This window comes from Enoplosus armatus, chromosome 14, assembly GCF_043641665.1.
Source record: "Enoplosus armatus isolate fEnoArm2 chromosome 14, fEnoArm2.hap1, whole genome shotgun sequence".
In the NCBI taxonomy this organism is placed as follows: domain Eukaryota; kingdom Metazoa; phylum Chordata; class Actinopteri; order Centrarchiformes; family Enoplosidae; genus Enoplosus; species Enoplosus armatus.
Genome location: NC_092193.1, coordinates 7,910,001 through 7,963,758, shown reverse-complemented (window position 1 = coordinate 7,963,758; position 53,758 = coordinate 7,910,001). Strand labels below are relative to the sequence as shown.

Here is a 53,758-nt window from a genome sequence, read left to right as displayed (position 1 = left end):
GTGAAACAATGCTGTGAGTTGTGCATCCTCGATCAACTATAGCTAATCACAGATGTATTATAAAGATCCTGACCCCTATTATACTCATAATTCCTCTAGCAGCTACAGGCTGGTGATTGATTTAGTTCATCACACAATGAACATTGTCCATATTAGAGGAGCTGCATGACTGATCATTGTACTCACTGGCTGCTAGCCAGCTATGATAGAACCAATTATACCTGCAACCCAGCCAGTGGCCCCCCTTAACCTGTGAAAATGATGATCTGGTGCTAATGAAGTGAGTGAATTAGAAATTCCATCTGCCTCACCACCACTTATCTCTGATAGGCTGTAGTTTTCAAGGGCAGTGTGCTAAAAAAAAAAATTAGATGAATATTCTCATAGCCAATTAGAGAACAAGACTAATGTGTAGGGATGCTATAATTAAACTTGAGAATTTGTACATTTAGCATCATTCTATGCCTTTATTTTCACCTTACTACTCCCATTTGTTTTGAAAATGGTTTGAGGGTGGAGGGAAAAGTTAGACAGAAGTATAACTTTAGTTTGAATCAGGCGATAGATTAGTTGCAATGTGATGTTGCACTTGCAGTAGGCATAGCAGTGCTTTGAGGTAAATGCTAACATGCTAAAAATGGCAATGCTAACATACTGATGTTGAGAAGGAAAGTACAGCTGAGGCTGATGTCATCATTTCTGCAGACATTTGGTCATAAAACAAAGTATCATAACTTTTAACCTGATGATGTAACTAGATAAAAAGAAGGCATCACCAAAGTTATTACAATTCAGCCTGAGGGACACGGATGTCTGCAGTGGTGGAGAGAGTATTCAGATCCAATACTAATTGGAGTACTAATACCACACTGTAAAAATACTCTTACAAGTAAAAGTCCTGCATTGAAAATGTTACTCAAGTATGTAAGTATAATCAGGAAAAATAGTCAATGCAGAAAAACGTCCCCTGTGACTGTTATTATATATTAACATATATCATTAGAATATTATTACTCATGCATTAATGTATGTAGTAGGTTGCAACTAATGAATATTTTATGGATTCATCTGGTGATCTTTTCAGTTATCAATAAATTGTTTGGTTTGTAAAAAAATGTAATGGCAATCCATCCAATAGTTTGAGACATTTCAGTCCAAACCATAAATGTCAACCTTGTGGTGGCGCTAGAGGAAACGTCAGAGAATCACAAAAGTCAGCAGGATTCATCCTCTGGGGAACATGAATGTCTGAAAAAAAAAAAAACTCATGACAATCCATCCAATAGTTGATATTTCAGTCCGGACCAAGGTGATGGACTGATCGACAGACTGACAGACTGACAGGCTGATGTTGCCATCCCTAGTGGGATGATGCCAGCATGGATGAAAATGGTTTGAGGCTGGAGGAAAAAGTTAACTTTAAGTTTAGTCAGGTAGTAACTTTCCAGTGCTACTTCCAAATGTCAGACAAGGTTAATAAAAAAAAAATTTCTTGCAAAAATTGTTGAAGTTGTTCTGCAAGCCTTAAGTGAAAATAAAGTTTTTGTACAGAGCTGAAGACCCCCACAGAAACAAGAAAATGGAAAGCACTCAGGCAGGCATTTTATTTTTTTGGGAGGAACGGGTTTATTTCAAAAAACTGTTATCATCCATAGCTGTACAACAGAAGCAATGAATACAAATGATCCATAATAGCCACATTTTTAACATGCTGATTGTAAAAAAGTCATCTTTTGTTTACCATAAACAGAATGTAAACAGAATTCAAAATGCATCTTATCATGTGTAACAAATGAAGAACATGAGATGCATACAATAGTGTGTGAAGACATTGTGAATATATTACATACTGTACATTTCAACAAAATGTACCGATAAAGCAAATCACATAATTATCAAGTGTCAACGAAAATGTGTTCCTCTTACATTCATATTTAGCTCTCTGCCAGCGTCGTGGCTCGTCACAGTTTTCAATGCACAGAAACAGAACAAACATACATTTGCGGTACAACAAAAAGGAGGGCATTTCATGGTTCATCTGATCGATCACGTAAACTGTATTTTTATGCACAATACAGACCATAATATATTAAGCACACAATATATTGTCCTTATTTTGTCAGAGGCAATCAGTTTGAAGGGAGATTATTGATTGCTCTCTGCAGTTGATCTTGCAGTAGTCAGGAGAATATTCATAATCAGCATTTTGATGAAGCACACATCAGGAGTGTCGTGTTCTAATGAGGCAAAAAAGCTACACACAAGTTTGAAAAACTCTCCCTCTGCTGTCAGTCACTCCCGTCGATGCTTTCCTTTCATTTGAAATACACCTTCTTGATCAAGAAGGTATTGCTGGTATCTGTTCTCCATACTGTAGGCTTCCCTTTCCCCCAACTTGAAAATGGATGAAAAAAAACAGAGGCTGCAGTGAAAATTCATTATTATTGCCACACTGTCTTTCTCAGTAAACCTATGTAGAAAAGGTGGCTACATTTTTAGGTGCTTTATCTGCAAGGTTTTCCTATGAGGTGGGTGGAAAAACAGAGGAGGCGTGGGGGCTGTGACTAACGCTACAATAAACCAATGCTCCCGATATTACCTGCAACCACTGAGATATCCACCTGAGGACAAACAGTTCATTATGCCATCATCTTAACGATCTATCATGTTCAGAGCGGCTGAAAAAGATTTCTGTTATCGGGCACTTGAGGACAGCAGGGAGGAAATGTCAGCCAAGAGGCAAATTAAATCTCTTAGCTATTTGTTCATACAAAAAAATCAGGGGATTTAAATGTCGTCTGATGGAAAGCGCAGATGAGACGGAGTCCTATCTCTGCGGCTGTTCAGACAGTCATCAGTGATAACTGCAGAGACGCAGGCTTTCCTTACGCTCCCAGACGGAGAGAATGACAGGCCATTTAGAAGAGTAGTTTTCTCACTCGGCTTAAAAAGTGGAAAAATAAGCCTCAGATCTATTGAGTCGCTGTTGCTGCTGACTGTAAGTTGTTGGGCACTGAAAATGGGTACTGTGCATATATTGTACACAAATTTCTATTCTCAAAATGAGATGCCAGACAGTATATTGTATATATATTGTAAAATGGTTGGTTTGTTCAAAAGAATTTCAAGCAGAGATTAAATACTGAACTTACTCAGTTGTCAATGTCCGATATGTGGTTCTCTATCTGCAATTAAAAGAAAAAAATAAATCACAGTCATCCATTCTTATAACTTGTCCTTTTTCAATTCCTAATCATTTTAAATGAAATAATGAATTTGTTTATTAAGTTCTAAGTTTGTTGCTTTAAATGTCAATACTGCCAATGGCAAAATATCACAAAATATCAGAATAGTCATTTAGAACTGCTTCTAAAGCTACTAAAAACTAAAGAGTTTTTGTTCATTCTGGTTGAACATATTCATTGGTTATATATATATATATATATATATATATATATATATATATATATATGATTAGGTACTTGGTACTTGGTAAAGTGCCCCCACATCACAAGGAATGTGTGTTCGTGGTGTAGTCAGGTTTTACATGGCCATACAACTTGAGAGACTATTCAGCCATTGATTAACAGTTGGTGCTTCAGATGTTTTCCATTGAAAAGCAACACAATATGTAGCCTGTAGGATACAAAGGCTGACCTGTTTCACCTTAGATAGTTTCATATCATCATGAAAGAGAACCAAGATGCAAAGACGTCTGCCGAGAGACGAAATGTTAAAGAGACAATATCAGAGGAGGTCTGTGTTTTCTTTCTAAAATCTAAAATGTCCTGGCACTTCCACATTCAACTTCACTCGTCATGCAGCTTGCTTGTACACAAATTTCACTTTTTTTCATAATTACTTGAAATTAATTAATTGGAAATGTACCAATTGTACACTCTCTCCGTTTTTCTTATAATAAGTATCAAATTACACAGTTCTTTCCAGGAAACATTCTAGGAAATTACAGACTTAGAAGTTATTGTATTGGCCAGCTTCAGTAATAGGAGAGAAGTATACTTGTTAACTGTGTATCTACTCTATCGAAATGAGTACAGAAATGTAGTTCATGCTAGGGCTCAACTCATCCTTTAACATGACAAGGTCGAAACCTAGTACATGGCAGGACCGTGTATGTTCAGTGTGCCATATTGTGGCCAAATTGTTAGACAGATAGTCAGTGGTCGTGTCTATAATGCGAATTCCTGGATATTAAACGTTCACATCTGCACATTTCTGTAGTGGTCCCAGTAATATTTGTTTTTGAAGTGTACTGAAGTAGAATATCACATGACATGGTTAAGCTACGTTTGAGTCAAAAGATTTTATAAATGCAGTTGCAAAAACAAAAACGTTCCACTCATATCTTACGATGTTTAATTTGAAAGAAACTATTCTGATTATCTATTAACTCCCTGTCCTCTTTCATTCGTTTCTATCTGCGGGTTGTCTCTCGTTTTTATGACTCACTCTGTATTGAGTGTTTCGTCAGAGTGATTGTTATTTGGGGTGCTGTAACTGTGCGCTCTCCCTCATGCCTCTCGGCACATGGAGAGCTGTTTTCTCTTCTGCTCTGCTCTCTGCTGGACTGTTACTATGCGTAAATATCGCCTCTACTTTCCACAGCAGTAGGTTTTATGTTGTTTTCCAGTTTCAGGTATTGTACTGTTTCTGTGCCATCTGTGCGCTTATGATGTACTGTGATGTCAATCAATAACCAGTCTATACCTCGCCAAAGCGTCACAGCACAATGGCCAGGTATAGACTGGTTATTGATCTCTCATTAAGTGGGTGTGTGTTTGTGCTTGTGGGTACCAGACGGACCCAGTGGGGCATGGACCACATCCTACTTCGCCTTTTCCCCAACTAGCGACAGCTTTAGAGGGTGAAACCTATGAGATAGAACGTTATTTAGTACTGTAACTCCAGGTTCTATGAGTATAGGCGCAGCCCTCTAAGCTCTGGTTCCTTTAACTACCTGAAGAAAAAGGTTTTTGGGAGCCGATTGTCCGGTCTCAGCAAAATTTATACACAAAGTGACAGAGGTGGGACCCACATATTAAGTGGCCGTAGAAGTCTTCACTGCTGCGTGAGTGATGGATGAACCCACAAGTAATAGCATCGAGGTTTCTGCCTATACTCCTAGAATCTGGACTTACGGTACGGTGCTTATTCATTTTGAAAGAGCAATGGCCTATGGGGAAACACTTGACCGACCAGGTGGTGAAACATGACCACTCACTACCTCAGCAAGTCACGGACAGACCTTTGCATTTATAGGAATATTCAACATTTTGGGCAATACAATTATTACACTTTCTTGTGCAAGCCGCCGGTTAGCTTAGCTTAGCATAAAGAGTGGAAACAGTGGGGAAACAGCTAGCCTGGCTCTGTCCAAATGTGACAAAAATCAGCCTACTAGCACCTTTAAAGATGTAAAAACAACATTCACTGGTTGCCTGGCAACTGCGCAGAGGCACAACACAGTCCAAAACATAAGCCTTCTGTCTTTGTATGGATTAAACACACAAGATATAACATGTTAATTGGTGAGCTTTAGAGGTGCTGGTAGACATATTTTGCTACATTTGGACAGAGCCAGGCTAGCTGGTTCCCCCCGTTTCCACTCTTTATGCTAAGCTAACTATAGCTTCCTATTTACCGTGGCATCAATCTTCTCCTCTAACTCTCTGCCAAAAAGCTAATAAGCGTGAGTGAACTATTCCTTTTACACTTTGGATTATGACTTAAATCTTGTAAAATGAACAGCTAATAAATTGTTCAGCTACACACGAAAGTGACTGAGCACATACCCTTAAAACTCAGGAGGTGTGTGTGACGTAGAGACTCTCACACAGATAACGATCCTGGTGAACACATTATCCTCGCATTTACAGGAGAAGCCCACTCGCTCTTTGTTGAGACTGGAAATGGCTACTTGGCCTGCTCACCATGTCGCTGGTGCCTTCATCTTCAAAGTCGTCTTCGCCGCCGTCCGTCATCTCCCCTGCCTCCACCTCGGCTGTCCCCTCCACTTCCTCCCCACCAGAGTGGTCTGCTGTATCACCATGGAGACACTCACACACCTCCTCTTGTTTCCTCTGCATCTCTGGCAAAAGAGAGGGAGAGAGTCGGAGAAAAGACTGGCGGTTAACATCAGAGCATAATAGATTTATTGAATTGATCCCTTATTTCTACCAATTGAATAATCTCGCTTTCAGACAAACCACTCTATAAAGTTTTAATATTTTCTTTATCACTTTGGCCTGTGTGTGCGTCTTTCATTCTAATACCTAGCGAGCACTCTCTGCCTCTTCCCCATGTATATATGCATGCAGACAGGTCCTCTCCTCCCCTCTGTCAAATCTTACCGGCGTCAGAGCGATGTTGCCGCTCAATCTTCTCCAGCCTTCCCAGCAGTGAGTCGATCTTGGTCTTGATCTGCGACAGCTCCTTTTTGATTGTTACGAGCTGGTCCGTCTTCACTGTGAGCATACATTAATAAAGTTAAAAAGCATAATTAATGTGATGTTTGACAAGGAGACAGACGCAGTTACAACAGCAAGAGCTACTGCACTGCTTCGACGTGTCTCAACGGCCAAGTTAATTGCCAGAAAAGTGGCTGAGACACAATTAGTGAAAGGGCATAAGAACGGAAGCCAAAGTTTATGATATTTCACTGTACTACAATGTGGGGAGAATACTGATTAGTATCTGTGAGAGTACAGGCTGCGCAAAGGAAAAGGAAAATTACTGTTTCATTCAACCTTGATTTTATTTTATTAATCCTCAGTATTAATAACAATGTACTCATCAACTTCTTTCTTGGAAATACACTTTCTGGCTGAGAGTTAGTTGCTGAAGATGCTGGTAGATGGATTTTGTTTTCAGACAGAGCCAGGCTAGCTGTTTCCAGTCTTTGTGCTAAGCTAACACATGAGAACGATATCAATCTTGTTGGATATCATCTAACTCTCGGCAAGAAAGCGAATAATCATATTTCATTGACCAAGTTGAGTTGTTGACAAATGTGTTAATAGTTGCTCATTTACACATCCAGCAGATGTGGCGCAGCATTAGCATGTATGCATTTGGAGTAGAGTTTCATTTTAGCTCTGTTTTTGGCCTCTACAAACTCTTGAGGAAAATATCTGGCTCTTTCGCTGCTAAACACTTCACTATGTTCACCAGCTGGTCACTGACTGTCTGTTGTTTGATGCACGATGAGCAAGTTGTGCACAGCTGTTTTTTGGAGCTTTTATTGCCGAACATAGCTGCCTGCTGCGGATGACAATGATGCTGTGAGAGTGAACCAAAACAATAAAGTTGCGGGCCGTGAAACTAAAACAATGAAATGAGGGAAGCAGCGGAGTCAGGTGATAATTCTCTGTGGGTTCATAACTACGAGGGACACTTTTTACATTGTGAACCATTGTTCAAGTGTAAAAATATTGATTAGTGCAGCTTTCATTGCTGAGATCTGGGAACGCTAAAAAGTCGTCAGACAGTGGAAGAAACACAAGCAGTCAGAAGATCAGATTGGCTTTAAACAAACCTCCAGGTTAACCAATTTTCTCTCATTTGAAGAGAAAACAAACCCAAACTCTCTGTTGTAAACATCCATCTTAGTTTACAGACTTCCTGGTTCAACTTCTCCTGTGCAATGAGGGATTATAAGCAATATTTCAGGTAGCTCACTTACACTTTTAGCTCCAAATAATGTGGTTTAGATAATCTGGTTTAAATTTTTGTCTTGTTCATAACCTGTCTATAGCTAAAACAATTAGTCGAATAATTAACAGAAAAGCAGCAGCAGTAGTTAAATGAAGGTGTCACTTTGAGATCAGGGAAACTGATTTTCTGAAATTTTACAGACCAAACAATTAATATCTCATCAACTACTTTGATGAGGACATTCTTATCATAAACTATAGAAAAGATGGCCAAAACTACAAAAATAAGACCCAAGTTGTAATAAACTGTACTTTTCCTTTAAAAAGGAGCAGGAAACGTGACTAACAGGAACAAAAATGCACAAAGAGAACATACGTTTAGGGGCTGTGATGGAAGAGCCCACATTGAGCGCTCGGGAGGAGGAAGAGGAGGAGGAGGAAGAAGAGGAACAGGCCCTGACTGGAAAGGAGGATTTGGCTCTGCGTGTGGACGGGACAACTAGCCGCGAGCGTTTGATGGGGATCACAGCCCGGGTTGGGGGCACGACACGACCATGGTACTCAAAGAGTCTGAAGACACATGAAAGATAAAGTTGCAGCAATAGAAATGTTACAAATGTATTACAGTGCAGAAAAACACATTTTTAAAAAGCAGGGAGAGGAATTTCTGGATCTAGTGTGGGAATTCAATAGCAAATTGTGTCATCAAGTTGATGTTTTTTTCATGAGTCACTCCTGCGGTCCTTGAGATGTTGTTAGTCAAACAACAAGAAGCTCTTGCAAAGCACCCTAATAGACATGCTGCAAAAGATGTTTGAATGATAGTGGTACATATTGAACAACTCCAGGACCATTCAATCAAATCCTGTTTCCCATTGCCTACAACACATCAAATTGCCAAAACAGCAATAATGACTCAAAGCTGAAGGATTCAACTCTCAGGGATATTGCAAAGTAGAGGAAGTAAACAAACCAATGAAAATGTCAAAAGGAAGATACATTCTCTGCTTTGCCAGCGCAAATGACCAGCCAGGGGACTATCTGACATTCAGTACTCGCCTGTGCGGATAAAAGCATCATTAGTAAGCCCAACGGAGAGGAATAAAAACCTCCCCAATATGACATTCATTATGCCTATGATAATGTAGTTACTTTACCGCCGATGGAAATGGGGCTATTCTGCTCAAACCTCATCTTTATCTAAGTAGCTGACTCGGAAATGGGGAGAAAGGAGGGTGTACACTGAAGGGCAAAATATCAGGAGAAAAGGAGACTTGAAAAACGATATGGAAAATTAAAAGGGACAAAGTACAGCCAGGCTGTGCTGTTATTTACTAATACCACCATATAATCTTTTTTACATACCTGCTGTAGAAATCGTCTCTGTAGTAGTCATAGTCAAACTCGTATCCACTGTGAAGATAAGAGACTTTTTTATTTTTCTGTTACAGTGTTAAATGCATCATTGTGTGTGTGTTGCCAGAAAAGAAACTAAATCCTGACACAAGACAGAAGACACTAACGAGCCAGATTTAGAGGAAATTAAACATGACAGGTACACACACTGTTCCGTGCTTTCTTAAAAGACATAATGCGACAGTTTATGAACTACGCTTATTCACAAAGTGTAAAAACCACAATTTAACATTTTATATTGCGTTTAAGTCATTGTTTTCCGGCAATTAACCACCTGTTAAACCACATTTTTACGCTTCGGTTTTTGTAAACGAGATAAACATCTTAATTAGTGCACGTTTGAGGTGCTGGAAGGTGGATTTTGTAACCGAGCCAGGCTAGCTCTTTCCTCCTGTTTCCAGACTTTATGCTACGCTAACCATCTCCAGCTTCATATTTAGCGTACATCGTACAGACAGGAGGGTGGTATCGATCATCTCATCTTACTCATTTGCCAAAATGTCAAACAGTTCCTTTAAAAGCCCTAATAAACAGCTATATTTTGTCTGTTAAGATGTAAGCCATGTCACTTCTTGTGCACTGGGTTTTCTTTGCTTTCAAAAAAAGAGACTAACATGTCAAGAACGAGCGAATGTGTTATAGCGACAGACAAACAAATGGCACAGGTGGGGAATTGACTGTTCCTCCAGAAGTACCCGGCCTGCCAATGACGATCGCGAGCACATATTTTACAGACAGCAGAATGTAAGTGCAGCGGGGTAAAGTAGGTCAGCAAAGCAATATCCGGACTGATGACTGATACAGTAAAATAAGACACACGTGTTTCACACAGACCTGTAGAGGGACGAGAGAGGCCTCTTGGAGCCCATCTTGGGCCTGTATGGTTTTGGCTCTCCTGCCATGTTGATATCTGGAAACAAAATGAAAATAAATGGTCATGATGCGATACAGCAGCAGCAGCTTCAATGCTTCTGTGTAAACTATGGAGGTAGAATGACAACAGCTTTACACCTGCATCGTTTTGTCTGTGAAAATATTACGGGATATCTTTATGTGTTTTAATGAAGCTTTAGGAGCTTCCAAGCTGTTTGATTGTAACTAAATTTAAATGTTTCCATGATGATAATACAGTCAAAATTGGGTTGACCTTGAACTTGGCAATGTGCTGTAGATGAAAAACTTGCACCGTACACAGACATGTAAACATACATGCATGTTCATGTGGATCATATGAGAACATAAAATATAGACATGCTACAGTATTTGTAACTTCAGCATCACTGGAAGATATTAAGGCTTTGATAGGAAACACTTGATCACATTTTGTTTGAATGGAAGAATTCAAGCAGAATGATTAATAGGAAAAAAAATACTATTTAGTGCATCTGTTGAAATTTATTGTGTTATTACAGTTACAAAAAGTGCCTCCTGGAAGAATGTTTCTCCTGCTGGATGCCATTGTTTTGTCATTATTGTAGAGCTTCAATGATTTGTCGATTGATCGATTAGTCGATAAAGTTAGTAAGTAATCAAGCTTCTCACATGTCAGGATTTGGAATATCTTTTAGTTTTGGACTATTGGTCAGACAAAACAAGTCATTTGAAGACAAAACCTTGGCATTAGGAACTTATAATGGACAAATTAATTGACTTATCAATAAATGAAAGCTTAATCAATGATGAAATAATTGTTAGTTGCATCCATTTTTGTATTGGATAAATTGTTTGTACTCCATGTAATCACAGTCTCAAGTCAATAAAATCTGAATCTGCATCTAATGTTTTCAGACACCAAGAACATCCTTGTTTACAGCTTGAACACCACACATTTTTCAACATTTTACAACTCTCCATTATAAGTGAAAACACCAAACTCACCATCACTGAAGTTACATGTTTTTTAGACAAAAGTGACGCATTAAAAAAATAAATAAAATAAAACACAGAGCAACTTTCAGTATCCCAACTTTGCAAGACGAGTGAAATTGCTAATTAGAGGATTTTCTTTTGAGGAGAAAAAGAGTGCACGGTGAGATTAGAGGAAGAGCGTGGCTGACAAACGCTCGAGGGCTGATACCTCTAAATCACCTCTCAGACACGGACACATCAGACAGGATTCATTCTGTCTTCTAAATATCACCTCTAGGGTAACCTCGCAGATTTTTGTTCCATCTTAGAGAAATGGATTTTTCCAGTACCCACAACAGTTTCTCTAACTGACTGAATGAACAACACCCTTACTCATGTAAAAATACAGTACAAAATCTAAAAACAATTTAAATACAGCATGGTCAATATCAAATCATGGCACCAAACAATTTTCAAGAAAGAGGGGCTTTTTATACTCCTTTAAAAGACATGAATACAATGGCCTTCATCATGATGTACAAAAGATACAAAGTCAGTCTATGATGTGACCTTACTTAATACTAGACCTGCCACAGAGGAAACCATTATGTATTTTGTCAAATGATGAATGAAGTTCAACGTAATAACTGAAGAAGATGTTGTGACGCATACGTTTTCAAAACGTGGAAAAGTACATACAGGAGCTCTAAAAAACATCCGGAAATTAGTTATTGAAGTTTGTCCCGCTGATTTGTCCCATTTATCAACATGTTCAGCAGTTGGAGCAGCAGCAGTGGACGAAGCTCATGGAGGCTATTAAGGAACTCCTCCTTCTTGGAGTCGTAACTCACATCGGTGTCAATCATGAATAAACGTCCATAAATCTGCTTAGCTTTTTTTTTTTTTTTTTTAAAGACGCTCCTTACAACTCCAGAACTTGCTAATTATAAAATTATTCATTATATTATCAAGTTGAAAATTAACACGCAAACATTTTCTGGTTGTAACTTCTCAAATATAAGAGGTCCCTTTGTTTTTGACTCAGACAAAACATTACTTTAGGTTCTGGTAACTTGAGGCATTAATTGATTAATCAACTTCCTTTTTATTGAAAGTATTTGTTAGCTGGCAGAGGTTTGTGCTGTCTGAGCGCCTGTGGTTCTGTGTGATGAGACTAAGGTAGAAAGCCTTGATCCTTTTAGTGATTTCACTTCAGTCCACTGAAGCCTTCAAAGAGATGTAGATAAAGAAGAGCAGAGAAGCTGAAAACTTTAAGGGATTTAAGGGCCCCGAGACATTGAACATACAAAAAAAAAGGACTACAAGTCAATGTTCACATAGCAAAAAGATGAAAATGAAATCCCCTTCAAATGTATTAGCTAACTACTGTGACTCATCCGTGCACCACAGGAACCACATGGCTCTCGTCATGATTGACAGCCCCTTCTACCTGCCAAGAGCCCTACTGCACTAAACCAGGCCGGCATCACTGCGCTTAGTCTGCCGGCTTGTCGTCACTGCTTCTGCTCAATCAGCCTGGAGTGCCGCTCAAGGTCATACACAAAAACACCAACAAACATCAAACACCCTGTTCTCAGGCACACACAGAAGCTCACACCGACAAAGCAGGAGAGATCCCCGTCTGATGGATGAGTCACCCTCGACAGCTTCAACAAGTTGCACAGATAACACATCAGTGCCTTGGGGATCATGCAGCAGCAAATGTCATGACAGGAGCTGAAGTCAAGTCATTTCGCCAAAAGCGTTGCAGTGTTAGTCTTGTTTTTTTTCTTCAATCCCAAGCTGCAATGTTAATGCACTGTGGTTATGAATTAAATAATGCAAGATATCTCACACTACAGTATACAAGATGTCTGTATCTGTTTTCCTCCGTCTCACCTTCTCTCTCACACACACACACACACAGTCCAGCAGCTGCACCTGGATCTTCTAACACATTGTCTGCAGATTATCTATGGTGCTATGTTTGGAGCCCAAGCGTCCTCTTTATTCCCTCCTTTCCCTCCTCGCTCTCCCTAATGGACTAATGGATTGGGGATGTATTGGTAGCTCAGGGACAGCTGTGTCATTATCATTAGGCTCCAGGAAGATGTGAAGAATGGTTCACATTGTAGAGTGCGCTCTCCTCTGGACCCCTGCTAGAGTCATTAAAGAGAGAGCGGAGCACTAAAAAGCACTCTCAAACGAACGCTGCCACCTCACAACACCCCCAACCCTCCACACCCCCGACAGACACACACTGAGCCTCTGATTAATTACAGTCATTATACTAATCATATACAGAAAAATGGAACGAGTGTGTGTGTGTGTGTGTCCATAAAAAAAACTTGAGGCTGCAGATGGAAGAGATAGAGACTTTGTTGCTAAGCAATAGCCAGTTAGGACTTACTTGATACTGTAAACTGTATGCAGCATCACATTGAGGGGGAATATAAAAAGTTACTTTATGCTGAAGTCATTATGAGCAACAGAAGCAAATTCACAGACTACAAACAAAGACGGACACCGATACTGTAAAAGCACTGGTCATCCTCTCGACTCCTGAGAGGCCATTCTTCTTCTTCTTCTTCTAGGCTGGTGAAATGTTGAACATACTGCTGTCAGACAATGTTGTAAAGTCATTTACAACACTTGACTGTTTAGTGCCAGTAAAAAGATACAGATCTTCATTGCGACCTTCCTTAGAGTGGGTTTATGTATATGAATATGAAGCGGAATAGAATAATCCAATTTTATTAAACATCAGTGGAACGGGTCATACTGTTGTCCAAATTAGTGATTGCAAGCTTGTTAGAATAAAAAAAATACAAATAAAAAATGAACAATACTAGTTATTGAAGTTATAATCCTTAAGATTTCAAGCCTGGTTGATTTAGTGTCACCTGTGGTTAAAAGACCTCAGTCAACCATCAACTTTTTGTCTTAGCATGCTAACATGCTGCACAAGTTTAATCTGCCAGTAACATAAACTGCTTTATAAAAGAGGTAATTACAGAAAGCAACTATATTAAATACATCAAATATTTGATCAAAGTATCAAAATGGGGTTTAATACAGTATCATGCAAACGTTAAAGCTGCATTACTTGATCTTTCTTGGCAACAAGCTCTAAACAAAACATTGCTCACGTTGGCCATAACAACTTTAGAAGTTGATAATATGTCAAACAGTTGCCACATCCAGCAGACATGAAGTAACGTAAGCATTCATGTTGCGTCATGTTTCTGTTCACCTGCAAATTTCAAAGTTTTGGCCTCCACCAAGTATCTGGCTCTTTAGCAGCTAAATGCTCCACTATGTTCACCAGCTAGTCGCTAACTTTGGTATTGAGCAGGTGGTAAACAGCTACAAGCAACCTCTTACACGTAGACATTTAATCAATAGTGCAGCTTTAAGGATTATAATTTAAAGGTTAGGTTCAAGGTTTTCCATGTAAGTGAGTAAAATTTTATATATAGTTAATATAAAACTATATAGAACTTTCAAAACCAGGGTTACAAGAAATATGGATAGAAAGCATTTCAATAGAAGAAAGCATAAATAAAAATCCTTTGAGAATAAACAGGTTTTGAGATGAGACTTACTATATCATGTTATAAATCTATATATCAAAAAATATTTTTATTAATACTGTGATATTAATCCACTGAAACCTTCTCTAAATACATTAAAAGGCACCGTTTTATTCAGTCTAGTTTGTAAGTCAAAGGGGTGTTTTCACACCGTCTCCCCTCATCTGTGTACAAGATGAAAGCATCAATCTCTGGCTTTACTAGACCTAACTTTAATTGAGCGTCTCCTTCGGCAAGGATGTGGCTGAGCTCAGAAACAGTTTTATCCATTCACACTGGATCCTTCAAGAATACAATCATCGCCACCTCAGGGCCCTCTGACACAGTTTGCGTTCATTCATATTAATGAAGCCAAATTACCTGCGAGTGTGCTGCTGTGTTACTGCATGCGTGTGTCTATTTCAGTTCGATACAGACCCCTCGGTTCAGCGTCACCTTGAGCTCTTTGTCTCTGGAGGTGTAGTCATTATAGCTGGTCCACGACTTGAATTAGTCCACAGGGAAGAGCTTGGTTTAAAAAGGAAAAAGCAGCTACATAACTGTATAGCCGTCGTGCTGCTTCTATTTAGCCAAGCACAGGCTGAATTATCGTGCAGTAGCAATTTTCCTCTTGACTGCAGTTATTCTCAGAGGTAAAAATACATTTGAAGAGACTTTACAAAGCAACTTGGCCTTTTAATTCTGTCTTTCTTGATTCATGGCTCTCAGGAAACGTGTAATGGGAATAGTTTTAAGTGGTTGCCCATGTTAAACTAGTGCTCTCTGCCCAAATACGACAGAAGCAGTACGTAATTTGATAATACAGCCTGAGAAAAGAAATGAGACAGTACATTTCCTCCCTGAACTAACGCCAAACATAATCTTTGGCAGGCAAAGGATCACTCCTGGCACAGAACAAACTCCATCTCTGCTGTAACACGCATCCCGAGAGCAGGTGAGCCAGTATTTGATTAAGAGATCACCCAGGCACCTGTGTGAATACAAATGTGCGACTAAGAGACATCCTGCGTGACAGCTGTCGCAGATTCAATCTACACTGCGTTCTCGCGCCCTGTAAATCTGACAGGGAGGACTTGAATAATCTCCGATCTCGGCTCAAGGGCACAGGCAGCTTCGGCTTTTTATTACACCTGAGAGTTTCCTCAAGCGGGGCAGGGTGAGTGACAGGATGAGGAAGCAGACGCTGTGAACGCGTGTCTAGTATATGCACGTATACTATGTATGCATTAGTGAGTGTGTGTGTGGACATGATGACCTTCTGTTCACATTGTAATTACAACTAGTCACATTGTCTTTAGATATATTTGATATAATTGTGGATAGTCTACCAAACGTTTCCATGGTAGTTTCACAAAGAGAGACTTTGACTATGGCATGGATCAGACTAATAGACTGTCTGTCTAGTTGTAATTTGCAATGAATTTTGGGTAAATTAAGACTTTTTTCCAAGCTGCGTCATAACACTCAGCTCTGTTCACTCCAGCAGTAAATGTTACAGTTAGCATGAAAGTCAGAATTAGCACAGAATCTCAACGCAGTGCAGACCTGTGCTGCTGTGGCTTGTTAATGTGGCAGGGATCAGTACTTCTGCTAACTCATCAGTCAGACTCAAAATGACTGACGATGTCGTCACTGCGCATCACTCACCGAGTATTTCCGAGGTTACTGCACTCTCTAAAAACTCTTTCCCTCCTTATTTCTCGATACAAACACTGTTAGCAAACCACAGAATTAGCAGCCATGTTTTCCTCTTTTTGTCATTTGGTGCCACTGATTGTTACCATTGGGAAGATGGCTCTTAGTTCTGAGTCAGTCTGGGGGTAGGCTGGCTAAAATAAGTCTGTTGAACTTGCATTAGACTAACCTGAGGAAAGTTAAGATGGGCCTACACCACAGACCAGTCTAAAATATATCTGTTCCCTGGTATGGCCATACTGTTGCTCTAAGTTTAAGCGTATCATTATCATATAACTGTCATTTGTGGCCACAGAGGTATAAAGTCTCGTTTTAAAACAGTATTCTTCCACCAGCAGCCATTTTCAGTTGATCATTCTGTTGCTAGTAGCAACCACTACTGATACAGTTCCAAAGCAGTTACAGTTTAACTGACATTGTTACATCCACCATTTTGTCACATCTGTGACCAACTAAATATTGACAAAAATCTTTTATCTACTCCCCAAAATGCCCTTTTAGGAGCATTATCTGTAGGTGCTATTTTTATTATAGCGGTTTGTGATTGTTTATTTATTCATTTAGCTTTTCTGCAATCAGTTTACAGCTAGCCAAGCTGTCTGAGGTTGAGCTAACTATTATGTATTTCACTCTTTTCATGTTTACTTTTAGGACTTGATGTTGATCTTTCACTGGTGTTTCTTGCTGGCATGACAATTTGACAGCTAAAGTCTTCACTTGTGTTAATACAATTACCTCCTTACTGAACCAGTTCACTTTTAAGTTGCTTTGGGCTAACTAACCATTGAATTCCACAGTTTTACAATTGCCTCCAGCAAAAACCTCAAAATGCCAACTTACGTGCTCAACTTTTGGAAGTGCGTTTAGCCCACTGCATAGCTGTGCACCCACAATCAAGGTGAGAGCATTAGACTTCTTTAAATAACCTTTTCAGGATATCCATAATGCACTTGTAGGCATCTTAAAATGAATCATTAAAATCGCACACAGAGGAAATGACTATCACCCTGCAAGCTTCTAGACATCATTGACGTCTATTCAAATTACCCCGTCAACCCTCTCTGAGCTACATGCACTAATCCAGAGTGCATCATGTCCTGACTGATTCCAATCAGGATGAGAACCTCAAGGCTTTAACAGTTTTTGTTATGGTTGGAAGGTGAAACGTGGATTAATTGCCGTCCTTCCTTAATGAATTCCTTGTACCTTGCTCTTTCGGCTCTTAAGGAAAATGGTTATTTGGCAGCGCATAAATTTGGCAGCCCATCCCCAAGCTCCTGAGCATCTAATAAAATTATTTTCATTAGACCTGCTGAGCGATGGTCTATTAAGGGGAACGTGATGTGGGATTGCTAAATCTTCGGGTTAACTGTATAGTAGGTGAAAGACCAGCAGTACACAAGGATTTTCACACACTGTGGTACATCTCAACATTGGTACGTGTTGATTTTTGCGTTAAATCATAATGAGCATATTGCCGTAGCCTGAGGTAAAGACAATTTAGTCTTTCATCTCTCTTAGCTGTTAATGCACTTTTCCTCTTTTTCCATTTTTTCTTATGATGTAACTATGTGGCTCTTAAATGCAACGCCTTGAAACATTTTAACCCCCCCGAGCAGGTCCGCCACTTCAACCTGACCACACGCTTGTGAATGTGTGCGAGCGAGCAGCTGCAGGTTTGTTCTCCAGCTGCTCGCTCGCACACTTGTACTTGTACATCAGCTCTGAAACTTCACCTCCTCATTCATGAGACTGTGGAGCAGAATACGTGGTGCGGATCTGTCCTGCATTATGCATCACTGGCAGGCTATTTTATGTAGAGCTGAAATGGTTTGATGATTGATTAGTTCAACATTTTTGACATTTGATTGATAATTTAAAGCAGCGGTTCCCAATCTGTGGGTCGTGCCCCTCACAAAGGGTTGCAAATTAAATCTCATGATAGGATTAACAGGATAAGAAAAGAAGAAAAAACATGTTCCTGCTGCCCAAAATTATGTTAATTTTTCAGATGCTCCTGTAATTGTTATTGGTTTCAGGCCTTTTAAAGATTATTCAGATGAAAACAGTTTTCAGTCACCTTGTGCACTGGGAAATTACAATGGATGTTTTCTCACATTTTATTTACCAAATGATTAATCAATTGATTGAGAAAGTAAGGAAACTGATGTAGCACAGGTGTAAATAATAAAATGAATGATGGCTGAATTCCATTTAGCTGCTTCAGTTTCAGGGTCCTAGTATTGTGCATGCTGGCTCACTGTCATGTCTTCCTGGGACACTTGAATAGAACGGAGCCATCGTTAATGTTATTAATAACACCTGTGTCTTGTCTCCTACTGTGACAAGACAAAATGTCTGCTGTGAGAAAGACTTACTGATAATGAAAATAAATGTTGGTTGCAACCATAACTTTATGTATTCAAATTAATATCAATAAGATTATTCGAAATGCAAAACACACTGGCTGTATTAATAATTGACTCCAATCATGAATCAGTATAGATGTTAATATATGAGATTCATTAATATTCATAAATGATTAATTTATCCACAGATCTGCTAACCATGCAAGAATATCTCCATCAGCACTGTAGACTCTTTTGTACACAGGTGCACGCCACACCTGGAGCTGCCATGTGCAGCCAACCACTGAACAGCCGCACTACAAGCAATCAGGAGAGAAGCACTTCTGCAGTCCTCTCTGAACATCACAAGACCACCACCGTAATTTTTTAGACTGCCGTCACCAAGTAGATTAAAATAAATGTTATGCCCTTTCTCCTGCCTGTGATGAAGTCACTGAGAAAAATTTGTCTTCCACACAATTGTGCACAAAAACTGGACGAAAATGGCTTTGTGTTGTCTGATTTGGTAAATTATTATCATATTAGCCTTGTTGAATAAATTATTATCTTTGATGATTTGCATCAATACCAATTATTTAATTTTCATGCATGATAAAAGCTACAAGGCCATATTTCACAGTGCATTAAGACATTAAGATAAAATAAGGATTACTTTTCTTCCTCAGAAAATTCAAATTTACATGCAAATGCTGACACATACTGAGCCACAGAAAAAAAAAAGATTCAATCTCTGACAGACAACAGAAAAGCACTGCAAAGTAGCCTTCACACTATTAACAATATTTATCAACAAGTTTCTCAAGAAATTATCTCTCAAAATGGAGACACTTTGTAGTTGAGCAATTTCAATGTAAAGTAAGTGATACTGACCACAAGAAACACCTGAATTATTCAACTTAAAGTCACAACTGGCCACATAAACTCCTTCGTCTTCAGTGATCCACGCCTCATACTCACATCTCTGGTTGCGACGCCTGCCTTTGTACATGGTCATGACGAGCGGGGAAACACGGGTGATAACTCTGCTGTGGCCGAGCAGACTGTGCTTCCTTTTCTCTCCCCCAAATAGAGACAGACTGCCGGGGCTCCTCCAGCTCCAGACTCACAGCTGAGCCGCCTCAGACCATACCATTTGTCAAACTATTCCAGGGGGAACTCTCGCCTCAAATACTCCTCTCTGCTCCGAAAGCAGGAACACAAGCTCAACTAAAAATGCCCCCTTTTTGCCTCTGTGTCTCCACAGATTAGATAAGGCGGTGAAGTTTAATTATGATCCTTTACGGATGGTAGTTTCAGACTATTTGACGTCCCAAAAGTCTCCCTCTCCCCTTAAATGCTAAATGTGTGTCACCAGAGACAAGTGATCTTTAAATGTTAAAATTTAGAGTAAAGCAGGAGAAGCAAGAAAATGGAGATCAAACTATACAATGTTTTGTGTTACAAGTAGTATGGCTACAAGGCATTAGGCAGGACTTGACTCCGCCCACCAAATTTGATTGGACACCGAACACCGAAATGTTGTAATCAACTGGATTTATTTTTCATATTTAATTGCTCAATTACCTATTATTGTAGTGGAATCAGCCTGTAAAATACCCATCATGTGTATAGCTGCAACTAATTATTATTTTCATTATCAATTAATTGTTTGGTCGATAAAAATGTAAGCAAATTGTGAAAAATATCTATCACAAGTTACCAGAGTCCATGGAAACGTTTTTAAATGTCTTGTTTTATCCGACCAACAATACACAACCCAAAGATGTTAAATTACTATCGTAGAATACTTTTTCAATCGACTGACTAATCAATGTAGTTTTAGTCATGTACGTTTTTAAATTGTAAAATGTGAACATGAGGACATGATCTCAGTGTCATCCATGGCAGCTACAGCCCTGGTTGTATATGTTGGATGTGTAGTGTTTGAAAATGCCTGAAAGTTGTAAAATTACCTTCATACATGATACAGTACAGTAACATGTTATTTTAATTATTTGTCTGTATGTTAATATTCATATATTGTCATATAACATCACTAATGACAAATTCACAGTGATAATAACCTTATTTACAGATGTTTTTGGCCACTTGGGGGCAGCATTACTACGCGCAATCACAACATTATCACCTTATAAAGTTGATATGATGAAAGCCTATTTAAACACACAGCAAACACGGACCAACATTAGCACGTTAGCACAAGTCATGTATCGTGTCCACCAACTCCTGAGGGAAATATTTGCCTCTTTAGCTGCTAAATGCTCCATTTGATTCACCAGGTAGTCACTAACTTGGTGCTGGGCAGATTGCATAAAGTATCAGAGCTTTTTCACTGAGAACGACGCTATGAGAACTGTGGGAGAGACCCAAAACATAAAGCTGTGGTTCCAGAAAATCGAACCAATGAGCTGAAAGACACTAAAAAGCTCCGTAGAGCCGAGGGGAACTGCAGTCGAGTGATAATTCTCTGTGTGATCGTACAGTAACCAAGAGCGACCCCTTTCACACTAGACATATACATCATTTGACCCATTGTGAATATGAAAATAGGCAGCTTTAAAACAAAGATGTGAACACTGAATGAGTTTTAATGGATTCACATACATGCATGTGCACATATACACTTCCACACACACGTTTTTACACCTACATATATGACAATGTCTAGTCATGTATAGTACATACACTGAATATATATAACTGAATCAGTTTTATCCATTTGTTTTTTCAGTTGTTTAACCAGGAACTGAGGCTACACATTAACACTATTGTACATGTTACATCTATTGCATTTATTTTTCCTATGTACAATGTTTATCTGTATTGTCCCTGCATTGTTTATATACAACAACAAAGCTTTATTGACATGATGTTTTAATTAGAAAAATAAACACATACATAAACACAGTAAAGTGGATAAATAAACACATGAAAAACAAAGGATTTATGGTGCATGGAATAAAATTAAAATAAAATACACACACAAACTGCCATTCAACACATATTTGTAGTAAATTAACAAAAAAAACCTAATCAAGAGGGTCATGAGTTAATTACTCATGTTTGATATTCAAGGCTACTTTTAGAAAATACATCCTGTTTTTTTTTTCACTTAAAACCGCAGAAAAACACTCTTTGACCTCACCAGTCAGACAGCGTGCTCTCATCTACTGGAATGGCAAATCAGCTTCCCACTGCCACTGTCTCCCACTCATCCCTCTGTTTTTTTAAATCTAATTTAAAGTGGATGGGCTGTGGACTTAAGAGACAGATTGAAAAAGCAGAGCGCCCAGGAGGGGGAAGCTGCCTACTGATTTCCCAGCTGTTGCAGCATTTGGGCTCTGTTGTAGATGAAGCCGTGTAATTGTAACATCTAATTACACTGACATGGGGTTTGCAGCTGTCTCGCACACAGCCTGACGTCTTAATAGTCCCCCAGCTTCTTTGTTCTCGGTGAGAAAAGACAAGAAACTAAAAGCTTCGTGAAAGATAGAGGCTAAGTGTGACAGATTCATTGTTTCAAGGCCAGTCACTGAAATCAAACGCCAATGTCCTCAACTGTTGTCTCACTTTGACATCTATGGAGAAGTATTAAAAATACATGTCTAGTTATTTGACGTGGGGAGAGAAAAAGAACTAAAGCATGCTCTATGTGCTTCTTCTGTTGGGTTTTACTCAAGAAGGTTATTCCAGGCTAATTTTGAAACACATTTGACTTCTTATCCTCATCTTAACCACCATTATGAGTGGCAGCAGCAGCAGCATATTCACCATCATAACTTAATACAAAACAGTCCACGTGTCAACAGCTTCCAAGCTGCTTAGCACCTCTATGGAAAAAGACAGCCACTAAAAGTGCTACTTTTCACAGCATAAAATGACTCATAAACAGAAAGATGTGGTTGAATATTCTCCACAGCATGCAGGCTAGCGCTGCATGAGTTTGACTGCTGAGGATACACATGAATCATACATGCTGAGGGACAGAAGATGTCCCAGTTTTGGTGGCGTTGCCCTCACTGCTTCTCTCTCAGCACCATCTAGTGTTCATGTAGATGGGAAATTCATGAATGCAGAAAAACTGCCTGGTAGACGAAGCACAAGGACATATAATGTTTAATACATAATAACAGGTGGTATCTTTTAATCATACTTAATTTCTGCATCGATATTATGTGTTTGTATGTGTTTGTTATGTATATTATAACTTTGTATTGTTTTAGTCTTACTGTGTTCCCTTATTTTACATGTTTTCCTTTTACAAAAACATATAAATAAAGCGACAGCTATTCCTGAAAAATATTTTTTGGGTTTGTTTTTTTTCTTCAGAGGTTTTGACAGACACATGTGAAGACACATGCTTCAGCATTACATGACGTACAAACACCTTTCCCAACAACGGTCTCAAACTAACTAACTTTTTAATCTCCCATCATTTACCTCACATTTTCTAAGAATGAATCACAGAACAGATCAGCTTTATGTGACCTACAGTCGTGAATATCATGAATGAAGACCTTAGAACACCTTGGATTCATTATGGCGCCCTGCAGTAAATGTTTCAACCACAGAGAGACGCTCAAAGACTACGAGACAGCAGCCACGCAGGAAAGCTCTCACACACTTTGAGCCAAAGATGACGGGAGAGCAGATATGATCACACCAAGCTCCGAGTATTGAAAATGAACCTTAAGATATCAATACATCTATGTCCAGATTTTATCCACAAAAGCAGAAAGTAGAAATGCTGACTTGGTGAAACAAGAATGATACCCTCCCCTGTGTGCTCTTCATCACCAGCAGACATCTTCCTCAGGATCTAAGTAGCTGCTGTCTAAGGCCGCCCGCCGGTGTGATTGAATGTCACTTTTATTTGCATGAACTACTTAAAGTCATTGTCTCGGCCATCCAGTCTTGTCTAAAGGAATTAAACTGAGTAAAGCAATCGCTGGAGCTTCAGTATCTCGCGGCTATTAAATCTACTCAAGCGTGGGACGCTGTGGTAATTTAGCGGGCCGAGCTGCGTGCTGTGTTCAGGTTTGATTCTGACCTTGTGACCCTCCTGTCACGTCATACCTTAGCACAACTGTCCTTCATGTGTGTAATTTAATAGAAGAGGAGTGTGCTCAAGAAAATATCAAGAATTCATATCTTGTGCAGACTGCACCCACTTCTGGCAATATTGTTCCAGAGGCCTAATCAAATATAAAGTTCATGTTTAAAAGATAAGGCGTGACGACCGTGAGGGTTCAATTTCACGGGGGCAGCAGAATAAAAGCAGAGGGAGATGTCACTGTAGGCACCTTTGCTCTCCCTCTGACACTTATGGTGCATTGATAATATACTGAATTTATTGTGTCCACAGACGCTCAGTGTTTCCAGGGACACTATGAAGCGCAGCCAGTGGAGCTGCAAGATGTCACGCTATGCAAAGGAATGCTTCTCTTTGGTTGCTGTAAGAAGCCGTTCTCTATGTGATTTCAGTTCACACTGCCTTTGTTCAGGAGACATATGTTCACCTGAGATCTTCTCAGCTAGACGCCGTTTCGTCTCTCTTGGGAAGCCGCGTGGCTGTTGTGTTTCTCAGGAAATATAACTGTGTTGTGGTTTGTCGTTGTGCATAACAATGAGAAGAGCCTCTTTAAGTGGATGCAATGATGCAGACAGGACAAGATAGACGGGACATGTGAATTTGTGTTGACAGCAGTGTGAATATTTCTGTGGTGTGGCAACAAAAAAACACTGTTTTTCAAATAAGTTCCATTTTTCTTGTCAGCCATGAACAGCCTCCACATAGAGCTTTTATCATAACCCAATTTTCTGGCCATCATTTATAACTTACAACACTTTATTGACACTGGTGTGAAGGCTTTAAAACGTCTCTTTAAAAGATTATCAAGCATATATTGTGAAATAAAGGATCCAATGAGATTTCCAGGATTACAAACTCTACGACACTTAAAGGAAAAGGAAAACTTTCTTAGATGAGAAGGTTGATCTAAATATTTAGTTGAAGCGAGGAGGCGGTTAGCTTAGCTTCAACATAAAGACTGGAGACAGGGGAAAACAAATAGCCTGGCTCTGTCCAAAGTTTAAAAAATCTGCCTACCAGTTTGTCAAGAAATAAACAATTACAACGAAATCTGACAGAGCAAAACAAAGGACCTCAATATCGTCTCACTTTTACATCTTTGGAGAAATATTAAAAAGACAACCATTTGCTAAGAGAAGTGAAAAATGTTACAACAGAAGAACTAAAATATCCTCTATGTGTTTGTGCTTCTTTGTTTTATTCAGGAAGGTTATTCCAGTATCACTTTGAGACAGACTTGACTCCTCTTCCTCCTCATAAGGTTTCAGCTCAGCCAGATTAGCCTTTATTTGGAGGAAACACCTAAAGTTAGCACACCTGAAATGTGAGTAATTATCCCTCATTAAACTTAAAATACTGCGGGTCGAAGCTGAACCGTTGAAGCAGGGGCTCGGTGTGTAAACTGTGTATCTTTTAAAGTCCAGTTAAGGTCATAATTTTACTGTTGGCGTTTTCTTCCAAATAAAGTTTGGCTTATTTTGTTTTAAACCTGACTGCTTGTATTTCTTGCCCCATCAGGCCTATTCTATTAATGTTGCCAAGTCCCCAGACCTAAACAATTAACTCTGTGAGTTATTATTACCAATATTACAAAATTACAAAAATCATTTCCAAAACTACCAAAATAACTTGGCTCAGACCAGTCACCTGAGTCCAGTTTCACTAATACAACAATAGTTCTTGAGCCACATACTTACACAGGAAACCACTAAGAACTCAACTCAACCTTGCAGTTTTACCACTCCCATATGTAATTCCACACACCAAAAATGCATGAAACTGGGCAAACACAGGGTGGAATTACAGATGTGACCCTGCAGTGCTCTTATTCATATTTAATGAGAGAGCAGGGCTTGGAGAGGACTTTTATTTTCCATGAAGACGGCTGTGAACTAATCAATAAGTAATATAAGGAAGATTTACAGGAATCCACTGAATGCTCCTGAGGACTGGGCTCTGAATGTTTCCATATTGGTGCTGTCTGTCTGTCTTTCTGTCTGTCTGTCTGTCTGTCTGTCTGTCTTGTCAGTCTGTCTTGTCTTGTCTTTATGGTCAGACTCGTGTCCTCGTTGCAGCCTTGCGGCATTTAACTCCTAAAACTGGATTCTGTATTTTAGGGGGGTTCAGGGGTTATTTCTTTATACTGGCTAGTATACTTCTCTATTTCAGAATTATTTTTAAGATTTTACTGATCAAATTTGATTGCCATCAAGACACATCACAGAACTTTTGTCTATAAACACTATGAACCAGATGGAAGCTTGAGGTCTTCAGGCAATATTGATTAAAAACAAGAGTTGATCATTTTCAGTCTCAGACTGACTAAATCTGTATCATATTTCAAATCTTAAACCTCTTTTTATATGGACTTGCTTTTATGAAATTATATTTTATTATTGGTACTGACCGCTCTTTTATGACTCTTGCCTTGCTTTTATATGTACTTGTTGTTGTTTTTTTTATTGCTTTAGGAGTAAATTTCATGTTTCATATACAGCGCTTTCTTTTTAATAAGGGTTTTGTAAAATGATATATAAAAACCTTGTCATGAAAACAATCAGATTACATAGGTTTGAACGAGTGTTTCATTTTTGTACCTGTGGAGACGAAGCATGTAGGTGTCTCCAGCACTTACACACAAATGCGCATTAAACATACGTTGGTAACTTTAGATTATGATTTTAATTATCTAGTTTTACTGGGTAACTATACTGGGACAAATATTGAAGTACAAGGGAAGAAGACAAAGGATCAGGAAATAAAGGGGTAACAACTGTGTATTTAAAGGGGTGCTTATGAATAAATTAGACGTCAGAAAGCCACTGAGTACCTATTTAAGGATCAGAGTACAGTAATATTGTTACTGGCTAACAAGACAGGAAAATGGAGAGAATAGAGTTGATGAATAAATTGTAGTATCATTTATTTTAGAATTACATAGAATTACACGTTTTTAAATGTGGAGTACTTTTATTATCAATATAGTGCACATTATCATTGTTGCTGGGAGAAAAAAAGAAGGCTGTAACTCTAAAGTAGTAATAGAAGACTAACCTGCATGTAACACTGTAATGAAAGTAAAGGTTTTTTATTTGCTTTTTTCCAGGAAACATGTCAGGGCGATCATGCAGCAGCTTTTACATGTTGAAAATATACTATATTCCATTCAAATTAAGGTTATAATCTAAAAACCTTTCAACAAAAATCAGTCTAGTTTTAACAGACAACTGAATGTCTTTTCTGCTCTTTGCTGCTCCAACAATGAACTCTGGGGGGAAAAAATCCACAGGCCACTGCTACATTAAATAAATTGGACTCTCATTCATCACCAAATCCTTCTCCTGTTCTGCTTTCCTGCTGAACGGCATGTCGACAAAAGACCAACCAGGGACCAATAAGCAATCTGCCTACATGGGGCTGATGGTGAGCCGCCACCCTGCAGATCCCTTGCTAGCTTTGTGCTCTTCTATAATATTATTTATAAATGTGTTCAGTTTAGCTGTGCCGCTGCAGTAATGGCTGCGTCACTTGAGAGCACAACACATGAATCAGCCAGCAGATTGGTATGTGCATGTTTTAAAAATTATGATAAAATGCTGCGGAACAGTGATGCACTAGAACAACCTAGAACAGCTTTTATGTCCTGTCACATTATTACCAGCTGAGGTAATGACCATTACTTTTCAGTGATGATACACTACCACCAGGACAAAGCCTTGGAAATGTGAGAGAGAGCTCCCTTATTATAGTGTACGTCCTTTTACACAGTATGGTGTTGTTTCCTCTTCTGTATGAAATGTTGACACTGTAATTTGCAGGCTGTAATCTGAATACAATGCACTTTGAACATTACCTAGGGATTGTCCGGCAATGACCCTGGTGTTCTCCCCGCCAACGGCTGCCCTGGCGTTCCTCTCGCTGGCGTACTGAACGAAGGCGTAGCCCTTGTGCACCGAGCAGCCCACAATCTTGCCGTATTTGGCAAAGATGGCCTCGATGTCGGCCTTGGTTACCACGGCCGTGTTGAGGTTGCCGATGAAGACGCGGGAGTTGAGGGAGCGCGGGTCATTCTTGTTGGTCACGTTGCTGGTCTGGGTCTTCCCAGTCATCCTAGTCCTGCAGCAATGCCTGCTGGGAGACACAGTTGCACACTGCTCAGAAAGCCAGGAAGGTTAGACTGTGGAGGTCACGCACAGAAAGCCAAACAGTGAGCACCAGTGGGATGTAAACACCGGGCAGAGCTGAAAGTTGGAGATAATTGCAGGGTTTCTCTTTTTTATGAATCCATTTTAAACCCCACTGGATGGTCAAAATAAAGAAAAATGCTCTAAAAAGCATTTTGAAGATATGGTACAAGATTTTTACCACACACGCTCAATGTGCTGCTGGCAGCAAAGGTTGATTTATGGATCATATTTTCTCATCTGTTTATAAGAGAACTGGAAAATAAAAACTGGAAAGCTCCAATTTCAGTGAATCCTTTAGGGCAGCAAGTAATGATTTTTTAAAATTCTCAATTAATCTGTCATTGACCTTTCGATTAATCATGTGGTCCATACAGAGAAAAAAATAGTGTTCATCACAGCCCGACCTGATGTCTTCAAATTAGAGCTGCAACTAACTTTCTTGATTAATCGATTAATTGTCCAGTTTATAAAACATCAGTGAAAATGACCATCACAGTGTCCCAGAGTCCAAGGCGACGTCTTCAAATGTTTTGTTTTTGTACGACCAACAATCCAAAATGCAAAGATATTCAATTAACTACGATATGAAACAGAGGAAAGCAGGGAATCCATAAATTGGAGAAGCTGACACCAACTAATTGCTTAATTGACGAGTCGTTTCAGCTCTAGAGACTTCACACGACTACTACAAGTGTCCAACTGTCTCCACCTGTGCTCTATATTCTGAGCCCATGTCTGCAGATTGCTGTCTGCAGGAGGCGAGAGGAGCTCTGACATGGCGGCTGTGAATGTCAGATGTGTGAATCTGGCAAATCTCACCATATATGAGAACTGTTTTCTCACGTTTGAAAATAGCACATCACACTGAAGTCACACGAGTCCTCACTCACTGTTTCACCTCTTTTTGGGGGGGTTCCTTCCATGTGCAATGTCGGTCAAGCACCTTCTAGATATTTCAAGTATCAACCAGTGGTCAAATGTAACTAAGTACTGTATTTTATGCTACTTTATACTTCTACTTTACTACATTTCATGTGGACATATTGTACTTTTTACTCAACTACATTTATTTTACAGTTTTAGTTACTTTGCAGATTAAGATTTTACGTATTTATGATACATTTATGAAATACGATCTCTTTAGATTATGACCCCTGATGAAAAAGCAGGGTGTAGTTGTTGCACTTTGTCAGGTTTTAGATGTCTATGAGACATTTCCCCTCTAAACTTCTCACATGGTTTCATTTGAATAACTTTTCTTTAGCACAAAGAGGTAGATTAGAAAAAAGTACAAAAAAAAATGCAAACAGACCCAGCATCAACCTCTGTGTCTGAAAAGTGAAGCCAATGTGGAATTGCCTTAAACCTGCATTCTTTCTAATGGCCAGCAGGGGGCGACTCCACTGTTTGCAAAAAGAAGTCCGATTGTATAGAAGTCTATGAGAAAATGACCCTACTTCTCACTTGATTTATTGCCTCAGTAAACATTTTCCTAATGAGTTTATGGTCGCTTCTTTAAGTTTTAGTTTTTGTAAATGGCCCCATTTAGAGAAAAAAAGACAATATGCCGGGTATGCTTTAGGGCGTGGCTAACTTGTGATTGACAGGTTGCTACCACGGCGTCAATCACTGTCAAAGTGTTGTTTTTTCTTCACAAGCCCCTCATATTCATCCTGTGACCCTTTGGAGGTTGGGAACCACTGGGCTTCATTGACTGTATTTAAGCCACCTTGAACCACCTCAACCAGCTACAACAGTAAAAAGATGTTGATGTATCAGTATATCTGATAATGTCTCATATCTGGCTTTGCTGATATTACTTCTGTACTTTTTTACTTAAGTAGGATTTTTGAATGCAGGCTTTTACCTGTAATTGACTATTTTGACATTGTTGTATTGGTACTTTACTTGAGTAAAGGATCTGAATACTTCTTCCACCGCTACATGAACCAATGAGCTGGACACTTCAAATACATTACAACCCCTGCAGCCTGCACTGTCTGTTCCCATAATGCTACAATCCTCTGGGGGGATCAGGAAGTGTCACCATGGCAATACATCCACTCAGACATGGAATAGGTACCTCTCAGGTTGTTGCTTCTTTGAATTCCCTGTTGGTGGAGATTTCTGTGTGTGTTTGAGTACCTTTCCACAATGAAGCTTTTTAACCCAGACTGCACAAACTGTACACACATTGTTATCACAGGAGAAGCTTTTATGAGGCTGGAAGAAAACTGTAAAATTGTTGGGCCGGAGTGAGTCTCAGTGGTTAGGACTGTCATTGAATAAAGGTTGTGGTTTACGTTTGAGCTGAAACAATCAATCAAACTAAAATGAATATGCTATCTATATTAATCTATTTTGATAATTACTTAAGTCATTTTTAAATCAACAACTGCATACTTTCTCTTGTTACAGGTTCTTAATTATTTGCTGCTTTTTGTTTTATGTGATTGTAAACTGTATATGTTTGGGTTTTGGACTGTTGGTCGGACTAAACAAGCAATTTGTAGACGTCACCTTGGACTTATTGCATTTGGTTTACGTTTTCTCCTCGTGTCCTCAGAGGTTTTCCTTAGGTGATCTAGATTAGGGCTGCAGCTAATGATTATTTTCATTATCAGTTAATCTGCTGATTAATTGGAAATTTGTAAAATATAGTTGTTTTTTGTTTTTTAGCTTTAGTAGCTTTTTTATAACAGTCTTTATTGTTTTTATGTATTATGTCTTGATTTTCTACTTATGTCTCTATTGCACATCCTGTATGCTGCTGTAACAGTGCAAATTTCCCTGCTGAGGGATTAATAAAAGATTATCTTATCTTAATACTTGTGTCTCTAAAATGTCAGAAAAAGTGAAAAATCTTGGTTGTAATTTCCCAGAGCCCAAGGTAACATCTTAAAATGTCTTATTCTCATTATTTCAATGTCTTACTAATGTTACTCAGAGAATCAGGGTTACGCAAGTAAGCTTTGACCTAAAATATTCAGTCTATAATGATATGAAAGAAAAGAAATCAAAGAAAAGCACCAAATCCTCACATTTGAGAAGCTGGAACCACAGAATGTTTGGAGTTGGTTTGCTTTAAAAATGACTGAAACTATTAATCAATTATCAAAATATTTGCCAATTAATTTCTGTTCATTGACTAAATTATTTCAGGTCTCTTTTAGTTTCCTCATGTGGTCTAAAGACATGCAGCTCAGGTGAACAGCAGACTCTATTTGTGAAAGAATTTTAATCTGTGAATGTTTTATGGCTCCAGCTCAAACCCGTCAGGGGCCTGAATAGAAATGAGTAAGTATAGGGAAAGGATGGAAAGATGTAATAACATGTACAGGTATTTTCTAAAAATATGTCTCACACATCCTCTCACACACACAGATACACTAACACATACACCAATATTCTCTGCAGTCGATCTCCTCTCGGGCACACTTCCCGTCACAATTTTCCCTATCCTACCTTCACTTCATCCTTTGCCTCTACCCACACATAATCCACTCTAAATCTCCTCTGCTGTTCTTAAAAAAATCTCCTTTTGCACCTCACAGAATGGAAGATAATTTAACACTGCTGCGAGCCCCATAATGTGGCAATGCCGTCATTGAGTTTTCTGGAGTTGATTAACTTAATTATCAACAGAGTCGGGGACTAAAAAGCCCACCAGTCAATCCATTCCAATCAAATCCCATTCACTCCATCTCAACCTTTGAATAGTCTCACGGCTCCGGCGGCAAACCCAACCAACTAAGTGACTGATGGATGTGAAGCACGTTGAATGGCCTCTTTAAGGCAAATGTACAGAGGTGAGGCCATTAGACGGTTGATTAAGCAAGCAAGAGCACATTTTTAAGCAGATTTAATTCAAGTCTAATTTAAGCCCATACTGAGGTGGGATATAGAGCCAAATGAAAGCATTGATTGGCCTTTGCTCATGAAATACTAGTTGAAATGTTTCAATAAAGAGTGCTTGGATAGAAAAACTGCGGTAGCAACACAGGAAGTGAACAAAGTAAAAAAAGTTATGGGTTACTTTATATGTATAGATATATATATATATGTAGTGGTGAAATGTGTGGTGAAATGTGGCTCATATATACAGTGGAGTCACTGGTTTCTATACCTCATAGTATGTCACCAACCAGGAATTACTCTTAAGAAATACTCTTAAAGCCCCTGAAGACTTGGATTCAAATCCAAGTATTTTTCTATAACATGAACACAAACACTAGATAAACATCTTTAGGTATTATTCATTCTGAGTGTTCAGGCCTGTGTGGCTCATGTTTGATCAGATTTCATTGACAGTGACCAAACAACCCACCAACTCTCATCAGATTTTGATTCAAATGTTGCCGAATTCTGATTGGTGCATGGAAGTTTGTGACATCACCTACCGAGTCCCGCCCACTTCAAACCTGTGAGAGGAGCACATGAAAAAAAAGAAAGAAATACAGAAACCTTTCATGTGAAATAAGATGAGATCAGTTAGATGAGAAGGTCGATAACACTCCCATATCTGCACAGTAAATATGACGCTACTGCAAACAGCTGGTTAGCTTAGCTTAGCATAAAGACGGGAAGCAGGGAGAAACAAGCTAGCCTGGAGCAGAACATATTACATATTACACACATACCGCCGTCGGGTGGAGACAAATGCGGCCTTCGGCACACAGACAAAGACTGTCGGCAGCGCTTTTTTATTAGTCATTGCACGTTTCTGTTATAATGTATGATTTATGTGAGAGTAACAACTTAAATGTATACACACCAAACAACACAACAATAACATTAACGATTTTTCACTACAATATATATGTATTTCACAATTGGAATTGCAGGAGGGGCGGCGCCCCAGCGCCCTTGAAGGACCACTGACCACTGCTTTGTTCTAAGCTAAGCTAACTGTCTCCTGGTTGCAGGCCCATACTCAACGCAGAGCCTTGAGAGTGGTATCGAACCTATTGCTTTAAGTTTGTGAGCAGCTGTAAAAGTGAAAGTTCACAAAGTCCAAAATTTCACTTTTAGCTGTTTGATAAGACCAAAAGTGATCCCTCAGTGTTAAAGCTAAAAAGACTTTCTTGATTTAAACAACCTGCTCCAAAGCGTGTCAGCACTGTGCCATAAAAAGCAAAAGCAGCTATGGACCAGAAAGAAACTGTAAACTGCTTTTTAAAGTGTCTGCGTCTGCTTTGAATTTCAAGGCTGATGCAAACCTGCTTATGGACACAAGACATTAGCTCCACTAATGGTTTGTAGTTTTCCACAAGTCTGCAAACTTGTCAAACTTCTGGTAGCGTCTGACAGCATCGAATGGTCACCAAGCAACCACTGAACCTGTGCTCTAAACAACTGCAGGCTGCAGCTGCTAGAATAATACAACAATACAACTACAGGCAGTCTATGGCCTGTTGAGGCATTCATAAGCTTTCAGTCTCTCTTTCTCCACATGCATCACCTTAGATTAACACTCCAGAGATGCTCGAGCATTATTTTGTTAATCGCCCTCAATTACATGTTTTTAATGAAAATGGTGAAAGAGCACTTTACATTATTCCTCTAGCTCATTCAAAATGGAAAAAAAGAGACTTCAAAGACGGTTCTTTTACAATATTCATGAGTCTCTAAGATCCTCAAAGCCTTTTAAGAAGAACATGTGGTATAACTGCTGGCAAACGCTGGTGGAAACGTCCCAGGCCAGAAAACACACTCGCGCTGAATTCAAAGCAGCCTGATAGGCAAGACAGGAGGAGAGAGCTGGGTTTGGATTCATCTTGGCACGCTTAATGCTCCAGGAATTAATGCTAAATAACACCTTCATGCATCAGTGACGCTGTGAACGCACCCCAAAACATCACTGGCATGTTTTTCCATGCAAAGACTTTTTGTTTGTCTCCTGAAAGTCTTTCTTATAACAGAGAAGTGAGTGTTTGACAGTGATGTTTTTTTTCCACAGCATCCTCCTGTGTTGCAGAGGTTCCGAGTGTAAGTATTTCATGGATCCTCTTTGGTCCTTTCACACCGACTGTCAGGGGCTTCAGAGTCTGAATTCTCCAGAGATAAAGAAGCGAGGAACTGGTGAAAGTAATCATTTTAGCACTTCCTTTCTCTCCCTGATCTCTCTTGACTGACTCGCACTCACGTCTGAGGAAAAAAAAAAAAGATGAAAACTCCTCATCCAATATGACAAATACATATGGGATGTGAAGGATGCATTCAGGCCACACTCACTCTCTGCTGCTTGAATGTTGCATTGCAGCATTTTATCTTTAGCGAGTTGACAGCGTACAACCGAAAGCATCTTACCTCAACTGTCGTCAACAGAGAAAAGTAAGAGTGAGTTTAATTTGTAGACGTCTTCATAGCCTGCCTGCAGAGAGGCATCGACACATCGCCTTCTGCCTTATCAGTCTCAGGACACTGATATCTCTCGAACTAAGTCTCAACTTTTAGTCCATGTCCCTGGAAAAAATATGTCTGCATAAGAGAATGAAATATGGGGCTATAATAAGCCAGTTTTTTTCATTTTGCCTCATTCTTTTTGAATGACAGCCAAACGCATTACAAGGGAATAAATGTGGACTGAAATCTAATTACATTTTTATACAGTTTAAATATACGAACTACGCTGCAGTGCTTATTTTCCCTCTTTCTGCTGCTTTGTGAGAACATATGCAGCATAAAATGTGAGGGTTTATCAAAATGCTGCTGTGAATTATAAAAAAGCTGAAAATAGTGCTAGAAATGAGTCAATGACAGAGCTGCCGAGAGATTTTATAGCAGGAATAATGATTGTAGGTGACCTGACTGCTACAATTGACCAATTATCAGTTGTTGACAAGTAAGGACCATCATTATTACAAATGTAACTTCCACAAATACAAAATAATATGCTTAATCGCAAAATATTGAATTAAAATTGCATGAGGAGTGGAGAGTCAAACTGCATTGTGTCTAAATGGTATTTAATTACAGAACATAATGAATTAGTCAGAAGTCAGACAAATGGTGAAAATCAGCCACGAAAAAAGAGCCTTGTACAGATTCTTGAGGGTTAACATGAGGTGATAGGAATAATGGGGAATAATTTGCTTTCTTGCTGAGAGATGAGAAGATTGATATCACTCTCATGTCTGTGCGCAAAATATGAAGCTAGAGCCAAGAGCAGCTTAGCTTAGCTAAGCATACTGGAAACAGTGGGAAACAGCTAGCATACATGTAGCTCTGTAGGTAAAACAGGTAAGGTAGGGAAGGTAAAACATCCACCTACAGGCACCTCTAATGCTCTCTAATTAAGACTTGATATCCCATTTGTTTCATCCGTACAAACAACGCAGTGTAAAAACAACAAGTTCTTGTTTTACGGGGACAGAATTAGGCTAACTGCTAGCTGTTTCCCCCTGCTTCCAGTTTTTATGCTAACGATAAGCTAAACTAACGTCTTCTGGCTGTAGATTCATATTTAACGAACACACAGGAGTGGTATCAATCTCTTTTCATTTTTTCTAAAATCTGAAAAAATCACTCAATGGCAGAGCCACCGAGAGATTTTATAGCAGGAATAATGATTGTAGGTGACCTGACTACAATTTTCCAATTGTCAGTTGTAGACAAAGAAAAGGACCATCATTATTACAAATGTAGAACTTCCTCAAAGACAAAATAATATGCTTTATCAGAAAATATTAACTTGCATGAGGAGTGGAGAGTCAAATTGCATTATGTCTAAAGGGTATTCAGTTACAGAACATAATTAATTAAAATCAGCCATATAAAAGTGCATTGTACAGATCTTTGAGGGTTAACATGAGGTGGTTGTGTAATAACAACGCTGTGCGGGCACCAATGTCCTTTTTAATAACACTTTCTCACCCTTGTTCATTTTTTCCCTGCTCCCTCGCAGCCATAAATTACTCAGCTAATGCCTCAACAGCAGCAGCTATTGCTGAATCATTCAAAGACCTCAATTAGCAATTAAGGGCTTAATGAATAGAGGTCCTTGCTGGGCCATTCTGCTCCCAGCCCAGAGGAGCCCAGTGGAATCTAATCTCTCCTGCAGGAGTTGTACAGTAAATACTGGCTAACGGTGCAGAGAAGATAGAGAATAGCCTGTTACTGCCCACATATAATGAGCAACTTGCCTTGCAGTTTTTGAGGCCCGTTTACTACATGTACCTGGAATGTCTTTGAAACAGTTTAGCTGTGGATCTTAACAAGGAAGGATGACTGTCGAGCACTATTCTTATTTTTTTTGCTCCATTCCTACACCCCATTACCCTCTGCATAATACCTGTCTTGAGTTTGAATTGAAGAAGCAGAGAGGGGAAAATGGCAACAAAAGGAGAGAGAGATACAGGAGCGGAGAGGGAAATAAAAGGGGTTGAGATGGAAGGAGGGAATGAGAGAACTTCAAAAAATAAAGGGTGGGGGGAGACATTTGCAATGCCAATCATCTTCAAGGAGCTTAGAACTGGGCCTCGGACCAGAATATCAAAGATGGGAAATGCAGGCATACATCATGCGGTAGGTAGGTAGTGCTAGCTTATAAATTATTACTACTCTAGCCTTTTACATTACAATTCTATCAGCCTTTTGTCATTTACATATTTTTCATACCTTTAATGAACTGACTTTCTGAACTGTAAGGCTATGAGCACACGGCTATAAGGTTAAACACAGCTCCTGTATAGAAAACATATTCCAATTCCAGCTTTATCCCCTCCCCCCGCCCACATGTGAATTTATGGGGGATCTCTGAAGCGTGCCAACTGAGGGCAGACAATCGCGCGCCTAAAATGAGTTGTACCATAATCTGATTTGAGCTACCTATAGCCTCGGCCAGCGATGACAGCAGGCAGATAAAAGCACAATGTGACCTATACGGTGGAATGGGATGAAGCCATATCTCTGGAAGACATTTTATCTTGCATCTTATAATAATAGCAGGGCTGATTATCTCTGCAATCAGGGCATTTGTGTGTGCACCTGATCTTTGAGGTCAGTGCGCATCATTTGGACAACTTATATCGGTTTGCACTGCTGTTAACAGTTACAGAAGTGATACACAGAGCAACTTATTGGGTGATTTTGATGGCAAACAGCTCCTTAGATGTTACTTTGTTGATTCCACATGGAGATATTGTTTTAAGGGAAGGTTTTTAACCCTGTTTTTCTTTTTACCACCAGCTTTTTCCAACTATTTTGCTTCAGAAATTCTCTGTTGCATCACTGTGTATCATGCTGCTTAAAACTTTATTTCTTATTTTATTTGGAGACGTTCCCATTCTCACACTGAGGAAAACACGTAGAAAGGAGGATTAATCTTGCATCAATATGTGCATTTGAAGGAAAAAGGGGAGAAAAAGACTTCCACCTGCTGTTGTAGCAGGAGTCCACAGTTCTGCTCGAGGGCATATGAACATATGCCATGCTTTCCCATATCTCTTGGCACGGACATATTTCTCCATTTCCTTAATTCTCCTCTTGTGTGACTGCCAAATATAGCTTCTGCTCCACTAGGCTAAAGTAACTGGGTCACTAGAGCTGTGAGTAATTAGCTGGTTTCTGCACCAGAAGGCTGTAGAGTGAGGTGCAAAGGCATATTGAGGTAGTGATGTGACTAACAGTGGTCAAAGGTCAAAGGTGAAAGTGGACAGGATACATGAATCCGAGCTGGAAATGTATGACATGGAGTTTCCTCACTGTGAATACGAAAAACAACTTTGCCCTTTGCAATTTAAATGCAAACATGGGTTCTTGTCTGCCATTAAAGCTGGCTTCAGTTTACTGTATAGTGAATAAGAAACAGATTTGGTAGACACAGTGACAGCAGGGTGAATACATGCTACATCAAAGCTGGTAAACACTAAATGATGCTCATTTGAATGCAAGTAAACATCCACTGTGAAAAAAAGAAAAAAAACGTGAAGGCAGGTGTCAGTTTTATGTCTTGTTGATTCATTGTCTCCCTGGTTTCAATATTTATTCACAAGCTTTTCATAACAGGTACCCCTGACAATATAATGCAATACAGTACAATATTCATGCAATAAATGCTACATGTTTAAAGCTCAGTGTCTAATTGGTTTTGAGACTGTGTCAGTGTTCATTCAACTCTGTGGTAAATGTAGGGCCTTAGGTTCGTTTGTGGTTGACAAATATGTCTTTTACACTATACATCTCTCCTTCTTGTATAAGGCATAGTCCAGGTTTGGTTTAAAAAAGATTCAATTTAAGGATACAGCTGCTGAAATTCTAGTTTTGTTATTGTCCATAAATCCCTTGAAAAGACCAAAACCAACAATCCATTAGTCCTGAAGTCTCCTCCACCTGTCTGTGGCTCTCAGCCCTAAGCCCATTGGTTCCCACTAAAGACGCAAATCATTACAAATAGCTCATTAATATATAGTTTCATTTTTTAAAAAGCTAAATGAGTTCCTAAAACAGCTGGGCACTGTAGTTCTTAGAAAACCTTACTCAAGCAGGAATAAATAGTGCATTTGTTGGGGACTATTTTCAGCTGTGGATTGATACATTATTAGTGCTCAAGTGAGTATTTACAGCAGCAGCATGGCGTATGTGGGATTGACTGTAAATAAACTGCAGTGTGTGTGTTCATGATGGGCTCATTGATGTGTTTTTAAAACTTCTTGGACAACAGTGGACGTTTACAAATGTGTCCTTTTAAATTGGATGTCATTTAACGCTATCAATTATGTAAAAGTGGATATTGTTTCTGTATTTCTTTTCATACAAGAAAGAAGGATCCTGGATGAGCTTCCTTGTTAACTAGCAGGTGGTGTTCAAGTGTTACAACTGGCTCAGGTTGGTGGGAAACGGAGGCGTGTTCATTGTTGGTTTGTTTCTTCATGGGATTTGTTGTCAGTAAGAAAAATATCCAATATCACCAAACTTTTAGCGTAACCTTGTCAGGTACCCTGTCTGAAAAAGAATTATTGTTTTGTTTATCTGAGGTGAAACAACTTTTTTTAGCCTGTTGAATGGGGTCATTTCATCAATTTGAACAATATGTGACAATATGACGCAGTCCAATCCAACATTCATGTAATAATACCTACTTTCACAGAACTTATAGTGTTTAATTTTTGTTGGGGGTGTGTCAGAGAGTGTTTCTGTTATTTTGTTGAATAACAACACAAACATCATTTGTATACCTAAATATCTACCTTTACAATATAAGGTGTGTTCCAGTTTTGGTTTGAAAAAGATTAAATTAAGCTTTTTCAACAAGTTTGAAACACACAGGAACTTGTTCTAAGAAAGTACTATCATTTTGTTTCTTATCTAGGGGGCAACCTCTTTTTTAGCCTTTTGAATGGGGGGGTGCAGAGCTTGAAATAGCTCAGAATAAGACGTGTGCGGTGGAAAGGGCAGGGGTTAGTGAGCAGAGACACTCCAGACTTCCAGGCAAGAATCAGCTCGCTCCAGCTGCCAGAGTCATAAAGTGTTGGCAGCTGTCCATGGTGCTGAAATCAACCGCTATCTCTGTGAATGGAGAATAAAAAGAGCTGGCCGTGGTGCTGAGATGCTGATGCTGCTAGGCTAATGGCACGTCTCACAACAGAACAGAGCATCAGGTGCATGCACATACCGTGGCTGTTGTTTATCCAAACTGCTGCTTTCCAATGGCTGAAAAGACTGAAAAATTACTAATGCAGATGAGGAACATAGCATACAGATCTAACAATAGCAGATCTAATAGGGAGCAGTGGGTAATGCCACATGCATAATATAACACAGTTTTATGTGAAGTGGATATCATAAATGTGTGTGGATTCTGGTGCATTTAATGGTACAGAAACTCAGTCTTTCACACCAACATGCCGTCATCTTTTCTTTTGTGTTTGTCAGACTTCCTCATCTGTTATCTTTCACATGCAGGGACATAAAAAGAGTCAGGGAGAGGCAGCGCGCCTAATCTGTTCTTTGACCTATAGTCGGAAAGCCGGAGCAGCTCTAAAATGTTTTTCATCCGTATCTCACAGAAGATGGACTCTGTGGTGCATGGCTTTGAGGCAAGCCCACGTCGCACTCCTGCTAAGGGTCAATGATCATCCCGGCCCACAGGTGCAGAAAGACAGGCCTCGACTGAACAGGGACAGATTACTGACCGGTCCAGAAATGCCTGGCTAAACTTTATTCCTTTCCTCCATCCTCTCTGGGCTCATAGTGATTCAGTGCATGCGTATATAGGCTGGCCATTCCAGAGCTAGCCTCCCACTTCATCCCTAGTGAGAGATAAGTATTGTTTGCGTATAGCAGCACATTTCATGCTCGGCTTCCCCCACCTGTTCCCTGACCTGCAGAGTCTGAAGGCTGGAATAGCTGTCAAATGCCTTCACCCGTATCTTTCAAGGATGATTGAAAGGAGGTTTTGTCTTGAGCTTCTTTTGAAAGCATTTCTTTGAACACAGCACGAAAACAAACTTTGGTCAAGGATTTTTAAAGAGCTGATCCCAGCAGCCATTTCAAAGGGTAATGTCACTTTTTTTTTTTTTTGGTCTGTTAATTGAAGGAGATTTTGTGTGTTTTTAAATTTGTCGCCTGCAGGTTTGTGGGTGAGTTCTGGCTGCATGTCAAGGTCAAACTATTAATTAAATCTATCAGCCTAATTTGCATAATGAACTGCTGCAAAAATTTGCCCGGGCCTTAAAGGACCCCCTCCAGCCCTCTCCTTGTCAACCCCTCTCCATTGACTCATTCAGCCGGTTTAAGTTTCCAAGCTTCTCTTTGTGATGTCTGACTGTGTCCGCCGGCCGGTTATTACTCCCAAACGCAACAAGGTTTTGTGTGTGTAGCAAGAGAAACAGGGTGGAGGAGGAGCACAGCTGTGTCTGCTTCAATTGGCAGGAATCTGTTGTTGCTCCTGTTTTGTTTTGCACAGCAGTGATTTTGCATAACATTCATTAGACTTGTTTGAAATTGTCCAAATTGTGGTCACTGAAAGGCAGCTTTGAAGGGCAAAAATGCTGCTGCTTCCTGTGACATTTCTTTTTATCACTTTCCATTAGTCCTCCAAAGAAACAGGAATTTGGATTTAAGATGAAAAATGTCTTTAATTGTGGCATGCTGTTTAATATGTGTTTCTGCTGAGTTTTGAAGACATACCTGCTATATTAAAAGATCTAAAACTGACAATCCGATACAAATCCAGCTCTGCCCGAGATATTCGGTTTGAAAAACAAAAAAAGTTCCCATTTGCTCGTTAAGGCTGCATAAAGAAGTACAAAGAAAATGCCAAAGCAAACTCCAGCAAAGTTAAATTTCTCACCTATTTGAAAAGCAAAATCCTCAGAGATGAAAATCAAAACTGTTATTTTTGCGCCCTCGGAGACGAACAGCCTCCAACACCATAGAAACACTGCAAGATCAGAGAAAAGCACCAAAACCACACCAAAACAAGCCATGATAAAGGGGGAAAAAGCCTGAAAATAAGCAAAAGGTAGGGGAATATAACACGTGAGCTCGTAAAGAAGCTGCTTCTGGAGGAGAAGAGGAAGAGAGAGAGGAGGAAAAAAAAAACACCAAGAGCGTCCGCAAGCACGTAGGGATATTTCTCAGTGGATGTCGCCGGAGCGACAACACTCAGCATCCAAGATTTAAATCATTGCATGCAGAAAACGAGAAAACATGTTCCCCATGTCGCAACACCAAGACAAGAAAAGCAAGAAAAAGAGGACAAAAATATGCGTAAGAAAATGGCAGTGGAAAATGTACTCACCGAGCGGGAGTAAAAGGTTTCAATTAAAAAGAAATTGGGCGTATAGCGGTGGTGGATTGGTGGTGTGCAGGCTTGGATATACCGAGGCTCTGCGTCCCTTTTGCGCTCTCTATCGCTGCCGGTGGTGGAGTCATGTGACTCGGGATTGGCCAGAGTTTTTGAATCAGTCTAAGCTTTTCTCTTGTAGCTACACACGAAGGCATTCAGGGCTGTAATGGATAGCAGCTTTTCTAGTAATGTCATTGATTTCTCTACCCAGCGCTATTCGAGTTTCTCAAAATAGGGTCCGGGTGTTCCATGAGGGTCCCTATAGGGGAAAATCTGGGTTATTGTTGCGTGAATAAATGATGCATACGATCTGATTAAGACAGTTAACTCTTCACACACGCAGTTATAGACAGTCACGCACCTTGAATATATGACAGCAAACCTCTCAGATGACTTCCTTCCTGTATGCACTCTCATCAAAAGGGATTTAATTTGAATTCATTTGGGGGTCGTTGATATGAAAAAGTTTGATAACTCGTGCTCTATTTTATTCAGTGAATTGCTCAACCTGAATTGGCGAGAGGCAGGGCAGCATAAACGCCTTCTGTCAGCCTAGAAGTCACAAATGTAGAGTACAAGTTCAGCAGGGAGATGATTAACATGGATAACAAAACAGAAAAATATATCTTCTACTACACAAATGTATGTTTAACATATCAGACATTCCTTTAAAGAAATGTTTTTTGTGTGAATTATTCAAATAACTGTATACTGTAATTCAAAATTCAAGAAGAAAATATCACTTCTCGATTTCACTCACATAGACAATATATTGGAGCGCCGTCGTCATGGTTACAATAAGAAACATGTCGGAGATCTGCTGCTGTGAAGGTCTGATGCGTGGACACAACTAGACTTCAGCTTTGTTTTAAAATCCCTTTCCCACCAAGGGTTATTTAGATGGCGTCTGTAGCTGTACGTAGTTATCTGTATGATACATATGAAGCTAGAGCCAGCAACCGGTTAGCTTAGCTTAGCATAAAGCCTTGAAACAGGGGGAAACAGCTAGCCTGGCAGTCAGGCGATCAGACAGATAGTAATAAAACCAACAGTTTAGCCAGATTATCTGAAGTATTTTGAGGTAAAATCAAAAGTGAAATGTCAGTAATAATTTGTCATTGCACAGAAAACATACAGTAGGTAGATGAATGATTACAATACACATTTTGAGGAATAATTTTACCCTTTGCTTTAGTTTTCTCTTCCAAAATAAACAGCAGGTTTGTTTAAAACCTGTCTGATCATCCCGCTGCTTGTGTTTCTTCCCCCATCATTTTAGTTGTCACGTTCCCACATCTCAGGTGAGCACAACAAGTAACAGAAATGATGGCCAGAACTACAAATTACATGTTTAATAAACCAGAATTATCTCTTATGCCACCCCCAAATTTACAACATTAAAAGAAATACCTTGTCACAAATTAAGTCCATCTTTTTTTTTCTATTTCATTGCTCCTTGCAGCTCATTATGCTACTTAGATAAATTTAGTCTATTTGCTAATTATCATCTTTGCTGAAGGCTGTTATCGTCCACTGAATGATTGAAAAAGCTTTCCATATATCATCCGTCTCACAGCTCCAACCTCTCGGAGCTCTCTCATTAAAAACTACTTAAAGGATTCATCCTTTATTGAATCTCATAAGAATATTGATCATCAATGAGGATGTCAGCACTCGAGGCAGTTCCTAACACAGTTTAAAGCTCAGTTAAAGTCAGGCAATGAGTTCACACACAGCCCACAGGTGAGAAGCAATATTGATTGAGCATCTTCCCAAACATTAAGGTGACTCCGGGACATGAAAGGTGCAGTGTATTTTTAGTCTGGAGAGCTTAGACTCCAGCCTGGCTTGTCATCATGTTTCATTTGATCCTGCTCTGTAAGGTTGACAGCTCCGGGCTTCCTACCCATTCTTGACGGAAACAAGAGTGGTCATGCTGTCAGGGAGGAACAGAAGTCTTTGCTGTTGCTGCAGCGTCTGCCAGGCATATGAGCAAAGGGTCTGTATGGATCAATGACTTCTCAAGGGGCTGATAGGCACAGACAGACAGATGCAAGGGCAGCGCACTTCTACCATGCCTCTTTGTTTTCTTTTTACAAGCTTGATAGATTTTGGCAAACATCGGTGGAGCGGCATCTATCAGACATGTTCTTGTCCTCTTGTGAGTTCATGAGGTGTGATTTGAGATGGTGTGATTGTTACACACAAATAACTTGCTGCTTGAATCACCAGCAGCCGGTTGCACTTGCTATCTGTAACCCGATTAAGTTACTGAAAACTTACACAGAAACTAAGTGATGGCTGAATAGCTCAAGCAACTAAATCCAGCAGAGCAAGCCAGAAAAAAATTATGCTGAGGTGGATTTCTGCATTGTATGGCGACATCATCAGCCCTGTTATGGGAATATGTTGCCTGCTATTCCTGCAGCAACACATCAGAATGGAACTTCAGCTAAAACCTTAAAAAAAAAAAAGCACACAAAAAAGACTCACACCACTCCTCTCTGCTCAGTGTCACACACAAGTCTCTGAGCAGATGCCATTTCCACACAGTGTGACCAAAGATCTCTGTATCTATTCATCGCCATCCACCTTCCTCCACCCCGATACACATGGTGATTCTCTGGCTGGGATCCCAAAGCTCGGTGTGGATAGTCCAACAGTATCTGGCGTGCAGCTCGTCTTAGCTGATACTCTGACTGACACTCCCAGCTCTGAGCCACGCGTCTAGCAGGCTGAGTCTCTTCCTCACAACACCTGATAGGCCCGGATTTATTCTGTGCCTTAGGTCGAGTCATGAGCCTGCACTCTGGCAGCGCAAGTGCTGTAATTATAGCGGGGAACAGGACATGTAATGCAACGTTAATGGCAAAGGGACTGATGCTTTGCCCACAATAGCACCCTCTTCTAACACGAATAGTGCATTAGCAGCAGGGATTCACTATCTCCACACTGATTGGAGCTATTAAATACAATTTAGGATATGTAGGAAAGGAAGTGAAAGCGGGTGGTTGAGTGGTGTGTATATATGCAAACCAAATAAGCTTTGTCCGGGTATAATGCTGCCCATATTATTCAAGGTCCTCTGGAAAAAATAAAAGTGCATTTTAATAGTGTCTAAGTTACAGCTCTGAGGAAATTTTGAGTGCCTGTCCTCCCCGGCCTTTTTTTTCCGCCTCTGTTGCTCGTTTTTCCTTGTTCTGTTCTGCTCTGCCCCATTTTTCAGACATTTCTTTGCATACGCTGCCATTTCTCACAGAAATTACGCAAAAGAAAAGTAATTTGAGTGTCTGAGAGATTCATGAAAACAGCATTTGTGCTGCTTACTCAAAAATAATGATTAGACAAAAGGTCATTTACGGATGCAGTCGGTGTGTGTTTGTGCATTTATGTGTTTCTGTGCATTGTTTCCTTGCTTGCATGAGAGCCTGTGCCTGTGCAGATCATGTGTTTGTCCGTGCATCTGCCGAGCGTGCACGCAACTGATGAAGCGTAACCTTTTAATGTGTTTACACATTGACATTTCCCCGAGATCTGTTGTGCTCCTCTGTGAAACTAAAAACCTTGACATTCTTTAGGCTCATATTTCCCTGAGCTGCTGGCCCTGTCAGCTCTCATATCATGCAAGGCCGGCATCAACAACATAATTACATCAGCCTCACTACCTCATCTGCCCCCTGTCAAATATGAAGTCAAGTTAATGTTTTTGCTTTAAAACAACGTGTTCCACCTGCTGTCTGTGTGTGATGTAATTTGTACATGTCGTGATCTTGCTGGGGGTTGAATATTTGATATCTTGGTGGTCATCTTCTCCTCTCCTCTATGACTTAAAGTACTTATAAAGCCCTATAACTTTCACAGTAGCTATGTGTATACTTGAAACAAACCTGATGATTCACTCTCTCTCGCTGTGTCCATCAAACTTCACTGACTGCATCTCGCTGAAAATTAAAAAGCAATACTGACTTTTTCAAACCACACATCCGTGAGCCCTGACACCTAATGACTATGTGAGTTTTAGTCCATCTGTTCATTTGGCTTCTCAATATGGCCACCCATATGTTGTGGGCCTTCGTATCATACTGTGAATTAACCTGGCAAACTCAGTGATTCACCTCATGGTATTATTATTCTGTGTGAACATAAGATCAAAAGTGAAGCTTTAACTGTTAATGCAAAAAAAATGTAACTCAAACTTTGAAACACAGCAAAGTTCTTCTGCGGACATTAATTTACTGTATACATTTTACATTTTAAAGCTGCTGATCAATGTTTTTATATTAACGTTGCATCAAATCACAACTCGAAAGGTAATAAACAAACAGAGGATTGTCACCTGACTCTACAGTTCCTCTCAGCTTTATGCAGCATTTTATCATCTTTGAGCTCATTGTTTTGGTTTATTTTAAAAATCAGCTGTACACTACCTGCTCAGCATCCAGCAGCAGACAGACGCAGTTAGCGGCCAGCTGGTGGTGGAGCATTTAGCTGCTGAAGAGCCAGATATTTCCCTCAGGAGATGATAGAAACCAGCTAGAGTGAATATAGGACTTAACATTCATCAGGTGGCATGACTCCTAATGAATGCTAATGTTCTTCAGTGTCTGCTGGATGTTTTAAGTAACTATTTGCTAACATATTAGCCGTAAGGACTTTATAAGGTGATAATATGTCAACGTTTACAGCTTGTTCTGCTCACCCTGAGTGGCCAGATTGGCTAAAAAGCCTAAACATACTTTCTTAAAATCACTTTTCTTCTTTAAAGTTTTTAAATGTTGTTCTAACTTAATATTTTAAGGTTTGTTTTAAAATTGTATTCATTGCTACTGTACATTTCACCTCGAACTTTTGTTCCGAAAGAGACCTGAAACTTTGTTTTGGGCAGGTGAGCTGAGTTCACAGCACTGCCAACATCATACTTTATAATACAGAAAAAAGAGCAGAGTTATTGTCAAAACCTTGCATTCAAAAGTCTCATAAAACAAAAATAAAACCGTGAAAAATGTCCACATGCTAACACAAGTCTCCTCACTGTGTCTACCGTTTGCTTTATCTAAATAGAGCATAAACTGTCCTTAAAGCATGAGAACACGCTTTGTTTAAAATGTCCACTGCCTCTCAAGGAATAAGCCAGAAAAGTAGCCCAGTCAGCCGTCTTCCACAGTGTTCAATCCAAACGTCAGCATTTACCTTCCCAGCTGTCTGTTTGTGGAGCAACGTGTCCCTTGTGTTTCCAATTTGGAAAACATGCTTACTTTCATTTGGACCCCAATGCTCTCGTCAATGTAAATCAGGCAGGACTCTCTGGCCGATCGATACAGACGTGAGAACGGATTCACTCTGAGCACCCCGGGGACTCATCAATGACAGGAGTCTATTACTCCAGAGAGTGAGCAGACGTGTGGAGGGGGTGGGCGGGCTGCTTTGAATTGCAAATGTGAAACTACTGACTTGCCTGCTATGCAAACTCCATGATGTATTATAGCACACTTGGGAATATGTGCCTATTGCACAAAGCAAGGTCTTACTGCACGATGAGTACTCGCTCCCTGAAAATGCCCATTCAGTAAGAATAGATTCAAAACACTGCATCTTCTCTAAAAACAGACATGATCTGCGGACCCTGAGGATTCGACGTGACTCTCATTCCTGTGGAAATCTGCGTTTGCACCTTTAACCCCAGAGGGAACTCGTATCTCTGCATCCTGGTGAGAATTCAGCCTGAACTTTCCCTCTGCTGTGTAAAGACTAATGGGTACACAGTGTTATTTTTGTCCCCTCAATCCTTGTCTGTCTCAAGTATGTAAGTTCAATTAGGGACACAGTGTGCTCCGACTTGGAGTCATTAGACGTGATGCTAGCCTGCTTTCTGAAGAGTACTCTCAGGCTCCTGATTAATTCAGCTGATGGAGAAGTTTGATGCTCTCGCTCATTTCCCTCCTCTCTTAGTTTAAGCTCAAGTGCTGATTATTAAGCTTCCTGTGGGGATTTAAAATGCTCAGAGGTTGTCAAAACCTCTCAGTGCATCCTTGTGCTCACTTGTAGTAACCGTTGCCAGTAAAAGTTCTGACTTCATGTGTTTAGTGAATTTCCTCAGCAGTAATTGAAGGGTGTTTGGCGTGATACTCGCGCACTTTGACTAATTTCTGTAAATGCAACAACAGCAAACAGCAGGTGGATTAAAGGAATAGTTTGGGAAATATTCTTAACAAAGAGTTAAATGAGAAGATTTATACCACTCTCATGTCTATACACTAATTATGAAGCTGCAGCAGAAGTCTGTTAGCTTAGCTTAGCACAAAGACTGGAAACAGCTAGACTGGCGCCGTCCAAAGATAACAAAATCCACCTGCCAGCACCTCTAAATCTCACTAATTAACACGCTGTATCTCGCTTGTTTACCCAAGTGTAAAAACAACCATTCGCCATTTTACTGGGGCTATGTGCCAGACTATTTATTGGCTGGAACCAGTAACTTCCTGGAGTCTCCACTGGTTGTCTGGCACACAGTTTGGTTTTTGTACAGATTAAACAAACAAGATATTACAAGATAATTAGTGAGCTTTAGAGGTGCTAGTTTGCAAATTGTGTTATCTTTGGACTGAGTCAGGCTAGTTGCTTCCAGCCTTTGTGCTAAGCTAAGCTAACCGGCTGCTTATGGTAGCTTCATATTTATTGTGCAAACATGAGAATGGTATCATCTTCTCATCTAACTCTCAGTAATAAAGCGAATAAGCGTATTTCCCAAATATCGAACTTTCCTTTTAAATGATGGAGCATTATATAAACACTAAATGAGGATAAAGGTGCCAGGTCAAAGCTAGATATGCACTGTGCATGCTCTCCAGTTCCTCGGCACTTAATTTATCTCTCTCTGCTCATGTCAGGTCATTTAGGTTCATTACCCGTCGGCGGCTGATGATGAGCTGTGAGTGCCTGGCTGGAGCTTAGTGTCGTGTGCTACCTCATTGTGTGTGACATGTGGGTCCCAGCCCTCCAGTCCAGCGCTTGAATTATTGAACAGGTTCTGTTGGACTGACCTGACGGTGACCCGGAGCAGTGGCACAGTGTGAGAGGTGGACAGAGTGTGACTGAATCCTTCTCCCTGCAGGCCACACGATACTGGGCATGATTGGAGGACATTAGTGAGGACGTTAATAAATCATCAGTTACAACCAGTAGCCGAGCAGGGCTGGCTGAGGATAAGAAGTGAGAGTGATTTGCAGGTGTATTTATTGCATGCATTGTGCACTCGAGGGACACCCGTTTCTATGGCTGCTCGTTTCCCATTCTGATTGTTGCCGCAGCTGATTATCAAATAGTAAAAGAGCAAAGCGATTGTCTTGCTGTGTTTGTGTGTGTGTGTGTGGTGTGTAATGCGAGCATCAGGTGGGTAATTTCGCAGCATCGGAGCCCACTCCTGCCTCTCCATAACAAAGACAGCCTTGTTAATTTTCAGAAAGTCGGTTTGTGTTTATGCAAGTATCAATGTCAAGCGACTCAACAACAAAGAGAAGCCAAAAATAAATAAATAAAAACTAAACATAAAGACATGAGGTGGGAACGTAAACAGAGATCCAAGGCTACAGAGCTCACTCTCCTCCAAATGAGCTGTGAAGACCAGTTTGTGCATGTAAGGATAGCTGCGAGGTAATGGTAGTCCTTGAGCTAATGGGAGGGCTGTTCTGCTGAGAAGTTGTTACTGTCAAAGATGAAAAAGTAGCTGAAGCCTCCCCCCTGTCTCTGCGGTGCCATAAATCTCCAAACGTCACTCACAGCATCCTCCCAAAGAGATGGGATGAAATTGTTTCCATATGATTACACAGAATGTTGCTCAGTCCCCTTTTATTGGCCCTCTTTCTTAAATAAAAGTGACAGAAAATCAGTAATGTATGCAAGTAACGTTCGATGGGTGTCAAAGTTTGGGAACAAAGCAGCAGGAAGAGTTCAACTTCCCTGAAATAAGCCCGCATGGTTTTCTTGTATAGCACTCGACAGAAATCCACCTTTTCTTCATTCCCTGTTGGTGCTTCTCTCCCACATGTTACCTGTGAAAAGACGAGTCCTTTATGAGTTTCAAAAGGCAGCAGGGCTCCATCTTAAGTTGAATCTTTAAAAAATGATCGTCGTCGTTGGCTGGCAGCTACCTTCAATCTAAGTGCGAGAGAGCAGCGAGTGTCATCTCGATTCATGACTCTGTGTACTTCGTCACCGCTCCCTGGAGACCTGGCTTTTTCTTTTCCTACCCAACCTCAAAACCCAAAGAAAAATGTAGAGCTTTGATCGCAAACACAGGGTCTGGGGTGTTATATGCCTTTCTATTAATTCTCAAAATCTACCCCAAAATACACACACACACACACACTAACACACACACACACACACACACACACTGTCTAACGCACACCAATTTTCCACTTAGCTGTATAGGCTACAGCTGAAAGGCATGTTTTCAAGAGCCCGTTAAACAGAAAGTGAATTCCTCCAAGCACGTTTTAACCTTGACATCTGCCGAGCATCTGTTTCGTTACGTCCGCCTCCGAGCTGCAGACTGGTCAGCTCTAGTGCTTCAGAGACAGACCAAATTAAAAGCACATAAACTCCAAGATAAAAAAGCCCTACTACCGTGATAATGATCAGTTCTGCAATTTTCCAGGGCTTTTAACATCGCTGTATACCCCAAGACGCCGCGGTGCATTGATTTTTTAAAAAGTAAATAATAAGCAACCAAGAAAAAGATAGAAAAAAAAATGTGTGAGAGAGAAAAGAAAGCAGAGAGTGCATTAGGAAAACTGTCAAGGAATAGGAGAGAGTGATGGAGAGGAAAAGTAAAGAGTGTTCAAGTTATCTGCTGTGTTGTTGCAGCATAAAGACTGGAAAGAGGGAAACTGCTGCCCTGGTTCTGTCCAGAGGTAACAAAACCTACCTACCAGCGCCTCTAAAGCTCAGAAATAGGCATGGTATATTTCTTTCAGTACATCCATTTGTGGTTTTATGGGTAGTTATGTGCAGAACTTGGCCAGATGCAGGCATTTCTACACTTTGGTCTTTGTGCTAAGCTAAGCTAGTTTTATATTTAACTGACAAATATTAGAGTGGTATCGATCTTCTCGTCTAACTCCTGATCTCTACAGAGCACTGGATTGGCTGAGTTTTGTGTTTGCCAAGACAATTTCCCCCCAACTTGATTTGGTGTTTGTTAGATTACAGGAGATTAAGTGAAATTTGACATTCGAGCGTCCAAAAATGTTGAACTATTTCTTTAAGGGCTCACCATCGGCTAAAAACTAGTTTCTAGTTTTTTCTTCCTTCTTGCATTGGAAATATACATATATATATATAATATATACACAAGCCCCATGTGAGAAAGAAAAAAGCTAATCCTGCATTTGTGCACAGTATGTATTATTGCTGTATTGGTGGAACCTTTCATCAGAGAAGAACAAAAGGCAAGATACATGATATGGAGGAACCTCAGGGGCATTGAATAAGTCATCCAGCTGTGAGTGAAACAGAAAAAAAAAAACACTGGGAGCCTATTCTTCCAAGGTTGCTGCCAGAGAAATGAAGACGGCAAAACAGGATGGCTTTGCCAGTTATCCTTGTCTCACAAAGACGATGGAGTGTTGCTTTCACTGACAAAGGATGTCTCATCTCTGCCTCTGGTCTGCTTTCTCTTCCACTGCATCGCAGAAATCTGTTGACCTTCAGTAAATGTATTGTGAACTTCAACAGACAGGAGCGGGACATGGGACTACAGTAGGTAGGTACGCAGGTATGCAGGTACTTTCTGCTTGTCCTCTTTCTTTTTTTATTTTCTTACACAAAAGCAATACCCAAGGTTCCTATGTTTTATTTTTCTTCACATACAGTAGAATCAGCCACGTTTGCGATTATGAGAGGTTATGTTTCTTCCAGTTGAAAGACCCCGAAGATGGTTTCGCTACACAAGCCTGTGTTCAGCATAAACGTGTGGCGTGTTTGACAGCAATCTGAGAGTATTTGGGTCAAAGAGATGTAGAGAGTCTGACCTGTGAAGTCTGCTCCCATCCAACATCAAGAGCACGAGAGTTAAAGATGTAGCAACTATAAGAAATTCATACTGAGAGGAATATTCTGGGCAGCAGATGCTTCAAAGCAAATGCTCAGCAGTGTGTGTGTGTGTGTGTGTGTGTGAATGCTTTTCCATCCATAATATGGTCAATAGCATTAAAGTCCACGGGGCTGCGAGGGATCCTCACATGCTTTTAAAAAATGCTTCATGCACAAAAAGGAAGAAGAAGAAGTGGCCTTAAAACAAGCTTTAAAAAGCTACAAAAAAAACACATGGGAGATACAGTTGGAAATTTGCAGATAATTTCCTGCAATCCACTTCGAATTATGTTTTTATTGAAAGCTAATACCCTCTGAGAGTTTAAGTATGTGAATTAAAAAACAAAAAAGTAGCACTGAAATGGTTGTGGTGTGTCATTCTCATCTAAAAAGAAAAAAAAAAGTAGGAAAATTTTAAATTATAAATAAACCCTGGGGCAGAGAAGCACTTTGACAGCATCACTGCCTTTGAACACAAAAAACATTTGTATCCAAAGGATAAAAAAAAATCTACACACTTGAAAGAAGTGTGCCATATTTCCATTAAATGTTTTAAAGATGCCACCTGATATTTCTCTTCACTTTGTTTTATGTTTTAAAGGACTGGTTTGATGCCTTTGTGCTGCTGAGGGAATATTTCCAACAGGACCCCCTAAAAAATATTCTTGACAACATCCCTCCTGAGGTTAGATACATTTCTGGCTCGTCTAGCTCCTCGTGGCACTTTAAATTACGTGAATTTAGCTGCATGCGATGAGAGCAACTTTGTGAATTTACAAGCTCCAGTACATCTACTTTTCCAGTACACGTCTGCCAGCAAACAAGCTCTCTGCTGTTGACTGTAGCTCACTCGACAAGCAGCACATCTAATGCAACAGTAATGCACTGCAAAGACTGTTTGCTGTCTTTGGTGAATGTCTTTACTTCATATTTGCAGATTTTATCTGTTGGGATCCTCGTCTAAACAGTGTAAAACAAAGCCAATTCTCTAAGTTTCCTACAGACAGCGAATATTTGAAAACTTTACTTTGAAGCAGCTCACACTGAAGCTTTTAATTTTAAACTTTTGATGAACAGACTGCAGACGAATCCAAAATGTGACTGGGGCAGTGTAACAGTGTGCCACTGCTGCTCCCAGGGTGCAATGAATGTACAGTGGAGCTAATTTCAGTTAGCTTATTCACTGGCTCCCTTTTTTTTTTTTTCTTCCCCTCATTGCCATTCATAGACTGTAGGTTTGATTGGAGGTAATGATATTCCCCCACTCTCTGGAGGTGCTGAGGCCTCGCCGAGCCACAGTCAGCACAAACCTCACCGGTGCTGACTCAAGCAGCGGAGAAAACTCCTACAGCATCCGGGTCTCCCTCGCAGCTTCCGAGGCCGAGACTTGGCGAGGAGCTGCATTTGTAGCAAGTCAGCTGAAATCGTTGTCCACGCGACCCAGAGGAATGCCAGCTGAATAACAATAATGGAGTTCAGTGGTTCTTTTGATCAATGCTTTCCACCAACACCCCAGGGCTGTCTCTGACTTCTTCCACTTCTACCACTTCCACAGTTTGTTTGTCTGTACATCTGTCAATTTCCTTCCCTCATTTTCTCTTTCACTGCCCCTGTCAGTTTTTCTCTAAGTCTCCATCTGCCCATGTGTGTTTGTCTGCCTCTGTTTTCTCCGTCTCTCGTCAGCACTCTCTCTGCTCCGCTGTATCTCTCTGCAAATATCCAACATAAACCACAGCTTTCCCTCACTCCTGCTCAGTCTCCTTTTGCCCTCCACCTCCATCCTCGTTCATCTTGGTGTGAGTCAACGCTGACGAACGGCAGGCGTCTGCAGGTTTACCCGTGGGTCTGATCTCTGCTGGCAGAGCCGCCGAGCTGCGACAGATCGATGACAAAGCCTGTCAGGGCGGCTCACTGTTATCCGAGGCTAGATTGCATTTGAAAGACCGTGCGCCATGCGGTTAATGAATTAAAGAAGTGGCCAGCCAACATCATCAGATCAGC

General features: G+C 40.0%; 1 protein-coding gene across 1 annotated transcript; it reads right to left on the bottom strand.

Annotated features, from left to right (window-relative positions):
- Window positions 1–3,152: 3,152 nt before the first annotated feature.
- Window positions 3,153–27,795, bottom strand: ralyl (RALY RNA binding protein like). The gene is made up of 7 exons (XM_070919052.1): window positions 27,540–27,795; window positions 9,924–9,999; window positions 9,039–9,086; window positions 8,078–8,243; window positions 6,372–6,480; window positions 5,952–6,109; window positions 3,153–3,185 (listed from the first exon to the last, which is right to left on the bottom strand). The coding sequence occupies exons 1-7, from the start codon at window positions 27,793–27,795 to the stop codon at window positions 3,153–3,155; spliced, it is 846 nt and encodes a 281-aa protein (XP_070775153.1).
- Window positions 27,796–53,758: the final 25,963 nt, after the last annotated feature.

Bases quoted from the DNA above. Each gene is read 5' to 3' on its own strand.
- ralyl (XM_070919052.1), bottom strand. From the start codon at position 27,795: ATGACTGGGAAGACCCAGACCAGCAACGTGACCAACAAGAATGACCCG. The intron at 9,087-9,923 runs GTCTGTGTGAAA...TTATCTTCACAG, and splicing joins CCTCTCTCGTCCCTCTACAG to TGGATACGAGTTTGACTATG. The intron at 8,244-9,038 runs GTATGTAAAAAA...ATGTGTCTTCAG, and splicing joins AGAGACGATTTCTACAGCAG to ACTCTTTGAGTACCATGGTC.